The sequence below is a fragment of the Anabrus simplex genome, chromosome 2 (genome assembly GCF_040414725.1).
Source record: "Anabrus simplex isolate iqAnaSimp1 chromosome 2, ASM4041472v1, whole genome shotgun sequence".
Lineage (NCBI taxonomy): Eukaryota > Metazoa > Arthropoda > Insecta > Orthoptera > Tettigoniidae > Anabrus > Anabrus simplex.
Genome location: NC_090266.1, coordinates 418,300,957 through 418,373,045, shown reverse-complemented (window position 1 = coordinate 418,373,045; position 72,089 = coordinate 418,300,957).

Here is a 72,089-nt window from a genome sequence, read left to right as displayed (position 1 = left end):
TCATCACATTCGACACAGTATTTCAAGTGTATTTGGAAGAGGATTAGAGCTTACGGTGCATGAGCATAATGATCTAAATAATACCAATTTTAACAAAAATAACTTGAGTTCGACTCTAGAAATAGTGACGACATCCACACCAGTTTGAACTAGAGTTCTAGTGTTAAGACGACGCAGCAACAACAATGTCTGTGTAATGACAGATGTGTAAAACTCTAGTAATTTAGGATTAGTCGTTTAAGCATTTAAGAGATAATCAATATATTTCTATCCATGTGGTTAAGTCATTGATTGATGTAATGTAGCAAGTTTATAATGATATCAACTCTACCATCGCCGAGCAGTGCTTCTTAGAAAAATGTGGAGTTCTTTGAGTTTCAGCCACTAAACTTTCAAGCTATCAACATGTAGTCACATGGTCATATAGTGAGTGTATTGCTCCTTCAACCCAGGGCTATGCTTCCTAGAGTACTTGGATTTACCTTCCAAAACATGTGAGAGAACCCGAATCTTGATTCAATCACCTATTTAGAAATAGATCTCAGAGAATTAGAGTAGGCGAAGCGTTATCTGACCATGTAATAATTAAGAAGGGAATTCCTCAAGGCAGTGTTATTGGACTTTTATGTTTTATGTACAGTATATACATGATAAGAGTAAAGAAGTGGAATCAGAGATAAGGCTTTTTGTAGCTGATGTTATTCTGTATAGAGTAATAAATAAGTTACAAGATTTTGAGCAAATGCAAAATGAACTCGATAATGTTGTGAGATGGACAGCAAGCAATGGTATGATGATAAACGGGTGTCAGGTGGTAAGTTTCACAAATAGAAAAAGTCCTCTTATTTTTAATTACTGCGTTGATGGGGAGAAAGTTCCTGATGGGGGATCACATAAGTACCTAGGTGTTAATGTAAGGAAAGATCTTCATTTGGTAATCACATAAATGGAATTGTAAATAAAGGGTACAAGTCTTTGCACATGGTTATGAGGGTGTTTAGGGGTTGTAGTAAGGACATAAAGAAGAGGGCATATAAGTCTTTGGTAAGAGCCCAACTAGAGTATGGTTCCAGTGTATGGGACCCTCATCAGAACTGGAAAAATTTCCAAAGTAAAGCAGCTTGATTTTTTCTGGGTGATTTCCGACAAAAGAGTAGCGTAACAAAAATGTTGCAAAGTTTGGGCTGGGAAGACTTGGGAGAGAGGAGACGAGCTGCTCGACTAAGTTGTATGTTCGGAGCTGTCATTGGAGAGAGGGCGTGGAACGACATTGGTAGACGAATAAGTTTGAGTTGTGTCTTTAAAAGTAGGAAAGATTACAGTATGAAGATAAAGTTGGAATTCAAGAGGAAAAATTGGGGAAAATATTTGGCTATAGGAAGGAGAGTTAGGGATTAGAATAACGTACCAAGGGAGATGTTCAATAAATATCCAATTTCTTTGAAATTATTTATGAAAAGGCTAGAAAAACAACAGGTAGGGAATCTGCCACCTGGGCGACTGTCCTAAATGCAGATCAGTATTGATTGATTGATTGATTGATTGATTGATTGATTGATTGATTGATTGATTGATTGATTTCGTTTTAAAATGGAGTAAGCACAATCTCCTTGGAAATCTGCTTCGCTATAATAATAATAATAATAATAATAATAATAATAATAATAATAATAATAATAATAATAATAATAATTTAAAGTCGGTTTCGCCCATTTGCGTTGTCGATATGTCGAATATTTTGTGATGTAGGGGTGTTTCTTAAATTACAGCCAACCAATGATATGGAATTTTCGTATTTATACACCATCAAACGCCACTGACCTCAGCTACTATTCAGTCCACTATTTTGGGATGATGACGTCAACCAAAGGACTGCGGTGCTGAGATTGGCATGTCCTAGAATCATCAATAACCAGTACAGTTACTCTTTCGAAAACCGAGCTCGATAGCTGCAGTCGTTTAAGTGCGGCCAGTATCCAATAATCGGGAGATGGTGGGTTCGAGCCCCACTGTCGGCAGCCCTGAAGATGGTTTTCCGTGGTTTCCCATTTTCACACCAGGCAAATGCCGGGGCTGTACCTTAATTAAGGCCACGGCCGCTTCCTTCCACTTCCTAGACCTTTCCTATCCCATCGTCGCCATAAGACATATCTGTGTCGGTGCGACGTAAAGCAAAATAGCAACTCTTTCGAAACATTCCATGGAAAATAACGATAATTATTCGGTAGTTGCTATAGGACCAACTGAAATACGTTTTAAGCATTATAATGTTCTTTTTTTTGCTAGGGGCTTTACGTCGCACCGACACAGATAGGTCTTATGGTGACAATGGTATAGGAAAGGCCTAGGAGTTGGAAGGAAGCGGCCGTGGCCTTAATTAAGGTACAGCCCAAGCATTTGCCTGGTGTGAAAATGGGAAACCACGGAAAACCATTTTCAGGGCTGCCGATAGCGGGATTCGAACCTACTATCTCCCGGATGCAAGCTCACAGCCGCGCGCCTCTACGCTCACGGCCAACTCGCCCGGTATTATAATGTTCTATAATATTACAAAAATAAAACATTTTATATTTAAGCGACATTACCGTTCGAAGCATTAGTACATAACCATATGAGCTTGCTTCTTCCGAGCGAGTTGGCCGTGCGGGTAGGGGGTGCGCAGCTCTAAGCTTGCATTCAGGAGATAATGGGTTCGTACCCGACTGTCGGCAGTCCTGAAGATTGGTTATTTACTCTATATTAATATTTTACTGTCATTAAATCAAATAACTATGCTGGCACACTCGAATTTGCAATGTTTGAAATTAGTTGCAAATGATGTCATCCGGAATTCTTACTTTTTTGATGTTACGTCTGATTATAACACAGGATGCTTCTTTATGAGCATGGAATATTCGTAATCCACTGTATGTAGCGATGAGGTAGAATACTAGGAAAATTAGAGGCGGTTCGTCGTCTCTTAGGAACATTTAGCGATGAGGTAGAATGCTAGGAAAATCAGAGACGGTTCGTCGTCTCTCACGAACATTTCGAAAGATTTTTCATTAAGAGCAGCTAATAAGCACACATTTTATTTTTACCGAGTAAGTAGCAGGGCAGTTTGAGATACGTGGCTGTGAGCTTGCATTCGGGAGATGATGGGTTCGAATTTCACTATCGCTGCCCTGAAGGTAATTTTCCATTTTCAAACCAAGAAAATACTGGGGCTGTAACTTAATTAAGGGCACAGTCGCTCAGCTAGTCCAAACCCCGTCCTTCCGATCGTAACCATTGAGACCTGTCTGAGTCGGTGCGATATGAAATCGAAAGAAAACATAGAGAGTGATAGCCTAGTGACACTGTCGTGAGATTGTCACCGAGACGGTCACTCTTTAATCCCGGCCAATGAATGTGGGATTTTGAAATTTAAAAAATTAGGTTCCTGCCGTCCGTATTCCAAATAAAACTGGAGGTCTCGCTGCTATGGTCGCGATATCAAGTCACATGGAAATATCTGTTATGTCTTCAGCCCAAACGCTTCTTGAATTCTCAAATGGCACCATCAGATTTAATGCGGTTATATGGAAAAGGTTAAAACTGATAGGGGCACCACAATGAGGCGTACAAGGCATGATGAGGAATGAGGTAGTTTACCATTGCCTTCCTCACCACGTAAAACCACAAGCTTCTTTAAAACTTATTCCTGCCTGTCATACTCATTGGTGTTCAGTCTGTAATTCTTTATGAATGGCCGGTTTGAGTAGGTCCGACGGTAGGACGCTGGTCATCGGAGCTCAAGTGGACTGGTTCGACCCTGGCTCAGTCTGGTGGTATCTGAAGTTGCACAAATACGCTAGTCTTGTGCCCATACATTTACCCGCATTTGAATAATGTCCTGCCGGACAAAAATCCGGCACGTCGGAAAACGTAAACTTATTTGTGGAACGTTTACCATTATTATTATTATTATTATTATTATTATTATTATTATTATTATTATTATTATTATTATTGCTGAGTGGAGTGGCCGCTCGTTACGGCTTTGGAGCTAAGTAACAAATTCGAGAGGCGAGTGAGTTCTAATTCCACCGCTGGCCATCTTAGGAATGGTTTCCTGTGCTTTCCCATTTTCACTTCCAGGCATGTGCCTGGAAAGGCCACTGCCGATTTCTTTGTGACAACTCCTCACTAGATACAGGTACTGGGATGCAACCACAATCCTGTGAAAGCAGCATAAACTTCTCAAGGTGTAGAAGCAGGTCGAAGTGACGATCATCTAAGGCGGAGTGATACATATACCCTTTTATTTTTGCTATTTGCTTTACGTCGCACCGACACAGATAGGTCTTATGACGACGATCGGACGGGAAATGCATAGGAATGGGAAGGAAGCGGCGTGGCCTTAATTAAGGTAGAGCTCCAGCATTTACCTGGTGTGAAAATGGGAAACCACGGAAAACCATCTTAAGGGCTGCCGACAGTAGGATTCGAACCCACTATCTCCCGGATGCGAGCTTACAGCTGCGTGCCCCTAACCGCACGGCCAACTTCCCCGGTCATCTTCACTTTTAGTAGTGCGCTGGACTACCCAGAGAACTGCCGTAGATGTACATGTACACGGACAAGGTAGAATATTTAAAAGTTAGAAAACGACTGAGCAGTATTATGAAAGTCGCGGAGGAAAGCTGGAAGACAATTGAATGATTTCAATAATCTCCATTTAATTAAGAGTAAAAGTGGTTGAAAACTTAGACTACTGTAACTTGAGGTACATGTGCTTAATTAAGAATTAATCAGAGGTTAGAATTATTCTCAACAATAATATTAACTAGTGTAAAGGAGACAAGTGCAGACTTCATAATTGATGTAGACACCCGAAAATGGAAATAGAAAATAGTCCATCAGGTGAAGCGATTAAAAGAATTGGAACAGTTCCCTTCTGTTTTCACCTTACTATGTAATCTTTATAAATGGCACAATAATGTAGAGATATATCTGCAACGGTTGTGAAAAACCGGGTAAGTAACAATGCACTTACTAACCATTATTTTCCTTAAGACTGTTCACGCCTGTCAGCCACGTACGGATATGCAGTCCATCAGAACGAATGTCCTTGTGTTCACTTTCATATGCATATGTGTACAGGAAAATTAACCTTACATTCCTTGTAGCATAGGCCTGCTGCAGAAATGTGAGCATGATTCCCTCCTACAGTATAATGCATGTAAGGTTCATTTCCTTGCACATATAGGCAAAGGAATATGAACACAAGGACAATTGTTCTGAAGGACAGCATATCCTTACGTGGCTGAGAGGCGTGACGAGTCTTAAGGAAAATAATGGATAGGAGGAACATTTACAGTTACCCGGGTTTTCACAATCGTTACAGATATATTAATTTTGCCAAATCGAACAGTTCCTCATATTTACACGAAAACATACAGAACATTACATTTGGCCGTATTTTCTTAATTCTGTTGGCTATTGCACGTTTTAGGGAATTTTTCTGACAAAAATATCAATTGCTCACTCTTCTACATTAACTGCAAATAGTTACAACAATGTTATACTCTTTACGAACAAACATATTGTAAATGCATAGGTTCCGGTCATTTCTTTCCAACAGTAGATCACTGTAGTATTTTTACAAACAATTATTGGCTGAGTCTAGCTTCTTGGCTGAATGATCAGCGTCGTGGCGTTCGCTTCAGAGTGTCCTGGGTTCGATAACCTGCTGGCCGCGATTTAACTTCGTGTGCATAATTCCTCCGGCTTGAAGACTGGGCATTGGTTTTCGTCTTAATAAACACATCTTCATCTACATACATTGTACCATATTATCAATTAGTAGAGCGAATATGAATACATTCCTCCACATACAGTTGTCAGGACGCCACGTAAAGGTAAGTTTTTATAATTTTCACAAAACTGGGTCTCATTGACTGAGGCCGTTTTAGCATAGGCTATATCAATTCAAATACATTGCATTCGTTAAAGTAGCCGAGTGCGTAAAAGTTATACTAATAATAATTACGTGTGGCTATTTCTAGCCGAGTGCAGCCCTTGTAAGGCAAACCCTCCAACGAGTGTGGGCGGCATCTGCCATGTATAGGTAACTGCGTGTTATTGTGGTAGAGGATAGTGTTATGTGTGGTGTATGAGTTGCAGGGATGTTGGGAACAGCACAAACACCCAGCCCCCGGGCCACTGGAATTAACCAATGAAGGTTAAAATCCCCGACCCAGCCGGGAATCGAACCCGGGACCCTCTGAATCCAAGGCCAGTACGCTGACCATTCAGCCAACGAGTCGGACTGCGTAAAGGTATGATCACTTCGTCTGAAAAGACATAGGTTCGATTCCGCGTCAGAACGTCCAATAATTTAGACGCGAGGCATTTCACGGGATATTCATTCACACTGCTTTCAACAGGAATGAATACGAGATTAATTCTTTTCACGGGGCCTAGAAATAACCACTTTATCTCACTCATTACCTACATGTATTGAAAGCCTTTACCGTCCGCTTCTCCATGAAACGTTTCGGCTTGTAGAGAGAGCAAAGGAAAGGTAAACTGAACAATGATGAATTATTTATTTCTACATCGCTTTTCGGCACCTTGGTAGGGTCCCAGCTGTGATCCGCATCTCGCACATATATTTGGCCCAGTTTTACATTTGAATACCCTTCCTAGCGCTAACCCTAAATGGCAGGGTGGAGGATGCATTGAACTATTACCTGTATCTGCGGTGGTTGGTAATATGGTGTGTTGTGTATAACTATAGAGCTGTGTTTTAAGAAAAAGTCCTTGAGACGGAAGAATGAACCAGACACGTATAAACAAATGTAGGCCTACCTGAACTTGCCGGGAATCGAGCCCGGAACTCTCTGATAATTGCCTCTACGCTGTTCATCCTGATTGAGTCTGACTAAACAGTGACGGATAAAAATTTAATTTTCCAAATATAATAATAATAATAATAATAATAATAATAATAATAATAATAATAATAATAATAATAATAATAATAATAATAATAATATATTGTATTTACGTCCCACTAACTACTTTTGACGTTTTTTTGCTGATGCCGAGGTGCCGAATTTTGTCCCGAAGGAGTTAATTTACGTACCAGTGAATCTACCGACATGGGGCTGACGTATTTGAGCACCTTCAAATACCACCAGACTGACCCAGGATCGAACCTGCCAGGCTGGGTACAGTAGGCCAGCGCCTCACCCGTCTGAACCACTCACCCTGGCCCCAATAGGATTAAGAATGGAAACTGCCGTATTTGAGAAGGCGGTAAAATAGATATTTCATGGTTAATTTAAGAGTCCACTTGTGATTGATTCGTCCTATCATAGAGTTCGTTCGGTTTCTATTCCAGGGACTCTCATACGTTACAACTTGATTAGAGGTCTGGATCTAAAGAACTGTGCTGTTTTAATTCTTCCCGTGGCATCGCAGAAGAGGGATGGTGTGATCAGTAACAAACCAGAAAAAAATAGGAGTTTTCCAAGGTTTATCCACTTTTCCCTAGATGAATATTGGCGTGGTTCCTCACGCATAGATATCGACTGTTGAAAAATTCACTCATTCGCACAAGTTACCAGACGGACGTAAATAATAGTAAGCACCCGGGGTTGTTAATCTCAATGTCTCAAATCCCTTACATGAAGCAACAACAACACGAACATCAGCAATAACGTAATCCAAAGTTTCTAGGTTTCCAAATTAACTGTGTATGTTTCTGAATTTAATCGAAAAAGCAATCTATGGATCTCATGGGTTTTCGGAGACGCTCAGGTGTCTTGTGTTTTGTACATAGTAGTTCCTTTACATGGCAAAGGATCTACCGATACGAGGTTAGCACATTTCCTTTTGCTAGTGGCTTTACGTCGCACCGACACAGACAGGTCTTATGGCGACGATGGGATAGTAAAGGCCTAGGAAACCATCTTCAGGGCTGCCGACAGTGGGATTCGAACCCACTATTTCCCGGATGCAAGCTCACAGCCGCGCACCCCTAACCGTACGGCCAACTCGCCCGGTAGCACATTTTAACATCTTGAATTATCATATGACTGAGCCGGGATCGAACCTACAAATTTGGGACTAGAACGCCACCTCTCCTCTGCCATCTGCGCTACCCTGTCCTGCACTTTGCGTTATTTATCGTCAGATGTATTTATAGTGATTCCATATTGAAGATGGGGCGTGCCCTTGAATCTATCCATATTTCGGCGTGGAATAAATCGCTACCGCAATGTGTGCCAAAATGTATTAGATGCCTCAGAAGTTATAAGGGAACGTAGTGGTGTCTGGCATCTGAAATATCATCATCAATAAATAGCATAATTCGGTTGAAGTACAAACGTTTTCACAATATTTCATGTGAGGTGGACTTTTATTTGTATTTTGTCAACAACTGGCACGTGAAGTAGCAATATAAATGATCGGTGACGGGCTAATTTCAAGCCGATCCCGTTGTAAGCACAGCTCCGAGAGAAAAAAAATAGTCGATACCGTACGATTGCGACATCTGTTGAGCGGAATTGCAACGTCGAGCTGGGTGCTTCATGCTACGCATGCGTTGTGTGCGTTTCAGCACGCCCTAGCGGTCGCTGCATATACTTACTTGTGGTTTACAGGCTGAAAGAAGTTTTCATTGAGGGTATCTCAAGCGTGAACTCGCAAAATTTGGCCCGAGTACGATCCTAACTTAAACAAAAAGAATGGGTTCGTACATAAAAAGAAATGAGCTACTTGGCAGATTGTGAAGAAATCGATATAAACCTATTGTTTAAACTTCAATTTGTCCTAAGTGAGAAACATATGCGCTTCCTCTGACAATACCTATTTGTTCACTTAAGATTTACAAATAAAAATTGAACGTTAAAGAATTAAACATGGAAACTGATGAAAATATTCTGAACAATAAATAATAAATAAATAAAAAAGAAACAAAATTCCGAAACATTCAGATGTACTAGTTCAAGAACTTCTGGCGAAAATGATGGAATTCTAGTCGAAAAAAATGATGGATTATAAAGACAATTGGTAATAAATAGATAAAAATTCGCCAATATATTCCAATCTTCTTTAATACAATAAACCGCGAAAAAATCAGATACTGTGGGTTATGTGATGATGTTTTCCTGTGACTGAAAATAAAACCCGAGCGTTGTTAAAAATGAGCTTTGTTTAAAATAATGTCAGAATTACGGCACATTTCTAGGTTAACATTTTTTATGTATACTTGCAAAAGAATTAATATATTTATAGAAAATTTAATAATAATAATAATAATAATAATAATAATAATAATAATAATAATAATAATAATAATAATAATAATAATAATTTCTCGGACAGTATTTCCTTTCCCTCTCAGTGTATCCAAGACATCTCAGCTGAAGAGAACTGCCTTACGAGTATGATTTGGGAAACTAGATATCCAGTTTTCGTAATTCTTCCCAAAATATGCCAACGGCCGTAGCTTTGTTGAAACACCGGATCCCGTGGGATCTCCGAAGTTGAAGAACATTGGGCGTGGTCAAGATTTGGATGGGTTGCCACGCGCTGTTGGTGGGGGGTAAGGGAATGGAGGAGCGGAAAGGAACTGGCCAGCCTACCGTATGTAAACTCCGGCTCAGGGGCACCTCTGCGGAGGTTCGTACCTGCCTTCGGGCAGAATACAGCCTTACCCTTACTGCCCAAAATAATGGTAATAATAATAATAATAATAATAATAATAATAATAATAATAATAATAATAATAATTTTTCTGCCTTTACGTCCCACTAACTAATTTTACAGTTTTCGAGACGCCGAGGTGCCGGAACTTAGTTTCCTAGTAGTTCTTTTTCGTGCAATTAAATCCACCGACACGAGGCTGACTTATTTGAGCACCTTCAAATACCAGGGTCGAACGTCCTAAGTTGGGGCTAGAAGGCTAGCACCTCAACCTTCCTTGACACTCAGCCCTGCTCTTCCCAAAATATCACTCAGAAGATATCACTTTGTTTTCTGTTTTACGTGTTGAGATATTTCTTTATTTCATCTTCTTACAGAACATAACAGCTGACGACTCATCCTTTATTGCCATACTCTGTATCTTATTATTCTGATTAATCACAATTGTAGTATAACTTAGCAGTAAAATCTATAGATGGTTCAGGACTTCGCTAAAAGTATCTTCAATTGGAGTAGGCAGGCTAATCAGTTTCTAGTCTCTTCTAGTTTTATCGTCAGCCACAGCTGTCTGTCATCGATGTTCAGACTCTCATACATCGAACCGAATGTATTAACTTAGATGGCAATAATTCCTAACATATTAAAAATATGAAATTCGAGTTCTTGGTTACTGGATGTAAAGCATGTTAACATACAAGTTTTCTTATTATAATTCGTACGAAGTGTCTATTTCAACAAAAAAAGGAAAGTAATGGAAATATTCAGGGATTGTTTAAAAACTAGCTTCGACACACTGAAGTACTTCATGTTTATATATTAAACATTCAAAGAATGAATAGATTAACTCGTTCATGTAGAAATTGTGACGTAATTACATCATCGCAATATATTCGTGAAGTTAAAAATAAACAATAAAAATCTCTACAGATGTCACACGGGTTCTCTCCACGGTCTACGATCATTATGATAGGTTTTATGAAGTGCACAGTTACCATGGTGTGGTGTAAAACAGGTGATGTGTTATTTCCTGTGCTTGCTATCTTGGTGTTCTTTGCGGTGAGTGTGGCTCTAATTATTTACCTTGTGAGTGAGTGAGAAATAAAAATTAAAAAACTCCCGATAGTTCCCAAAGGTTGTCGTTTGGCGATGATTCCCCATTCATTTCAAGGAACCTATATCTGCAATCACATATCGAATGCTGGATGTAACTGGAATTTATTTTGATTTATTCAGTCAATTTTAGAATGCAGAAATGTGCCAATGTAATTATGAAAGACATAACATGACCGTACAGTGTACGATTAATAACACTGTTCTTTAAGTACATAATAGCCTAGATGCAGAGAAAATAATACATAACTCACACAATATCAGAATGAGCCCGTGAATGTAACTGCTGGAGGACATAATTGCAGCTCTGTGGAAAGCGAGCATTACTGCCTGCGATTATTATGTGCCCGTATCAGGAAAAATGAGAGAAGAATTTACGCTTCACTTCGGTAGTAAAGTTATTATGAAAACATTCCAGCGTGATAGATATCAAGACGCTAAACAAGTTAACTAAAACAACAGATTTTGTTGTGTATGAATCCTTCACTCCTGCCAAATATGTTGTCATATTTGCCGAATGAAAATATAATTAAATAAAGAAAAAATATGGAAATATGCTGGTTTGTTAAGCTGTGTTTGTCTTCTGTTTCACCCCAGACGTACCATATGAGCCCTTCAGTCGGACTGCCACGCCTTTCCGAAATGTTACCTTTTGGTCTGCGGCTGGGAAAGCCTTAGTTGGAAATAAAATTCATAGCATGTATTTCTTTAAAACTAATATCCAGTTTATGACAAATTTGCTGTACCTTCAGAGGACATACAGCACTTCAGGAAAGTAATTCTACAATTATTGCAAAAATTTAGTTCCTGGGACACCTCAAATTACCTTGGCTAATAAACATACAATTTCATGAACGAATATCCAGCCTTCATAAAACTATCATGTTCACACTGGGCTACACAAGAAGTCACAATGTGCAAGGGGGCGCTCAATCGTAACAATGCTACCTGTCACAGTGACTTGGCCTCCACTCGAACCTGGAATACTTTCTACGTTTAGACGTACACGTTGGATTCCCAGTAATATTTTAAGACAAGCCCATTTTTTCTCAATGAAGTAAATTCTTGGCCTGATTTTCAGAAACTACATCATTCTTCTCTCTCTAACGTCAGTCGATTTGCAATGAGCAGCATTACGAAAACTGCTGAAAGTTGCAGAATATGAAATTTGGAAATTAACATCGAGGAAACGAAAGTAATGGTATGTAAAAAGGGAAATAAGTTAAAGAAGAAAAGAAACTTGGTGGTTGAAAAGTATAGAATTACAAATAGCCAATAGAATATTTAAAAATTATAGTAGCATCTAATGGGAAGTTGAATGGACAAGTAATAATAGAAAAAATTAAAGGAATGACCGCTCCATCTAGCTCGAGATACTTGGAGAAGAGGATGAGGATGTAAAATGCTGAGAACAACCAATGGGGCATGGGGCATTGGAGTAGAGAGTAAAGAATAAAGTGTAATAAGTAATACACCCTGCAAAATAATATGCTCTACCAGAATGTATATATAAGAGTGGAGTTAGAATGCTAACGGGGGTGAAATTTTAAAATGAGTGTATCTATACCTCGAAAACGGAACAGTTTAAAGACAAGAAAATTGGTACTTGGAATCCCCTTTAAAAATAAAGAAACACATGTTATTTCGTTTTTAGAAAATCTATCTAAGGGGAGGTGAACAGGAGTTACAAAGGGGGTGAATTCTTAAAATGAGTAAATTTCAAAAAACGGAACGTTACAGACGTTAAAATTGGTATTTGGAATCTCCCGTGAAAGAAAAGGATTACGCAGAATTTGTTTTCCGAAAATCCAATTAAGGGGAAGTATTATAGGGGGTAGATTTTAAAATGAATATATCATCGGCTTGCTTCTAAAACCTCGTATGTTACAATGTTCTTCCTACCCATTATATTCCTTAACACTGGTCACGCTTCCCAGCCACATATTTATATGCAGTCCATCAGAACCATTTTCGTAGTGTTCATTTTCCTGTGCAGACGTGCAAAGAAAAAATGGATTTTACCATACAGTACTGTAGGGATGTTGTTTCCTTGGCAAATTTATGCACTCTTACAGTTTAAAGTATTTAAGTTTCATTTTCGTTTATACATGACAATAGGAGAATGAACACAACGAAAATTATTCTGATGGACTGTACATCCATATGTGGTTGGGAGGCGTGACCAGTCTTAGGGAAGGAAGTGGATAGGAAGTGCATTGGGAGATACGAGGTTTTAGAAGTAAACCATCGATATATACAGCATAATCAAAAACTTAATACGTTACAGACGTGAAAATTGGTATTTTTAAAATTTTTAAATATAATAGTAACACGTATTTGTTTGTTTTCGGAAAAAGCACTTAAGTAGGGGGTGGGGGTGAAGAAAAGTGAAATTAGTTGAATTCTTTTTAAGGAGACACTTATACATCAAATACGGAAGCTGTTACAGACGTGAAAATTGGTATATGGAATCTTCTTTGGAAATAATGATACACGTAATTTTTTGTTTTCGGAAAAATCCTCTAAAGGGGCTGAAGAGGGTGAGAAATTTTTAAATACCTTTTTTGAGGACACTTATATCTCAGAAAAAGAATCTTACATTCATGAGGACTCTTATTTGGAATCTCCTTTGAAAATAATGAAACAGGTATTTTTCGTTTTGTATTGGGAAAATCTACTTATGGGCGGGGGTGTGAAAAGGCCTGACAATGGGGGTGAAGTATTAAAATGAGTATATCTCAAAAATGTAACATTTTACAGACATAAAATTGGTATTTTAAAATCTCTTTTCAAAATAAAGTAACGCATACTTTATTGTTTTCAGAAAAATCACTTGGGGGTGTGGGTAAAAAAAGACTGGAAGAGGGGTTGAATTATATTTATTAGGATAGTGGTATCTCAAGATCTGAAGATATTATACACGTGAAAATTGGAATTTGGAATCTCCTTAAAACATAAAGAAAACCGTATTTTTGTTTTAGTAAAATCCGCGTAAAGGGGGTGTAAAAGGACTGAAAATGTTTGAATTATTTTTATGAGGATAATTATATCTCAAAAACTGAAGATTTTACAGGCATTAAAATTTGTATTTGGAATCTTCTTTAAAAATAAGGAAACACGCATTCCTTTGTTTTCGGAGAAACCAATTAAGGGTGGGTAAATTAATTGAAAAATTAGTTGAATTCTTTGTATAAGGATACTTGCCGGCCCCGTGGTGTAGGGGTAGCGTGCCTGCCTCTTACCCGGAGGCCCCGGGTTCGATTCCCGGCCAGGTCAGGGATTTTTACCTAGACCTGAGGGTTGGTTCGAGGTCCACTCAGCCTACGTGATTAAAATTGAGGAGCTATCTGACGGTGAGATGGCGGCCCCGGTCTAGAAAGCCAAGAATAACGGCCGAGAAGATTCGTCGTGCTGACCACACGACACCTCGTAATCTGCAGGCCTTCGGGTTGAGCAGCGGTCGTTTGGTAGGCCAAGGCCTTTCAAGGCCTGTAGTGCGATGGGGTTTTTGTTTTTTATAAGGATACTTACATAAAAAAAACGAAGGATGTTACGGGCGTGAAAATAGGTATTTGGAATTTCCTTTAAAAATGAATTAACACGCATTTTTTGTGGGGGGGTAGGGTGAATCAACTTAAGGGGGTGTAAAAGGAGTGGACTAAATACAATACACCGCTAAGGGGTTTCGACTAGAGGATGGGGAATGATGAAAAAAAGATTCGTTTATATGAAACGTTTGAATTACGAAGTTAAAATGTCAAATGATATCCTAGGTGTTAAGTAACACAAGGTTTGAACAAATTTAACCCCTCAGAGTTAATTGGAGGTTAATATCTGAAAATAAATATATTAATTCCTTCCTCCGGAACGGTTTAACGTACGAAGAAAATTTTCAAATTGCAGTATATTTTTTAATTGTAGGTGTGAAATAGGGAATATTTTTAAACGTTTCACCGCCTAAGTGTCAAATGAGGCTAGCTCAGTAAACTAAATTATTCATCCCCACAAAACCTTTCGGCGTACAAAGTTGCCATTTTACAAGAAGTGTCTTTTTCATGTCCTAGCTGTAAAATATCGTATACTTCAAACATTTCTCCCCTATGAGGTTTAGATGGTAGTTGACTCTCAAAAAACACAATATCCGTTCTTCCAAAACCGTTACAGGCACGAACATAACTTTTGTTATGAAGGGTGGTCTTCTATATCCTAGATGTTAATACACATTTCAAAACATTCACCGCTTAAAAAGTATTCATTTCTCCATTACGCTCGACGTACCAAATCCAAATTTCACCTGGTGGTCGCATTTACGTCCACGATGTCAAATAAGATATGGTTTAAAACATTCAAATTCTTTCGTTCGGGATTCAAGTGAGTGGTAAATTATAAATTAAATAATCATTCCCGGAAACCGTTTGACTTACGAACTGAGGACGTATTTTACAGGCTCAGCCGACGGTGGACTCTGCAAAATGTAAAACTTTGAATAATAATTTTCATTTTAAAGCCGTGGCGAAGCACGGGTATCTTGCTAGTTTTATATATCGTCAGCTTACTTCTAAAACCTCGTATGTTGCAATGTTCTACCTACCCATTATATTCCTTAACAATGGTCACGCCTCCCAACCACAAATTTATATGCAATCCAACAGAACCTTTTTTGTAGTGTTCATTTTCCTGTGCAATCGTGTAGAGGAAAATTGACCTTACCATACAGTATTGTGGGGGATGTTGTTTTCATGGCGAATTTAAGCACTGCTAGTGTTTGACGTATTTAAGGTCATTTTCCTTTACACGTAACCATAGGAAAATGAACATAACGAAAATTGTTCTGATGGACTTACTTCTAAAATCACGTAAGTTACAATGTTATTCCTACCCATTATATTCCTTAACACTGGTCACGCCTCCCAGCCACATATTTATATGAACCTTTTTCGAAGAGTTCATTTTCCTATGCAGACGTGTTAAGGAAAATGGACCTTACCAGATAGTATGGTAGGGATGTCGTTTTCATGGCGAATTTAAGTACTCCTACAGTTTAATGTATTTAAGGTTCATTTTCCTTTAAACATCACCATGGGAAAATAAACTCAACGAAAATTGTTCTGATGGACTGTACATCCATATGTGGCTGGGAGGTGTGACCAGTCTTAAGGAAGAAAATGGATAGGAAGTGCATTGGGAGATGCGAGGTCTTAGAAGTAAGCCATCGACAAACAAATTTTACTTTTTATTATGAGACGTTGGAATAGTAGCAATTGAAAATAGTGAAATACCAAGGTAATTTTCTTAGTTCTGAAACTGAAGGTTTTCAAAAATTTGAGTCCATTGTTTTCAATCTATCCATCATGTATTTTAAGAAGATTTTGCTTCCTTTCCTCTGACTCACATTTCACTTCAGTTTCTTTCTTTAGACATAGCAGGACACATGATTTTGTTAATTTCTGAGGCCAGGCAGTTAATATCTCTATGATCCAAGTTCCAATTCCTTTTGTATTTCAAAATGTGAGTACCTCTGTTGAGTATCATCTCATCCATTTCATAGAAGTATGGCTTAGAAGACATGCGACTCAGTTCATATGACGATGAACAGATTTTACACATAAACATGGTTTACATCCATTTCAAGTACTTCAGTATCAGGTGATGATTCATATCTTCAAGAGAGTCAGAGAAGGCAGGCAGTTTGTTGCCAATTCTTTACATTTACAGTTCAACTCTTTGATGAAAATAATATGTGATGATAATAATCGAGTAAGACCTGGCTCAAGATATCTAACAATAATTTTTGTAGTAATCATTTCATCTAAGGTTATCATAAAGATTAAATCATTTAAAAATATCAATTCTAATTCTAATTCTAACAACTATCAAGCCGCACCGTTACTAGTTTAGTACCTCGTTTGGATAACAAAAGCTAGTAGAAACTGCTGATAAGTTCATTCTTAGTCCACCCACAAACGCAATTCATTCCACAGGGCTGCAAGTGGTTTGGATATTCGTTTATTTTTATCTCCAAGAACAAAACATTCATTATGCACTGATTTTGTACGAGAGAATGTTGATGTTTTAAACATCTCGATTCTAGGCAAATCTGAAAAATATCGTATTGCATATTTATCTGTAGTTGAGACTCAGAGTTACGGCTACGCTGATAACGGATACACGATACTGCTATTTCGCTTAGGGCTTCAATAAACTTTTGAGATCCGGCAAAATTCATTAGCGTTTTTCATCACCTTCTAAATGAAATACGGCATTATTACTTAGAAAGTGTGTCGTGTGGACCCTAAGCATTTCTATAGTAGAAAGAAAAAACAGAGATGAGGTTCACACTTAAGGTTTGGGACGGCATTATTGCTCACTTGACTGGTAAGTACACCCTGAGGTACCATTATTTAAATCAGATTTTAGACGTAAGTGATGGTTGACGAACAATATTAGCACTTTTTTTAAAATATTGAAACCCATGCATTAGTAACTTGTACTCATATGGCCATACATTTCATCTCGACCATAAACGTATATTCGTTAACCACATATATTAATTTATACAGTCCGGAAATCAAAATACCGGACATAGGAATTTAACCTGGGAAATCAGTTTCCGCTCAAACTGTCTCCCCGTTCATTTGAAGCAAAATTTTGCTAGTACCGTTGCCTTACTTTAAGAGTTAGAAAATTAATAAGAATATATAACTTAACCTCCTTCATTATAGACTGCTATGCCCTTCAGCGTTCCGTCTACAAGCCCCTATGAATTAACGCTCCCACAATTCTCTGTCTCTGACTATATTTAGCCATATTCATAATTTAAAAACAAAATCATTAAGAATAGAGTCTAATCATCGTCACCATCGTATCCCTTTACTTCTCTTACCCTCCAAAACCGAGTGCATTATTCTCCTAGACAACCGATCTTTCTCCATTCGCCTCACATGACCCACCACCGAAGCTGGTTTGTACGTACAGATCCATCCATTGAGTTTAATCATAAGTTACTCTTTATCCCCTAATTCCGAATAACCTCCTGCCATTGTTCCCATCTCTTCGTACCAGCAATCGTTATCACTATTTCTACACCTGTTATTTTAACTTTTAAATTAGATATCCCGATCCAACCCAACTTTTTCTGCCATACAGAAAAATGGTCTGAAACCAAACGGTGTAAAGTTAGTTCCGTACGAGAACTCACATCTTTCTTACAGAATACCATTTATCTCGACGTCGGGCTCCCTGAATTTGTTGGAATCTGGATTCAGTTTCACTTAGTGGGCTAAATTAGGTTATATTTATTTTTTCTGGCAAGATTAGGGCCGTTTGCACTCTCTTCCATCTAACCAGATCATAAGATACAATATGTATACAATAACCTCTTCAGTCCCGGTGTCCAGTCGGCTGGGCAGTAGCCATGTCGATTTTGACTGGGGTGGCAACTGTTTAAACCAAAATTAAGTTGAAATGTTTTTTTCCCATTAACAGGGGAAGTCATGGAATACCTATATATGGCTACAAGGGAAGAATTCAAGTAGCAGTAGGGGTGTTATATGTTTTTAAAAACTGTCCAGCCGACTGGAAATACAAATTACTTACAACTATTAACATAATGGAATGCCAACGCAGATAATGATTGTAATGAAGTGAAGGACGATGATGATGAGAAAGACAAAAAAAAATGAAATGGCGTATGGCTTTTAGTGCTTGGATGTGTCCGAGGGCTTCGGCTCGCCAGGTGCAGGTCTTTTGATTTGAGCCCCGTAGGCGACCTGCGCGTCGTGATGAGTATGAAATGACGATGCAGACAACACATACACCCAGTTCCCGTGCCAGCAGAATTAGCCAATTACGGTTAAAATTCCCGACCCTGCCGGGAATCGAACCCGCGACCCCTTAGCCATATAGCCGGACATGAGAAATACTATAATCACGAAGCAGCAAAACTATTCTAGAAAAAAAAGGTATGCATCTGAATCCTAACCACATAGTTGCTACTTAGAATAGTTAGAATAACTATTTAGAATCGCTAGTGGTGACAATGTACAATTTAAGAAATTCAGTTGTTGAAGAGATATTGCTGGAACTGTTTCGTGAAACGAGCAGGGGTTGCTTCTCTGACGGATCCAGGTAGCTTGTTGCACAACCGTTCTGGAAAATCGAAGGAGTTTGTGTATCATATCGTACGATAGGGTGGTATATAACATAAGAGTGCGTTTTGGAGCACGTTCCGAGATTGTGGTCAGACGACAACCAGTTAAACTGAGAATAGGTGCAAGGTGAATAGGATAGAGAGAGAATTTGGTGAAGAAGGTATAGGGCATGATATCTATGGCGTTGTTTTATTCTTAACCAGCCAAGACCATCGTAGGTTGGGGTGAGATGGTCGTAGCACCGAAGTATACTACCATCCTGGGGAAACTTGAAATGATCCACCTGTTCCAGTGTCTACGTGGAATTCAATACTATTGAGTCTAGTCCCTGCTGACATCACTTTATTTTACGTCATACTCACCGCACCTTTTTTAAACTCCAAAATATTAATGTTCGGCTGAGACCTCTCCGCTTGGTATTATGCCATATGACTTCTCTGCAACTTAGGAACAGGAACATAAGTGACTACTCCGCTTATAGCAGTTCCTAATTACATAATGGACACTGACAATGTGGTCCTGACAGTATCCCCGTGGTTTGAAACCACTGGTTTACGTCCCACTTACTCTCCATCATTGATCACATTCTCCTACCGAAAAGGCCTGTGAATACCTTGCCCGATATGTTGGATAAGAATACAACAATGCAATTATAACAAATTTAGTTATCTCTTTACTAACAGAGATTTTTTATAACTTTTATTAATTATCGATAACTACACTGCAACTAAAATAACTTCTGACAGATACACGTGTACCCCAAGCTCAATTCTACAACAAATGTTAATAATACCTGAGTAGCACTGTTAGCAATATTTTTAAATTTTATGTTGAAATAAGCCTCCTTCAGAAGCCAACAATACCCCAATCCGTTATATAGTCCATTTCTGACAATCGGCATTTTCTAATGGGATATGATACCACGTTATCTGATTAAAATGTACTTCAGATCATCAGTACGTTTGTAGGTTTCTTCATTCCTGTGCGTTAATATATGTAAATGACCCTATAAGGAAAAGTAATTAGGGGACAATTTAGGTGAACAAGCAGACCAGGAAACAATAGCACGTTTTTCCATTCATCACCTAGGAAATGCTTCATTTAAATATTCCCAAACAAAAGCATGGCAGCCAGGATGATGTAGCCAAAGATCTCCGATATTGACAATAGATGGGGAAACTGATTCTTGAAGTAATTCACGATATATCTTCTCAATGAGGGCACAATGAATGAAATATGGATCAATTTAATATGATGGCCTAGAATCCCAAGCACAAATTTTGACGGCTTTCCTATACTGTGACTGCTCACTGAGACTGTCAGGTGATCATTGACAACGTCCTTGTGTATGTAATTTTGTAATTTTATTTCTTCGGAGAAAATAATGTGTGATAAAATGTTTCCATTACTATCCTACAACTCCCCCACATTCTCACAGTATATCATCCCATTACAAAAATCTGTTTCATTAATATGGTGTATTAAATAACTTGTAGTTATTGTACTTTAGAAGGATTTCAACAGTTATGGGATTTACAGTTTTCTGAGAGACCTATTTTTTCACAACTTTAATGCTTAAATTTTATACAGTTTCATCGTCTCTATTAGAAATCTACATGACTCATTCACATTTCCAGTTTATTCAGAAGTTTTCATTATGTAACTGGTAGTCTGATTTCAAGGCACATGCATCCAGGAAACTTAAATTAGAACATTTCTCTTACTTGCTGCATAAAATATCTACCGTAATATCACTTCGCGAACACTATAGTAACTCATTTCAATTTTGTTACTCACGAGATGCATTAATATCAAGAAACTCTAATAATAATTAATCAGTTTTTCATTTCGTGCGTATCTTTGGTTTTGTAACATTATTATGATTCGTTGGTGATATAAATAATGAATATAAGATTTGTATTTTTCTCCAACGGTAAATAAAAAATAAATTTCTTATTATTGTATTCTAATAAACATCTTAATAAATGCCACTTCATGAACATCACCTTTTATTCCACACTCTAGTAATTCATTTCAATTCTGTTATTAACCAAAGGCATTCTGAGTGGTCAGCATACTGTCCTTCGGTTCAGAGGGTCCCGGATTCGATTCCCAGCCGGGTCCGAGAATTTTAACCTTCATTGGTTAATTCCAATAGCCCTGGGCCTGGGTGTTTGTGCTGTGTCCCTGTAGCTCACGCACCACACATAACACTATCCTCCATCACAATAACACGCAGTTATCTACACATGGCAGATGCCGCCCACCCGCATCGGAGGGTCTGCCTTACAAGGGCTGCACCCAGCTAGATATAGCCACATGAAGTTATTATTACCAAAGGCATTAATATTAGAAATCCCTAATAATACGATTTTCACTCCATGGGCATCTTTCATTTTGTAGCATCAATGTGGTTCATTGCTAATAAAAGGAACTAATAAATATCACATCATTTCTATTTTTCACTAATAGTAAATAAAACATCTATTTGTTCCAGTTGTATTCTGATTCACGTTTTAGATATTAAAATGTTTTAGCCTTGTAAAATCTTTCTTTCAAAATGACCAGAGAGAGAATATTCGATGAAAACCCCTTTTGTACTTTAAATTCCTTTATCATCCAGTATTTTGACTTCCACGCTTTATGCGTTACCGAAAATGTTCCGTTCACTTCTAAGGACATGCTTAACATGATCAACAATATTGTTCCCATCATCAAAAGTCAATCAATAACAACAATTATAATTTTTAAGAGACAGTACCACACAATTACAGGGGCTGAATGGCCAAGGTGGTAAATTTGGGCTTGTTTCACTCGGAAGGATATGGGTTCGATTCCCCGTCAGATAGTCGAAACAATTAAGAAACGATGTTTCAACTTCCGGAGGTGCATGTGGACTTCAGGTTCATTCAGCCTACACCAAAAATCTGCACCAGATTAATTCATGGGCGCGCATGCGGCTGGGCGTAGAGCTAACCACAATACCCCACCTAGTGCCAAGTTTACGGATAGTGGAAGCCTTTACCTTTCACCCCTCCAAAGGCCTTTAAGTCCTGTACAAAGATGACTTCGCTTTGCTTACTACGGAACTGCTGTTTGGATTGTGTTATTATGTAGTTTTTCCTATTAAATTCTAGTAGAACTTCTTAGATAAATTTTGTCTTTTCCCTAATTTAATTTCGTATGCATATGCTTCCATCGTTTCGTAAGTTCCGATACGTGACATGAATGGACCTTTTTCCTCAACATTCAAAGTAAATATTGGAGTAAAATAGTGTTTAGTGTTTGTTGGTTCCCTACTGAATTTTTATCACAATACTGTATTTCGAAATAATATATACAGGTCTTTCGTATAGAGGTCTTGATTTTAAATGGGCATATTCGTTTCGATCGTAAACATAATCTGTTATTACGAATTATTTTTAGAATTCTGTCTCTTACTTAATCGACCTGTACAATGTTATCTACACAACATTATTTTGAAATTCATTTCTCTTATTCATTGTTTGCAATGTCTATGTATCACAGAATACATTTATTAGTTAATACATTCCCTTTACACCGTAAATTTAGTTTACTTCCATTAATTCAATGAATCATTTATACGACCATTATTCGTCCTTGTGTGTGTGTGTGTGTGTGTGTGTGTGTGTGTGTGTGTGTGTGAGAGTGTTGCTACGCCCGTACAAGACGATGGTGGTTAACGGGCCCTTGAGAAACTTCTGCAAGCCGCCTTTGTAATGCACTTGGTGTTCAATAAACATATACATTATTATAAAAACTAAGGTTCGTTGAATATACCTCGCGAGGCATTAAGTAGGTGAGCACTATAATATAATAGGACGTGCTCACGAACGTGGATGTACTTGTCATAATTATACCAGATATAAAATTATCGAGCATTTCTACCTGGAGTTGTCCTCAGTTTCTCGGTTTAAGGATTCGTAATATTTGCTGTATTAAACCCTATTACAATCGTTTAATAGAAACGTTCCTATACTGAAGTACACTTAAAGGAAATTATATAAATTATATCAACTTCGAGCAATACGCCTGGGAATACGCTATATATATTTCACACGGACACTCTCTAAGCATTCATTTGAAGAAGAGTTATATTGGGGTAATGTGATGGCACAAGGTTTAACCTAGTCTAACTCGCGAAGAACCCAATATTCTCGCAGTATATTGATGTCGTCCGCCTCTGTGGTGTAGTGGTTAGCGTGATTAGCTGCCACCCCCGGAGGCCCGGGTTCGATTCCCGGCTCTGCCACGAAATTTGAAAAGTGGTACGAGGGCTGGAACGGGGTCCACTCAGCCTCGGGAGGTTAACTGAGTAGAGGTGGGTTCGATTCCCACCTCAGCCATCCTCGAAGTGGTTTTCCGTGGTTTCCCACTTCTCCTCCAGGCGAATGCCGGGATGGTACCTAACTTAAGGCCACGGCCGCTTCCTTCCCTCTTCCTTGCCTATCCCTTCCAATCTTCCCATCCCTCCACAAGGCCCCTGTTCAGCATAGCAGGTGAGGCCGCCTGGGCGAGTTACTGGTCATACTGCCCAGTTGTATCCCAAGACCCTAAGTCTGAAGCTCCAGGACACTGCCCTTGAGGCGGTAGAGGTGGGATCCCTCGCTGAGTCCGAGGGAAAAACCGAACCTGGAGGGTAAACAGATGATGATGATGATGATGATATTGATGTCGGTGTACGATATGAGCCCAATGGTACCCATGGAACTGTTGCACTCGAGACGGCGTTATTGCTTTTGAATGTGTGATTTTTGAATTATTTACTCTCTTATACCACGATTAGTGTTGAAAATACAATTTTCCTACTATTTGAGTGACATCTATGGTATAGCGGTACGGGTGACACTATTTTTTATAAAGTCTAGTAGAATAACGTGTAGGTTTTGGCAAGCTACACTCAGAGAAGAAGAAAACTCTATAGGTCTATATGAGTAATAGAAAAAGTATAGCAAGTGGTATAGCAAGTGGTTTGGCATATTTATAATTATATCGGTTCCATATTTATGATCTAGTTTTTATGTCTTATTGACAAACGCGAGCATATCCATGTCAGTCAATTCTAACACGCATTGTCGGAAATAATGTGCAAGGGCATTTTATCCTTACTTGGACTACCTCCGGTTGATAATGGTAAGGACGACATATTTTCATTAGCAGGGAATATTTGTGGCCCGTGTAATAATGAGGTAGAATGCTAGTGGAATGTTCTGTACTTTGAATATTATCAGGCATAAAAGAAAGGGAATTTGAAATAGAATTTCTCGCGAACAGTTCCAAAGATTGTCCAGTAGGAAATGTATGGCATATTATGAAAAATATTTTTGAAATCAATTTTTCATGACTTCAGTGCATGAAAGAATGATTCTCAGAAATAAATCTCATCATTTTCAGATGGTATACCGACGAAAATTCTAAATGAGCACCCAACATGCGTTAAATGTAATAATTAATAGAAAAATAAATTCACAGAACATACAAAGCAAAAATAAATAAATAAATAAATAAATAAATAAATAAATAAATAAATAAATAAATAAATAAATAAATAAATAAATAAATAAATGAATAAATAAATAAAGTATATACTGTACGATGAACTGAAACACATGAGAAGAAAATGGGAACATTTTTGGGATGTATAGAAGCTTGTAGGAACAGGTATCGTTTACGAACCAAGTAGGGTCAGCCTTTGTTTATTCATTCCTCAAGCATAAGTTATTACCTCCACATATGGGAGGTTGGGGGGGGGGGGAGGGCGAGGTATGGTATACCAGATTCATAATTCACCACACAAGAAATAATATTATTCAATTTTCGAAAGATAATCTATACTGAACTAAGTATCACGAGGCCTGGGATAGGGAAAGTGATGTGTGTCTGTACAGAGGTAAGGTTGAAAAAACTTCTAGATAAGAAAACTAGATAGACTTACATGAATTTAATTAACGGCATAAATGGGTTCACTAAAAAGGAAACGGGTACAGGACACGGAAAGAGAATGCCTGAAGTACAAGTAGAAGAAATAACAAAGAATATCTTGGAACAACAGCAAGTAATTATCGTAAAAAGCGCAGGTCATGCTAGTATGATGCAGTCAGAACACGAAAGAAATAAAGCCACATAAATAATTGTGGAGACTAAGAAAATCTTGGGTGAATTTTGGAAATAACCTGGAAAGGTTAGATCAGGTGGTGGGGAAACGTTTCAAGACTGTAATTAAAAATATCCTAGAAAGGCAGGGTAAAGGACATTAAAAATCATTTTGGGATAAATCAGGTTGAATTCATCACAGAACCCGAGGAATCACTGGACAGGTGGAAGGAATATTGGAAATGTTCTGTCTGTATATGGAAATGTTTCTGGTGAAGTTATGATAAGCCTGATTCATTGCGAAGGAAATAATAAAAATAATTTATTATTCTTATGCTTATCCTTATTCTTATCAGTAGTAGTAGTAGTAGTAGTAGTAGTAGTAGTAGTATTTTGTTGGAAATAGTTCAAAGTCCCGCGAGAAGGTAGAGGTAATGGTAAATAATGATAAACAGACCTATAGTGTCATGAAGCAACAGGAATTACCGAGCAAATTGCTACGCGGATTGGGTCACATAGCTCTCAGTTTACACTCGGGTGATTTTGGGTTCGAACCCCACTGTTCGCAGCACTGAAGATGGTTTCCCATGATTTCGTATTTGCACACCAGAAGTAAAGCTGGGTTTGTAGTTTAATTGAGGCCACGGTCACTCCTAACCATTTTCTAACCCATCGTTGCCATGGGAAATATCTGGGTCGGTGCGGCGTTAAACAAATTAACAAAAGAAACAAGGCAAGAATATTTTGTTAAGAAGGAGGCCATGTTTTTCAGTGCCGATTCAGTATGAAATGAAATGGCGTATGGCTTTTAGTGCAGGGATGTGTCCGAGGACTTCGGCTCGCCAGGTGCAGGTCTTTAAATTTGACTCCCGTAGGTGACCTGCGCGATGTGATGAGGATGAAATAATGATGAAGACGATACATATACCCAGTCCCCTTGCCAGGAGAATTAACCAATTATGGTTAAAATTCCCGACCCTGCCGGGAATCGAATCCGGGACCCTTGTGACCAAAGGCCAGCACGCTAAAAATTTAGCCATGGAGCCGGAGCCCGACTCAGTTAATGTAGCCTTAATGCTTTTCAGTCTGTCAACACTAATTATAACACCTATAACACAACTGCAAAAAGCACACTATTGAAAATAATAACGTGTTTCGTCGTTTAAAGAATATAATCACATTCTATGAAATCACACTCTACTAATTGAGAAACATTGTTTATAAATGTAGAAAAATGTATGTTGAAATTCTGTATTTAGAAATTATCGTAATGAAGTTCTCCAGAAGTACGTCCTCTCTCCTTGCTAGTCCAGCAAAGAGTGCAATGTGGTGCAATGCTCTGTCATTGGCGTGAGGCCAGCTGTCGGCGACTTTCGGTTACGTCATGTTCCGGTTATTTGAGGAGGTTAGATTACCCAGGAGAATAATGAACTTGGCCATGGGGACTAAGACGTAGAGGGTGATGTTGCTTAGACGCAGTTCCTAATAATTTCAAGTTAAAAAGAGTAGAAACAGAATGCTACTTTCAAACAGAGGATTGTGAAGGCGCTAAGTTCATTAAGAGATATTTGCAAACAGAACGCTCATATAGTTATGTGATTAAAATGTTACACATTTGACATAACTTCGGCCAATGCCAATTCAAAAAGATGTCAAACTGCCAATAATGTTCTCCGAAGACGCATTTTTTAAGCGTACCAATAAATCCACTCATATGGTAATAGTTATAACCCAGTACGCATGCATTACGATATTGTGCAAAGATCATGACTTATTAAATGAATACTTCTCTTGGCACAACACGAAAATGAACTTCGAGAGCAACGATCACGATCATTCTTGAAAGTACGTGAATTAGTCCTTTTTTCGATTGATTGTTCAAATAATGTCCTGGGAATAATCTAATTAAATTATTGAATGTGGAGTCTTGAAGTGGCAACGACCTTGTAGAAGCCCAGTTTCTCCAAATAACATTGCATGCGTCATTAAACGAGAACTTAAGTGCATTTTTACAAAGTAAGTGAACAGAAATGAACGTTTAAGCCATTAATATTGACAACTTCCTCTTTGTAACCGGCCCAAATACATTCATATGCAAAAATTGTGAATATTTATGGTGTAAGGATTTCTAAGTGTATATTTTTACATCTAATTGCTTCAAGTATGTATTTCGAAATTTATTCAGGACAGCACCGCGTACTTCCTTTACCTTTATTTAAAATTTATTATCTTTATTTCCATTAGCTAGAAACCCAGAGTTTCATTGCTGTATTTTGGGTACATTAGTCGAAATATTACTGTTATGTATGGAATGAGATGTACAAAGAACAAATTGTTTAATTTTGATGTGTTTAGTGCCACCTTAGGATTTTATGGGGAAGGTATTTCATTTTTAGGTAAAAGTATTCTTGTCATTAATATCGTTCGCTGAAGTTTTCAGGATAGCGAATATACTCGTATAATGGTATTCAATGATTTGAAAGAGAAAATCTACGGATCATAACATTGCTATTAAAGATGAAGTTTAGGTAAGGAACGAGTAACAATTAAGGAAATGCATGTTTAAATTTGGGTTATCTTCGCAGGCATGAAAGACGTTATTTTGGGTGTGTGTGTGTAGGAATGCGCAATAGTACTTCATTTTTGGAATTGTGGCCAACATGAAATGTCGTATGGCTTTTAGTGCCGGGATATCCCATGACGGGTTCGGCTCGCCAGAAGCAGATCTTTCTATTTGACACCCGTTGGCGACCTGCGCGTCGTGATGAGGAAGAAATGATGATGAAGACAACACATACACCCAGCCCCCGTGCTGTAGGAATTAACCAATTAAGGTTAAAATCCCCGACCTTGCCAGGAATCCAACCCGGGACCCTCTGAACCGAAGGCCAGTACGCTGACCGTTCAGCCAACGAGTCGGATATTGTGGCCATTATTCACTATATTAAAAACGTTAGCAGGCGACTAATCCTGTTTATTAGAGTGGCGAGACATCGATGGCATACTTCTAAAACATCGTCTCCCAATGCACTTCCTATCCATTTTCTTCCTTAAGACTGGTCACGCCTCCCAGCCACATATGGATGCACAGTCCATCAGAATAATTTTTGTTGTGTTCATTTTCCTTGAACCTTAAATACGTCGAACTGTAGGAGTGCTTAAATTCGCCATGAAAACATCATCCCTACAATACTGTATGGTAAGGTCCATTTTCCTTAACACGTCTGCACAGGAAAATGAACACTTCGAAAAAGGTTGTGATGGACTGCATATAAATATGTGGCTGGGAGGCGTGAGCAATTTTAAGGAATATAATGGGTAACATACGAGGTTTTATAAGTAAGCCGACGATATAGTGTTTACAGTGCACTATGTCTTCTGGTACGGGCTAGAGTAAATTTGTTACATTCATTGACCTGTCTCAGTCTCCTCCTTGGCTTTGACAATATGAGTTATGGGGTATGAGTCATGCTTGTAATACCATGCCTTATGCAGCCAGTCCCTGTTATGAATGGTGTGAAAATATCGCTCATAGGGTCGGTTGGTGCATGCACTGCAGTGGGCTTTGCAGACTGACGTGTAATAGCAACTTCTGGCTCGGTGAGAAAAGCAACGGGAAACTACCTCACTCATCATTTCCCTAGTTCGTCTCTTCAGTGACACCTAAGCTATTTATGACAGCTTTTGGAGGAGCTGTGGAGGACGAAACCAGCCTTCGGGCTGAATACCCGACAGAGGCTACAACATACATACAATTGCAGTAACATGTAAATTGCGTAGGGAATAACGTAGCAATATATTAATCAATTATATACCGTGAAAATTATTAAACCGAGCTCGATAGCTTCAGTCGCTTAAGTGTGGACAGTATCCAGTATTCGGGAGATAGTGGGTTCGAACCCCACTGTCGGCAGCCCTGAAGATGGTTTTCCGTGGGGTCCCATTTTCACACCAGGCAAATGCTTGGTCTGTACCTTAATTAAGGCCACGGCCGCTACCTTCCCAGTCCTAGTTCTTCCCTGTCCAATCGTCGCCATAATACATATCTGTGTCGGTGCGACGTAAAGCCAATAGAAAAAAAAAAGAAAAAAAGAAAATCTGTTCACTCAGGTTACTTATGTGCCAGGTACTTTTCAATTGTATGTTTAGTGTCAGTATCAAACTTTTCATAATTAATCACGTATCTGCTTGTCGTCCACATGGTTGCCAGGATCACTAAGGTGTCAAGCCTTTACGGTCTGACACTCTGGTGAGTTGATTCCGGTCACAGAGGTGGAAACAATTTTTGCCATCGGAATGTTAGCCAGCAAGGTAGGAGAGGTGGTGATATACAATTTATACAAACTAGTTTGCGTGCCAAAAGTCTAGGTTCAATTCCAAACTTATTCGCAATTTTCCTATGGAGCGACACTAGGTTTCACCCTCTTCCTCTCCCTGTCTCATAATCATCATCTTTATCACACAGCCTGACGTGCAGGTCCCCTATGGGTTTCAGATAGAATGAGCTACAACGGTTTACCCCGCAGCCCACGCAGCCCACGCACGCACGCACGCACGCACGCACGCACAATCAATCAATCAATCAATCAATCAATCAATCAATCAATCAATCAATCAATCAATCAATCAATCAATCAATCAATCAATCAATCAATCAATCAATCAATCAATCAATCAATCAATCAATCAATCAATCAATCAATCAATCAATCAATCAATCAATCAATCAATCAATCAATCAATCAGGAGGTTATTATCCATGATTTTTTGTAGAAAAAGCTAATAGTGTACTGTAAGAGGGCTAAACGTAATACTGAAGGCGTATGCAACATACACATATTCTAAGAAATTGGAAGAGTCCTTATGAGTACCGGTAATTGAATGAAATCACTTTTCGCACGTTGGCAATACGAAACGAATGGTTATTTTGACAACTTTCATTGTTTATCCAGTATCTCATATGTTTACATTGTATTTCTAGATCAATGCATCACTCTGATACCAAGAAAATTTTAAAATGAGAGAATTGCATTTGACATAACGGTAATTACTGTTTTTTTACATGCGATTCTTGCAGTGTCATACATCAGCAGGGTATGATAATCAGGAATCTGAAGGAATGCAAATGAGTTTCAAAGAAAACGTTTTGAAATTGTCCAAATAATTCATAACTCGTTATTATTTGGCTTTTTCGGATTGTAGTTACCCATCATTCATAATTCTTAATTATTGTGATATTTTATTATTATACTCAATGGGAAAATACATTATATTTAACTGAAAGAAAAATCATAATATAATGATCCACAGCACAATGATAATATGCATTAACGTAGTACGAAATCGAAATAGTAATCATTTTGTGCTACTAACTTGGACTTGAATTCATATGTATGAGAACCATTTTTACAAGAAGGCGTATAAACTTGTAAATGTTTATATAATCCCTGTTCTGCCAAAACGGCGAATGTGACAATGTGACCTTAAATACATCACACCCTAGGAGTGGGTAAATGCCATGCAAACATACATTCCTTCAGTATGGTACAGTAAAGTTAATTTTCCTTTACACACGCACATAGGACACTGAACTCAACGAAAATTGTTCTGATGGACCGCATATCAATATATGGCTTGAAGGCGTGACCAGTTTTAAGGGAAATAATGCATAGGAAGAGCATTGTAACATTCGCCGTTTTGGCAGAATAGGGACGATGTAGTGACCTCACGGGTGGAAGTTTATGTTGTAGTAATATGATGCAAAAGCACAATTTTAGGAAGGAGGAAAGAAGAACCAGTTTAGGAAAAAAAGGTCGATGCCCTTTAGCAAAGGAGTTGAAAATATTGAGACAGGGGACATGATATTGGAAATGGTATACTGCACCATAGCAGTTGTACAGACTATAAACATTTCTCAGAATAGTATCGTAGTAAAATTTGAATACGACTCTGGGGTTGGTGTTTGTATTTTCGGACTGCCATTATCTGAACATGCCAGAATCATTAGTCATAATAATCTGACAATAAGGTCAATTATTGGAAGCATGTGTTATTGATGAAACATTATGAGCTATTAACGAATCGACAAATATTGACTCTTTGAACAGGTTTAATATTATACTAGAAAACAGAGAAATGTTCCTTGAAGGACGAATCATCCACGTTGAACATCATGCCATATTCATCCTTATATTTTTCACTATAGAATGCTACTTAGATCTGAAAAACTTAAGGTTACACAAGTGAAAATTTGTATTTTTAATCTCCTTTCAAAATAAAGAAACACACATTTTTAGGAAGGGGGCGGGATCAACTTTACGGGCTGAGGTGAAAAGGAGTTGATTTTTATGAGGATACTTATATCCCCCAAACTGAAGATGTTAGAGGCATGAATATTTGTATTTGGAATCTTCTTTCAAAGTAAAGGAACACGTGTTCATTTGAAAATTAGTAGTCTTTCACCAAACGTTTACCCAATTTGTTTAATTCTCCCAACACTGGTCCTTACCACACAGACAATTACAACTGTGACTGGAATAATATGAGTGTATACGATAAGTATATACAACCTAATTAACGGTATATTATAATTAAAAATCCTGGAAAAGTGGAACGTATGTATGAAGTTTGAAGAATGCCATTCTAGGGCAATAATACTATACAATGGGGGGTTTTTAGATCCTGATTTTCTGAATCTGATGTGTTACATAAACGCATATTCTTGATGAATAAGTATCTTTGTGACCCATCCCTATAGATAGGCCTTATATTACTAAAGTGGAGGTTTAGGGAGATCCGAATTCCGAAATCCAGTGCTAACAAAGAATATTCAGAGTTGATTTCTCCAGTGTTATAGCAGACAATAGTTCGAGTTGATTCGATCACCTCCCAGGTTCTAGGAATTTACAGTTACACATTTAGTAGCCTTCATGACTTGGGTAGAGATGTATTGAATGGTTTTCCATCAGGTTAGCCGGAATCGATTAGTGGTTCGGTAATGCAGGTTTTAAATACAAGTATGAAGGCTGGGGTGGACCTATACTTCTGGATATATATAATTGTGAAAGCGTGTTTGAATTATACTTACAACCAACCTACGTGTGGGTTCCCATGGTTTTGTGATAAGAATCTCAGATCATGGCTCTGTGGTACCTAACATATATCCTGCGGTTGCATTGCTATCAGTTTTAACTTAAATTAATTACCCTAGTAGGTACTAGAAAAACAAATTAAACATGGCAGATGGAGATATCATATATTTAGTGCTGTGAGTGTGTTTTACCAGTTTACGTAGAAGGAAACATCAAGAGGTAACTACTAATCTATATACATAAAATAACGTGTCCTGACGGACTGACTGACGGACTGACTGACTGATTCGTCATCGCCGAGTCAAAACTACTGGGCAGAACGAAACTAAATTTTGGCGGTATATTTATATTAGAGTATAGGTTCTTACTAAGGGAGGATTTTTGGATAAGGGAGTGGAAAGGGGTGTGAATTGTTTTAATGACCATATCTGTATCTCAAAAAATTGAAAGTTTACAGATGTAAAACTTGGTATTTAGATTCTCCTTAAAAAATAAACACATATCTTTTTGTTTTTGGAAAGTCCCGTTAAGGGGAGTGAAAGAAGGGGAAAAGGGGTTGAATACATTTTATGAGGATAGTTATATCTAAGAAGCTGAAGATGTTACACACATGAAAATTGGTATTTGGAATCTCCTTTAAAAATAAAGAAACATACATTTTTTGTTTTGGGAAAATCCGGTTAATGGGGGTGAACAGGAGTGACGGATGAGATGAAGTTTTAGAAAGATTATATCTACAGCATAATTAACTCAAAAACATAAATTGTTACAGACGTGAAAAGTGGTATTTGTAACACCCTGTAAAAGTAAAGAAACATAGATAATTTATTTTCTGGAAATCCACTTAAGGGGAACTGAAAAGGGGGTGATTTTTCAAACGAGAATAAGTAAAGAAAATTTCATAAACTTAACATGTTACAGACGTGAAAATTGGTATTTTTAATATCTTTTAAAAATGAACAAACATGTATTTTTTGTTTTCAAAAAACACTTAAGAGCAGGGGGTAAAACGAAATGAAAATGGGATTGAATTGTTTTTCTTAGAATAGTGATATCTCAAAACTGAAGATGTTACTCAGGTGAAAATTGGTATTTGGGGACTCCTTTAAAAATAAAACACACATATTTCTTTGCTTTAAGAAAATCCATTTAAGGGGGGGGGGGTGAAATAATTGAAAAACAGTAGTTGAATTCCTTGTATGAGGGTACTTATATCTAAAAAAGTAAAGATGTTGCAGACGTGAAAATCGCAATTTGCAATTTCCATTAATATTAAGAAACATGTATTCTTTAGTTTTAGGAAAATCCACTTAAGGGGGTGAAAGAATTGAAAAATTAGTTGAATTATTTGTTTGAGGATATTTATATCTAAAAAACTAAAGATGTTACAGACGTGAAAAATAGTATTTGAAATCTACTTTAGAAATAATGAAACCCGTATTTTGGGGAGAAAATCATACTGGGGTGGGGGGCGAAAAAGGAGATGAATTATGTCTATGAGAATACATATTTCGCAATAATTGAAGATGTTACAGTCGTGATAGTTGATATTTGAAAGGTCTTTTTTAAACAAAGGAACACATTATTTTGTTTTCGGAAAATTCACTTAAGTAGGGAGGGTGAATGGAAGTGAATGAAATTGAATTGTTTTTATGGCCTACTTATATCTAAAAACTGAATGATACAGACTTGAACACTGGCATGGAGAATCTACTTTAGTATAAAGAAACACTCATTTTTGGGGAGACGGGAATCAATTTAATGGGAGTGGGGGTGGGAGGTGAAAAAGGTGTTGAATTTTTTTTTAGCATACTTCTATCTCAAAAACTGAAGATGTTACAGACACGAACATTTGTATTTGAACTCTTCTTTTAAAGTAAAGGAACATGTATTCCTTTGCATTCGGAAAATCCACTTAAGGGGGTGGGGTGAATGAATTTAAAAATGATTTGATTTCTTTGTATGAGGGTACTTATGTCTCAAAAACTTAAGATGTTACAGACATTAAATTGTTATTTGGAATCTCCTTAAAAGGACACGTATTCTTTTGTTCTCGGAATATTACTTAAGGGGGTGGAAGAATTGAAAAATTAGTTCAATTACTTGTATGGAGGTACTTATACTGTATCTAAAGAAACTAAAGATGTTACAGACGTGAAAATTGATATTTCGAATCTCTTTTAAAAATACAGAAACACGTACTTTTTTCCGGAAAATTGCTTTACGGGGGGGGGGGGAGTGTGAAAATAAGGGATGGAGTTGAATACTATTTTTGAGGATATTTATACCTCAGAATTTGAAGATGTTTCAGACGTGAAAGTTCGTATTTTGAACCTCCTTTAAGAATATATTTATTGCATTTATTGTTTTCGGAAAATCCACTTAAGCGGGAGAGGGGTGGAAAGACATGAAGAGGTTGAATTATTTTTATAACGATACTTATATCTCAAAAACCGAAGATGTTACAGACGTGGAAATAAGCACTTGGAATCTCTTTTAAAAGTAAAGGAACATGTTTTTTGTTTGTTTACGACTTGAGAGAACACTGTTTCTCACATGTACCGTTAAATGTCGCATGGTCGTCTTAGCCCCAAAAGGCAATACCACAAAAGTGGTTTACAAAGAGTATCTGGGATAAATGAAATTCAATTTCTTGTGAGTTTTTATATTTGATTGATTTTCAGTACTGAGGGACGATTACTTTTAACACATTATGAAGTCCACGCGAGCAAAGCCGCTTGCAACGGCTAGTGTAACATAAAACCGTAGCAAGATTAATAATATGTGAATAATAAGTTCACTAATAATTTGAGAAATACTTTTCAAATAGAAGTGTTAAGTAAGTTGTGAAACATTTGGTAAGGTTATGGTTGGCAAACCAAAGAATAAAGTAGGTGAGACGATGCCTGAGAAACAACAACAGCCACCGGAGCGATGTCAAGCGGAAGGAAATGGTACTACCTCGTCTTCTAATGACGAATGTGGATCGACCGATCTCAAAGATGTTGTTAACTGTACAATGTTCAGCTCCACTTTCCTAGACTCGATTATTAATAGACTGGTATTGAAAGTGGATGCTAGATTGCTCGAAAGTATTGATTTTAATACAAGAGTCATTTAGGACTTGAAGACAGAGCTGTGTAAACGCGATCAAATGATCAGAGGACTTCAAGAGCAGGTCAGGAAGCTCAATGACGAGGCAAATGAAGAAGTAGAACAAGTGAACCAATATCTAAGAAGAAATAATATGGAAATACATGGTTCGCCTGTAATCCAAGGAGAAGACATTTATGACGTTGTTAAGAACTTAGGTGCAGTTTTAGGATGCGAAGTCATGAGGAATGATCTTGATATTGTGCACAACGTCCCATCCTTCAACAAGAATCGTCCTCGTCCAGTCATCGCCATGTTCGCCAACAGCAGGAAAAAGCACCAACTACTGTAATGATGGCCAAGAAGAAAATTAGACAGCCGCAGTCTTCGTCAGTTGGAAGGAATGCTGCTAGCCACACTGTCTATATAAATGATCACCTCACTCCTAAGGCTAAATACCTTAGCATAAAGGAGTATAAATATGAGTGCACACGGGATGGGAAAATACATGTGCGAAAATTAATTACTATCAAAACATGTGATGATATTGTCAGATTAGAATCATGAATTGTACAATTTAGCCACATAAACAAGTATTACCATCATAAACATCATAATCAGTATAATCCATAGATAGGTCAGAAAATAAATTAAATAGCTTAGGAGAAGTTACGGATAAACTGAACAAAATTAGGATCTAATATATTTATGCTCAGAGTATACGTAACAAATGGATAATAATGGATAATATTATCAACTCTCATTGTGCAATCACACATGCCTGATGTTATACTTATTACAGAAACTTGACTGAATCCAGGTGAATAAATACATTATAACTTATTAAATTAAGATGGCTATTGTTATTCAAGATCATTAAAAAGGGTGGTGGGTTTGTCATTTATGTAAAGCAGTGCTATAAAGCTAAGGTCCTAACAAGTGTAAAATCTACAGATGTGGCGTTTATTGTGTTATTAGTTGAAATTTCTGGTTCTGATAGAGAGTTTCTTGCTTTAGCTTGCTATAATCCAATTAATAAATATGCTGATTCATTCATCACTTGTCTTGAATAGATGTGGAGCAAATATAACAGAAAGTTCTGTGTTACTGTTGGAGACTTTAATATATATAATTTGGAACAAAAACACCAGTCGGAGGAATTATACATGCTAAGTGTATGTTGTAATCAAATATCTTGTAATAATGTTTTTCCCCACTAGAGTTACTAACAGTGGTACAAACTTGATAGATCAAATATATATATGTGTGTAGGATGCGAATCCTATATATATATAAATGAACACCGCTGATTAAAGTTGAACATAATTTTTAATGACTTTAGTGACCATAATACAGTATATTAATATTTGACTTAGAAAATCAGATCGGCGTCCAAACAAATAAGAAACGTCTTGTAAACAAAAGAATAGACATTAAACGTTTAACTGAACACATGTTTAATAACACCTTATTCATTAATAAGAATGACGAGTGTAACAGTAGTAAGTAAACTAATTAGCTACATATTTGAAACGTGTACGCTGTTCGTCAATAACCAAGGTAACTTAAACAGCAAGAGACCAACATGCCCATGGATGACATCTGACATCTTAAAAGTTGTTGAACAAGAGAACAATCCTTATGCCAATATTAAAAGGCATCAACTTAGAAACAGAATTGGGTGTGAATATTATTCAGAAGAACTTGTAGGGGACTACAAATCACTATGTAGAAAATTGACTAAAATGAAAAGGGAACTAGATAATTCATATTTTATCGACAGATTAAATACTACAAAAACCCAGTGGAAAGTGGTAAATGAAATCCTAGCTACCGACAGCGATATAGTAAAGAAATACACTTGGGAGAACAGGATACTTTTATCACAAATCCACTAGGGATATCAACAAGATTGGATGAATATTTCACCAATATTGGTCAAACCCTAGCTGCTAATATTCCAAGTAAAACCACTCCCAATTTAGGTACAGGTACATGTAGTTCTCTATATTTATACCCTACCTACGATAATGAAGTATTAAATACAATCAGAAAACTGACTGTGACTGTTACTATGTAAGTAAAAATCATATAACGAAATTGTCTCCGTACCTAGTCCCCTCTATTACATATTACACAACATATAAATACATAGTTTAATGGGGCTACTGTCCCCGAAATGTTGAAGGTCGCAAAAAGTATACCAATATACAAAATTTAGATAAATTTGACGTAAATAACTATCGTCCAATTTTTATACTACCAATCTTATCTAAAATTTTAGAAAATATAGTTAGAGATAGATTGCTGAGCGTTCTACTTAAAGATATTATTTCTACAGATATGAGTATGTATTTTACCAAATTCTAGTACATACAATGCAATAAAAGATTTAATAATTAAACTTCGGGAAACCTTAGTCTCAGGAAATATAGCTGCGGGATTATTCATTGACTTGAAGAAAGCTTTCGACACAGTGGATTATGGTATTTTAATCAGCAAGTTGGTAGCTGCTGGAGTTTGAGGAAGTGCATTAAACTGATTTGTCAATTACCTTACAGACATAGAACAATTTGTGTCCTGTAACAATGTGAACAGTATTCCATTGCCTGTAAATATAGGTCGTACTGAAATTATGTATACAATAAGATTACTCCCTTTAAAGTGCTAAGATTCAGGGAATGTAATTCTGTGTAGGATGTAATTCCAGTGACCGAATTCCTTCAAAACCACACTTAAATGACAAGTGACTGGTTAGGATTCGATCTCGCAACCTTAAGGATATGGTGTGAGAATCGAATAAGACGTGTGAGACAAAACATGTTAAGAAGAAGACAATGCGGCTAAATTTACGAAAAATAACTTAGGCACGCCAGTCCCATTCACATCCTAGCCTTCTTCTTAGTTTTATATAACCAATGAGGAATGTAGGCCTCTTCCATTATTTTCCAATCTCTTCAATCTGGAGCCTCATGGTGCCCCAATGTTCCCGCTACCGTCCTCCAACATCAAGCCGTCTCTTCTGTAAACTTTATACATTCCTCTTGTATTCCTACGTTCCCCAGTGAACAATCCTATGGGCCCATCTTCTGGAATCTTATCTACCCACGTTTCCTACCCATTGCCATTTCAGTCTAGCACTTCTCTCGAGGACTTCTGCTACCTGCGCTCTTCTTTGAATTTTTATCCGAAAGACTTATACATACCATCCGTCTTTTCATGGCATGTAAAAGCTTTAAAGAGCTTTCCTTTGTTAGAATCATAGTAGTCGTTAGGTGAGAAGTTGTATGTGGCAGCACGCATGCATTGTAGGAGCTTGGTCTTTGGGTTAAAAGGGATCTCCCTATTAGAAAAATCTTGCTTGTGATCACATGAGATTTTCTTCCGAAGAAGTGGAGCGAAGTTCTCTGCAAAAATTAAGGAATTCCACCTTGTTTCCTGACATGGTAAAAGCCCCAAAACCTACTATCATGTCTGGTGTATCCTTAATGGTCAAGATTAATCTAGGTTTTCCAAGTGCTGCCTAACTCAGTCCTAATAATCGAGGAATTACTGTCATTTGCTCGTTCCTTCCTAGTCAGATTTTGTGACCAAGATATATGAATTTGTGCACAGATTTAACGGATTGATGTCCAGTTATGAGCTGTTGGTTTTAGGGGCTTAATATTTTAGTTTTTACGTTATTCATCTCCAAACCAATCGCTGCTGAGGCAGTCTTCAACACCTGAATTTATTGCTCGAATTCTTTATGCTTTTCGCTTATAAGAACGACATCGTCAACAAACCGAAGATGATTTAGGTGCAGGTTATCAATTTTTATTCCCTTTCAGCTCCGACTGAAAGTTCTAAACACACCTTCCAAAACAAGGGTGAACAATTTTGGAGAGATCGTCTCCCCTTCTCGAACTCCTTCGCCCACTGAGATCTTGCTGGTTATCGGACGTTCATTTTAGCCAAGCGAGTTCGTTCATCAAAACGTAATGTATTATGTCAGGTGTTATTTGTTCAATATTTGTGTATGACAACAAAATGTAGATCCCCAAACAATTTAACTGATAGTGTAAATTTTTACTCAGTCTATAAGATAAGTTTCATTAAGCTGCGAAACCTTGTGCTTCAGGTGAGTCACGGAGAACACGATATTCTCGTTGTGAAATATCGTGCACGATTGACGTATACGGCCTAATAAATAATGGTTTCCTACTTCAGTTAATCGACATATCAATAACAAGTATGCATATGAAACTAATTTTAGAGGAGATTCTGTTCCAATAGAAGCCATGCTTTCCGTTGCCGACTTTGGGAATATTAAAAATAATTCTAATACATCGATCACAAGGCATAAATCTATAAGTATTAACTCAGAATCTTATCAAGAAAATTTCTCTTATTCCTTAAATTACATCAACTGAAAATAAAATTACCTTAAAAATTTACGAAGTAGGATCCAAAAGTACCTTACCGCGAACGCTTTGCAACACCGCACAGCCGCTTTCAAAACTATCCCCTTGGACGACGAAACACCTTTGGATGTATTGGTAAAGTTTCTGAAAGCAATGCTGGAAGCTCCTGCAACCAGCTATAATATCCCTAGAGATGCTACTGTTAGGTCATTTGCGGATACAAAATTGACATGTTTTCTGATGTTTTCAATCCCCAGAATAAATAGAAGTGTCAGGGGTTCAACTGAGTGAATAGACTGGATGTTGAATCACAGCCATTTCATGTTTGACCAGAGACTCTAAGACTCAGTAGAGAACAATGTGCATTGCGTTGCATTTGAGGAGGTATGTTTGTCCACTTCACAACATCACAAGCCACGTATGATGGAAGAACACACGCAAACGACGTAAAATATCCATATACTCCCATTGTTTGCTGTGTAGCCCTCAGGAAAGTATTATGAATGGACAATTCTCCACATGTTTCATTATTGGCGATGGTTACTCAGCCGTCTTTAAAACATCAGTGGCACTTTGTTCTCGCCATCACAGAGCCATCGTACGCTGCTATTACCCTCGTGTAGAATATATTTCCAATTGTTTATTTCCCACATGATGACAACAGTGTTGATGCTTGCACGATGCTGATTATAATCCGTTTTGCTTGCTTCGCAATACAAACGTGCCTAACTGTAGAAGAATGTGTCTCTGTGCGCCACTGTCTTGCTGCTCAAGGATGAAGCAATTCTGATTATGCAGGAGAGGTATGATTTGATTTATTTCACATATCGTTTATTTGACTGCATGTTTGTGGTTTACCAGTGCATGCAGTTACCGAAACTCTGCCATCTAACTGGAATACAAGTACTGTTTAAGAATTTCCCAATCGCAATTTTGTTCTTGTGCTGGAAAAATATCAGTTAAATAGTAAATCCTGAATGTTGATCCACGGTTTAGAAGCCTGTATTATATCGTTTTCTGGTGGAAAGTATAGGTTGTTGGAGTACTTAAATTATTCTCTCGTCCCTCTTGTATTTCCTTTCGTGGTTTTCCGTGGAGAAATTTTTCGAAGTGAACTTACTACCTGTGTAATGTTTACTCTGTTTCCATAAACCGAGAATAATAAGATAAATTTCCACTTTATTTATTGTGGCCCTACTTTTAATTTCTCAAGTAGATACTAAAACCTGTAACTAACTTTCAAACACAAAGCCCTCATATTTCGCTGTCCTAGACACCTCACCTATTTTATGAAAAATTATCTATACTATTCAAGATCTCGCAATTACGTACGGCAGGTGTAACTGTTTAAAAGGTAGTTTTGTGAGTTGGAAACCTTAACCTACGGATCGAACATGTCCTCGTACACTCCCAACACTAAAAGCCAATACGCCATTTCATTTCATACCTACGGATGTCATAAACTAGATAGGCTAAAGAATTTTCTGAAACATAAACTCACGAATTACGAGGGATTAGGGTGGTTACGAATACCGCCTTTCCTTGGCGAGACACGATATAAAACACAATATCAAAGGGTAAGATAATTGTGAATTAAAGATTATTTACATGCTTTTGCGTTCACCGGGCGTGTTGGCCCTGAGGTTAGGGGAGTACAGGTGTGAGCTTGAATCCGGGAGATAGTTCGAAACCCATTGCCGGCAGCCCTGAATATTTTTTCCGTGGTTTCACATTTTTACACCAGGCAAATGTTGGGCCCTTGCCATAATTAAGACTATAGCCGCATCATTCCCACTCCTAAACTTTTTATATATCTCATCGTTGCCATAAGACCCATCTATAACGGTGTGAGGTAATGCAAATTGTAAAAAAAAGGAAACCCTTTGCGTTCTGGGTTCTTAAACATTTGCTTGCAACCAATATTTTGAAAATTTCAGAAATCAAACCAAAGTTTTTGAAATTTTAATGAACTTCTTTTGGTGTGAAATTCAAACAATTATATTCTCATAACACAGGCTATATATAAAATTTACTTGCAGTTTGCTAGATTATTCTCGGTAACAATATATCCATTTCGAGGTCATGCGCATTAAACCGACTACAGGTGTACTCGCCTTTATGATCAGAACTAGTGTTTAATTTAAAGAACGCTATTTTTTTTGTTTATTTTAATGTTTTGACTCCTTATCAGGAGGTACACTTCTATACTCATTTGCACGTTTCGAACAAATATTCGTGCAGTAATCAGATCGAACATAGAAGTTGCCTATCTCTTTATGATAATTCAAAAGCCATCAGGAAAATGAGAATTCAACGAGTTGTCGTTATAGACGCTGTCAAATATGCTGATACATTACGTGATTTCCGGCCAACGCGCTGGGAAAGTTTCAATTATAGCCGAAATGTGTTACTTACAGAGGTTCATACATCACGATAGCTTCTGATGCATTGAAGACATTTGAAATGTATCAATTTTTACGAATTCACAATTGTTGAGAATTCAGCCCGAAAGCTGGTCAGATCATGATGATTATATGATAAAAGTTTGGAAATAAGACTACGTGTTATGCTTAGAGGTGATGCTTCCACGGTGTGTAGAATTATTTAGTTTATTTTCCGGGTTGAACCGTGTTGTTGTTTTCTGTACATTACGTACAGTTTGCCGACGTTTCGGACACATTGCAGCATTCTTTGTCAAGGCGACTGAAATTCCCAAAATACAGGAAACCCACACATATTGAAAGGTACCTGCACGCCTTTTCTCATCACCACCCATCAAAAAAGCAGGCTGTTCTAACATCACTGGTTAACAGGGCCATAGCGACATCAGACGCAGAACACCTCGAAGAAGAGAAAGATCACCTCACGAGAACTCTCAGAGAAATGGCTACTCGCTCAATAACATCCGACGAGTCTTTAGAAAATCAGAAGAAAACAAAGAAAAGGACGCCGTAGGAGAAAACAACGGGAAACAAAACTGACCCGACAGAAAACAGCGATAATTCCATACATTAAAAACACTACCGACAGGATCGGCAAGATACTGGACAAATACGACATAAAACCATCTATAAACCACTATCAGTAAAAGGCACAATAGAACTACAGGCTCATGAAGTACACCACATTGAATGCAGCTGTGGAAAGTGCTATGTTTGTGAAACAAGACGTTTGATCTTCACTAGCCTAAAAGAACATATCCGTCAAACCAAGAATCAAAACACAGATATTTCAGCGGTAGCCGAACATTCCTACGAAAGAAGACACGGAATATCATTTTGACAAAACCAAGATCCTAGCAGCTATCCCTTGGAATCTGGAAAGGAAAATCCGCGAGGCTATGGAAATCAAAAAGCATCCCAACAATATCAGTTTAGTAGAAGGATATAAAATCAGTAATTCTTGGATGCCTATCATACATAGATTAAAACATACAGACCACAACAGGTCGAACCTCCTATCACATATCGGCGCGGGCAAGCCCCACTACCCGGCTGTGACACATACTTTCCAGAATCCTCACGAGACAGCCAGGGATGTTACGTCAGCCAGAAAGGCTAGGATATATAGACCAAGGTCAGGAACCACTCTTTGTAGTGTGATTGCTGCCTGGGAGACTGATTACCTCGGATCGAGTAAGGGTATTTCAGTCACCTTGACAAAGAATACTGCAATGTATTCGAAACGTCGGCAAACTGTACGTAATGTAATTACAATGTCATGTACATGTAGATAAATACTATATAACGACCGAAATTAAAAACAAAGTAAATGTTATTAAATTTTCTGAAAATGATGCGGGGTACAGTGATAAACTGCACTAACTGTCGCTTTCTCTCTCGTCACCTGACTGCATACTAATTAATTAATTAATTATTAAATATTTGTTTTGCTTGTCTTAACGATCTCCAGCGACTTTTTAAGCTCAAGAGTGCGCTATTGTCTGGATGATAATGTCAGGGAATTTTTATTATTAGAAAGTCCTGTGTCGCCTTAGGAATTGTTCATCTAGCGCCAATCATAAGCCCAACGAATTTCCAGTTGATAATCCCATAGTACTTTCCGAGATTCTCAGTTCATATATGACCTTCTATACCTCGCACACTAATCTAGCATGCCTTTCATTTCCCTCCAGTCTCATAGTGAGATCAATCACCATACCCGTTAGTATGTTTCCCCTGTCAGTGAAAACAATAATAGTTTGTCTTGAGGATCCATTTGTAGAAAGATATCCATTTTCTTGATAGACCTTCGAATTCTGTTGTTTATAGTGGTTTCCAGTAATCAATGCGCGAACAATATTGTACCAGTTGATTCATATCAGCTTTCTCTGCGAAAGAATCCTAACATATAAGGTAAGATATCGAACTCACCAAATCTTATGCAAGGGGGTACTTTAGGTATTATGGCTCCTTCCACAGAGAGATCGAACTGGGATGATGTTAGAGTTCATTTTCATTCTTTCTGTCCTCTGCCCGCATGATATACCTCCCTACTGCTAATTCAAGTGCTTCCTTTTTTTTCCTGTGGGAAAATATGTTATCCTCTTATCTTCTAAAATAATTTCGAGGATTACTTTTCCTATGAGCATGGGAGGAGGATTTTCGAGAAGTTCAACTTGCATTGTGTAAAGTGGTCAGCGTTAAAATCAATGGGCTATTTCGATATGGAGTTCTCTAGTAGTTTCACATGTAACAGAACCTTACCCAAATGTTATGTGCTAAATGAATGTCACCCATTGAGCTGTAAACATTAGCGGTCCTCTAAGACAGTGTGGTGTGTAAATCACGGAACCTGGGTCGTTAGTGCGCAACCCAATAATTTCTTTAGCGGAGCTCATTACTTTTTCAGTGCCAACAAAGAAATCTAAACAACATAATCTGAATCGTTACTAATGTGTGGGTTTATCATTACAATTAAATACATCCCTGATGACGTGAATAAAACTACGTTGTTTTCACTTTCGGTAAGTTGAGGTCTTACAATCTGCCATTTAGTTAAAGTTACTATGTAGGAATAGATGTACGTATTCCTTCAAAATCTGGATGGGTATTGAAAAGTAAAACCATAAGTTCACCTTTTGGAGAGTTACTCCTTAGTTATTCGCCTAAACACCTTTCTTAGCAATAGTCATATATTTGTTACTACTCACAGGTGAAGAAGGATATGGTTAATTTTGACATAGATTTCCTTAAACAGGGCTAAGATACAAGCATTATCTTTCTGCTCCAACTATATCAAAGGTATTTACGGTACTGTGTTATGAGTATCAGTTATTCAGCACGTATCATTTAATACCTAGTGCAATGGCGTTACTCTTATTAATTTTGCTCCCAGATAATAACAAATTACATTTCCATTAAATACTTGTTTGCGAATCAAAAATAATTTCAGCACATTGAAACTATTATACGACAAAGAAAACGCTATTATTATTATTATTATTATTATTATTATTATTATTATTATTATTATTATTATTATTATTATTATTATTATTATTATTATTATTACGAGGTTAAATCTTCACCTAAATATAGCTCATGACCGAATGATATGGAGACGGAGGACCCCAACAACAGACCCTGACACTAGGCAGTATAAACACTGTTGATCCGGAATATTATTGCTTTACTGTTATGCTGAAATAAATGAATGAGTCAAACATAAACTTTCTCAGTTATGAATACCGTAGCTGCTTGGGCACGTTGGGTTTTGTAGGTTTCCCAATCATTTTCTGATTTCGTAGAGTAGTACTGTTTCCACGCAATGAGTCTTTCTTTGAGGACTTATTCGCAGGTACCATCCCACCAGGCATGCTTTTTGTTTCTCTTGATTTCTGCAACGTCTTTGGCGGCCTCAACAAGGAGACTTTTGGTGTTGTTAAAGTAACAGTCATTTGGTCTAGCCTTCTGCTGGAACTCCTAGACCCTTTGCCGACGTTTATCATTGTCGAAGCGTGTGATCTGTTTGGTTGTCTTCCTTGTGTTTGCAGGAATTGGTTTGAATTTGATCAGAGACATATAGTGATTTCAGGTCACATTGATGCCTTTCTTTACCCTGACATTCATAATATCAGGGCTGTTTATCTTGGAGATTGCAACGTGATCTATTTGGAACTCTCCGAGGGTTTGGACGGGAGAACGCCAAGTCATTTGCTTTCTGGGTACATGGCGAAAATGGGTCGACATGACCTGCAGGTTGTGATTTTCGCAAATGGACACCAGTCTTTTGCCGTTGGGATTGGTTCTTTTGTGAGCAGGGTAATACCTTATAACTTTCTTGTACTTCTGTTCACGACCTAGTTGGACATTGAAGTCACCCAAAAGAAGCTTGACATGGGGTTTGGTGATTTTGTTTAATTTTTCATTCAGTAGGTCCCAGAAATTATCAACTTCGTCTGGATCAGACTTGTTCTTATCTTTTGTAGGAGCATGTGCGTTAACTAGGGCGTAGGCTTTGTTCGCGCATTTAATTGTTAGTATAGACAAATTGTCATTCACAGGTTCGAAATTTGCAACCGATTTAAGGATCTTGGTTCTAACAGCAAACGCGGTTCCGAGCATCACAGGTCAACTGACGATCCCCCTTTGCGCTTTGCTCTTGAAAAATCGGTAGCCTTCGGATTAAAAAATCTCTTCATCTGGGTACCTTGTTTCTTGAAGGGCTATTATGGACATCTGATTTTCTTGAAGAACTTTGGTGAGGGTTTTCAGCTTGCCAGTTTGTGTAAGTGAATTTATGTTGAATGTTGCTAGAAAGGTTTTGGGTTTTGGCCTGAGTTTTTGACTCTTAGGGGTACACTGAGACGATCTGACTCGTCTCTTGCATGATGTCGAGTCTCCCCCAGAATTCGAACGAGACTCGTGCGCCGTGGCGTTCACGACGAGGGATTTATCCGAAGATTTACCCCCTGTGGTATGTTTCTTGAAAAGTTGTGCCATCATGCTTCTTGACTTGATTTTGTTTTGGACGGGTACCCATCCTTTCACAACTAGGGTTGTTAGCCCTAGAAGTTGCCTCAAGATGTTTTCTGGCTTCTGGTCATTTACCAGTCTTCGCCGTAACCCTGGCAAGGGACAGTTTTTTCACGGCGGTATTTTATTTCCCTACTACCCTCTAACTCTGCTGGCGGCAGAGCCAGCGAGCTTCCCCAATTCCAATGGGACGCGCCCGATGGAGGTAACTGGTAAATCCCCACTATTGTTATTATTATTATTATTATTATTATTATTATTATTATTATTATTATTATTACTATTATTACTACTATTATTTAAAGATTCATGAAACTGAATTGTAGAGATTGCACGAGAAAATCAACACACTCTACAACACTTGTGTACAGGCTAAGGGAGAGTATTTCCAACGCTTGCTGCAATGTGATAAGATTTATTGTTTTGCTATATTTTTTCAATCTTATTGTCAATTCATCTAAGGTGATGAGATTTTTACGGGTGTACTGGAACAGTGTGAGTGCGATCCCGCTCTTGTTTACCGACACGCGGCATTCAGGAAGGACGACAATCTGCGAGGGCTTGCCTGATGATTTAAGGTATTCGGCCCAGGGCTTGTCTTGTACGTCTACGGCAGGCTTAATATGCCATACATACCGTAAAATAATCGGTTTATTTGGATTCGTTCCGTTAATTGATGGAGAATGTTCTGGTAACAAGTGCGTGTCTGTTTCAAAGAATACATTAGCAAAAGTCAAAATAAAAGGAAGAAAAGTAGCTTGTGGCAGATCCGGAGAAAGAGCTGCTACTGCGAATTCCAACTTTTAACAAAAGAGCATATCGTCGGCTTACTTCTGAAACTTCGTATGTTACAATGTTCTTCCTACCCATTATATTTCATAACAATGGGCGCGCCTCCCAGCCACATAGTTATATGCAATCTATCAGAACCTTTTCCGTAGTGTTCATTTTCCTATGCTAACGTGTAAAGGAAAATGGACCTTACCATACCGTATTGTAGGAATATTGTTTTCATGGCGAATTTAAGCACTCCTACACTTTGTTGTCTTTAAGGTTCATTTTCCATTACACGTCAGCATAGGAAAATGAACACAACGAAAATTGTTCTGATGGACTGTACATCCATACGTGGCTGGGAGGCGCGACCAGTCTTAAGAAAGAAAATGGATAGGAAGTGCATTGGGAGATACGAGGTTTTAGAAGTAAAACATCGATATACATTTGCTGGCAAGACCTAGTGATTACAATGCACTATGCCTTCTGGTGAGGGCTAGAACAAACTTTGATAATTCATTGACCTGTCAGTCTCATCCTTGTCTTTGAAAACATGAAAGTGACCGAGGTATGATTGATGCTGCTAATGTCATTCCTTAAGCAGCCAGTCGCCATTATGAATGGTGTGAACACGTTGCTCATAGTGTCGGTTGATGCGGGCATGTCAGTAGGCTTGGCAGACTGATATGTGATAGCAAATTCTGGCTCAGTGAGGAAAGTAATGGGAAACTACCTCATTCCTCATTTTTCTTAGTACGCCTCTTCAGTGACGCCAGCGGCTGATTGCGGTGCTGCTGAGGTCCAAATTAGCTTCTGGGCTGAGCACTCAACACACAACAAAAGATCAAAACTCACTGAACTAAACTCAAATTTGTCTATATACTTAATTTCAGAATAGAAGCAAAATAAAAAGAGGAAAAAACCCAACCAGTTGTTATATCTGAATTACGAGCACAGAAATTCAGAATCACTTTCAAATTGAGAACATATGCAGGCTTGTAGCTTCGTGTATTCCGAGTCTGTCTGAATATCCTTTGTGATTTTGGTGCCTGTAGTGGTGTGTGTATTTATGATAATCTGGGGCTAGGTTTCATCTCAACATTCACATGGAGAAGTCAGAATTCGCAACGGAGAACAACATCTAGGAAATAGAGAGTTAACTCACTTCTCTTTTTTCATGTGTTCTAGTGGTTGAGTGCACTCCATTCAGGAACGAGAATGACCATGCTTCAGACTACAATGATAACCCCTGACTGGCGGTGGTGGCTGTCATCTAAATAGGTTTCAGATAAGAAATTGGTTGATTCTCATGTTGGTGATAACTACTTGACAAAATAAGGTATATTTGTTCTGACCAAAATGTAAGAAATTGTGAATAATTTTTTAATAAAATTATTTTGAAATTTCATGTACTTATATGAAAACAAATGTAGAACAGTACCCGATGAAGATTTGTTATCAACTAGTCCATACCCCAGAACTACAAGAGCAGCTACTACTACAGCTAATAAAGAATAATATATGGTAAAATAATTAATTTTAGATCAAGTAAGTCCTCTGCGGGTTAATTCTCTATTTGCCCAGAAAGTGATAATCCTTTAACCATGAAATATACCTACAATACTAAAAATATAGAGAACATCAGGAGAACTGTGTCATTCGAGGCAATAGACATCAACCTAATTAGAGGTATTCCGCTATCCCTAGTCCTGTGATAGACAAAGTGAAATCCGTCGGCAAATACAGTATGTTAGTGAAATTACGAATAAGGGTAGAAAATCGGCAGGACCAGGAAATTAGACAGAAGTAGATGAATATATTTAATGATAAGTTATAAACAGCAGACAATCAGCAAGTTCAGGTTATAGAAAGTGAATGGGTGGTATGTAAGAATTCTGTTGTAGAAACACCAATGGAATGCCTAGGTACAACTGTGTATAAAGAAGAGAAAAAGCAAATATCATAGTGGTATGATGAAGCGAGAGCAGTTTGACAACGTAAAAGGAAGGCGTAACATAAATGGCTCCAAAATAAAGACTCATGCACACAGGGAATTTTTCGTAGATGAAAGAAACTGTGCGAAACATACAATTGTTGAAACCAAGAAGAAGTCAAAGGAAGATTTCGGTAATAACCTGAAAAGGCTATATCAAGAGGCAGGGAAACCTATTTAAACAGTAGTAAAGAATTCTAGAAAGGGAGGGAAACAGGGAATAAATTTCGGGTAAATCAGGTGGAATCATATTAGATCTCGGAGAATCATTGTACAGGTGGAAGAAATATGTTGAAAATATTCTCAATGTCAACAAACTTTCTGAAGTTTTGAATTGTGGCAATGGACATATATAATTAAGTTTAAGATAAATTTGTGCAAGAAATGAAAGCATATAACTTCCTATGTTACTTTAAGCTGTGCATGTTTTGTCATGAACATAAATTAGTAAACAAAATATCTCGAAAGGGATCCTTCATCGCTTCGAGTAGTCATAGATAAAAGGACATTCTTAGAAAAAATGTAGTCGGCTGATTTCGTGAAACTAGTCCAGCAAAAGTGTAATTTAATGGAAGGATTAGAAGAATAATACGTATGATAAGCTTGTTATAAAATGGATCAAGAAGGGAAGTGGTAATGTATGCACATTTTTGTGTAATTGGTACAAATCTTCTTAAAAATAAATAAGATATAAAAATATTCAATGTTTATGAATTTTAGAGTCTAATAAGGAGAAAGTACCATGAAGATTTCCAATTTAACAACTTTATAGCACTTGGTTAACAACTTATTTCTCTGAATGGTAGGTTACTCATCTCAGTCTCTTGTAGGAGGAGGTCAATTTTCAGTGTCATCAGAGTATTCAGTGATGTTCTAACCTGACCGCAGACGGCTTTATGGTAAATCGTACATGTCTGTCCTTTCAGTATTACCATTTTCTGATCCATCGTGTGCTTTTTCACAACAAAACTTTCTATTCATTATAAAATTTACTTTCACAGAACGTTATTCGAAGTTTCACTCTGTAACACATTTTTCAAAAGTAGATGCAGTATTCATATTTACTCTGGAGGGCTTAAAATTCTATGAATTACAAAAATAAATTTGGATGTTATAGTATACTTCTGCGTTGATCAGGGGCGACTGATTCGAATGGGATGAGGAAGACTGTTCAGCAGATACAATGTTACTCTGCAGAGGACATAATTATACCATCTTTGAAGAACATATGGCTTTACGAAACATCAGCCATTGTATTTAGCTTCATCATTATTCTTCGTTACCCAGAGGTGCAGGCCATCCGGTCACGTGGTGAAAAGTCATCAATGATGTTGATCACGATGACGAATTATGTCTTCAGTTCTCAATGACTCTAGAGATAAAAGAAAAATGCTGTTGTAAAAGAGAATGAAGACTAATGTCTGTGATGGTGAAGTAGAATCAGAATAATCATAGGACGCCGGTATTCAAAATTCATGTTTTTTGTATTAACATTGAGAAGCAGCAATACACAGTACGTAATATTATCTTGAGGCTGGAGGTAGAGATTTCAACCACTATTTTCATGATGAACTCATCATGGTGTATGATCACAAGACCGTTTCTTAAATTTCATATAGCCTGCAAGGTATCCACATTTTGTAGATTAATTAACCGGTAATATCAAGACTTGTACACAGATGTACAAACAATTTTCTTTATGAATGCCTAACACTATTACCTCGGTAGATTACTACTAAATTTTAAAATAAACTCATTAAAATAATACTCTTCAAAGGACGTATATAAATTGGTATGAAGAGGGATGTGTATATATACTATCAGTTACCCGCGGCTTCGCTCGCGTGAATTTTGTTATTTGCTAGAAGTAACCGTTCCTCAGTACTGCACCAAGGCAGTATCTGAAAATCAGTAAAGTATACAAACCCATCGAAAAATTGAGTTTCATTTACCCCAAAAACATTATGTAAACTACCTTTGTGGTATTGCCTTCTAGGACTAAGATGACCATGCAACATGTGAGAAACGGTCTTCTCTCAAATCGAAAACAAACAAAAAGCATTTTTCTTCATGTTTAAAATAGATTACAAATACCTATTTCCACGTATGTAACATCTTCAGTTTTCGAGATATAAAAAGTATTCAAAACATTTATCTGCCCTTCCCCCAACCATACCCTACCTAAATGAATTTCCGAAAACAAAAATGCATGTATCTTAATTTTTTCAAATAACGATTTTCACGTCTGTAGCATGTCTTGACATTATACCGGTATTCATTTTTAAAAAATTCGACCGCTTTTTCAATTCTTTTCGCCCCTTAAATGTACTTTCCGAAAACAAAAAGTACTTGTTTCTTTATTTTTAAAAGGAGATTGAAAAACAGTTTTCACGTCTGAAACATCTTTAGTTTTTTGTGATATAAATATCCTCATAAAAAGAGTTCAACAATTTTTTCACTTCATTGCACCCCCGCCCTTCCCCTTAAATGGACTTCCTGAAAAAAACGCGTTTGTTTATCTTTTAAAGGATTATTCAAAATACCAACTTTCACGTCTGTAACATCTTCAGTTTCTCAGAAATAAGTATCTTCACGAAGAGAATTCAACTCCTTTACACATTTTCTCACTCCCCCAACCTTAAGTCGATTATCCGAAAACAAAAAGTTTCTCTTATTTTGAAAGGAGATTCGAAATACCAAATTTCACGTCTGAGACATCTTTAGTTTTTTTAGATATAAGTATCATCATAGAAATAATTCAAATAATTTTTGAAATATTTCATCCCCTTAAGAAATTTTCCGAAAACTACAGAATACGTGTTCCTTTATTTTTAAAGAAAATTCCAAATAACAATTTTTAGGTTTGTAACATATTTGGTGGGCCGATGACCTTCGATGTTAGGCCCCTTAGGCTCCTCTAGACAACAAACATCATCCGAATCTTTAGTTCTTTTTATTTGTAAGTACCCACATACAAATAAAACAACAAAATATCCTCCCCCCTTAAGTGGATTTTCCGAAGACAAAAGAATACATGTTTCTTTACTTTAAAAGAAGATTCCAAAAACAAATGTCCGTGTCTTTAACATCCTCACTTTCTCCGATATAAGTATCCTCATAAAAAATAATCCAATTTGCTTTTTCACCTCCCACCCCCCATTAAGTTGATTCCCGCCTACCTCCAAATTTGTGTTTCTTTATTATTCAAGCAGATTCTAAAGACCAATTTTCAAGTCTGTAATACTCAGTTTTTGAGATAGTAGTATCGCCATAAAAATAATTAAATTTCATTCACTGCCTTCGCCCTCCCCCTTACATGAATTTTTCGAAAATAAAATAATGCGTTTCTGCATTTACAAAGGAGATTCTAAATGTCAACTACCACGACAGTAACATCTTCGGCTTTTGAGATATATGTATACTCATAAAAACAATTCATCTCGTTTTTATACTCCCTACACACCTCCCCCCCCCCCCCCCCGGGCCACCACAAGTTGATGTTCTCCCAAAAATGCGTGTTGCTTTATTTCAAAAGGTGATCCCAAATACCAGTTTTAACGTCTATAACATCTTAGGTTTTTTAGATATAAGTATCGTCATACAAATAATTTTAAAAAATTCAATTCTTTCACCCACTTAAGAGTATTTTCCGAAAAAAGAATACATGTTTCTTTATTTTTAAAGGAGATTCCAAATACCAATTTTCAAGTCGCAACATTTACCTTTTGAGATATAACTTTCCTCATACAATGAATTCAATTAATTTTTCAATACGTTCACCCCCTTAAGTGGATTTTCCGAAAACAAAGAAATACGTATTTCTTTATTTTTAAAGGAGAGTCCAAATACCAATTTTCACCTGTGTGGCATCTTCAGTTTTTCAGATATCACTATTCCAATAAAAATAATTCGAACCACTTTTCAGTCCTTTTTACGACACCCTTAGGTGTGTTTTGTAAACAAAAAATACATGTTTCTCTATTTTCAGAATAGATTAAAAATACCAATTTTCATGTCTATAACATGTTAAGATTATGAGATGTTCTGCAGATATTCCCATTTAAAATATTTTCCCCTGTTCAATTCCCTTGAATGGATTCCCCTCCACAAAAAATTCTATGTTTCTTCACTATTACAGGAGATTCCAAACACAAATTTTCACGTCTGTAACAATTTACGTTTCTGGGATAATTATACTGTAGATATAATCTTTTAAAAAATGATCCCCATTTTCACTCCTGTTCACCCACCATTAACTGGTATTTCCTAAAACAAAAAAATATGTGTTTGTTTATTTTTAAGGTAGGTAAGGGTTATTCTGCCCGAAGGCTGGTCCGAACCTCCGCAGAGGCGTTCCTGAGCCGGAGTTTACGTGCGGTAGGGTGGCCAGTTCCTTTCCGCTCCTCCATTCCCTTACCCCCCTCCAACAGCGCGTGGCAACCCCATCCAACTCCTGACCAGGCCCAGTGTTGCTTAACTTCGGAGATCTCACGGGATCCGGTGTTTCAACACGGCTACGGACGTTGGCTTTGTTTATTTTTAAAGAATATTCCAAATACCAACTTCCATGTTTGTAACATCTCTGCTAGTTAGATATAAGTGTATTCATGAATGGTATTCACCCCGTTCTCCCCTTTTTTCGCGCCCCTGAAGGGGATTATCTAAAAACAGAGAAGTGTTCCTTTATTCTGATAGGCAATTCTAGGTACCAATTTTTACTAATATAAACTTTTAAGTTTTAGAGGTACAGACATGCTCATTTAAAAATTCACCACTCTTTTCACCCCCCTTATTGACGGAATATCCAAAAGTCCTCCCAAAGTGAGAACCTACATTCTAATATACTGTAAATACATCCCCAAAATTTCATTTCGTTCTGTACAGTAGTTTTAGCTCGGCGATGATGAGTCAGTCAGTCAGTCAGTCATTCAGTCAGTCGATCAGTCAGTCAGGACATGTTATTTTATATGTAAACTAGCAAGATACCCGTGTCTCGCTTCGGCTTTAAAGTGAAAGTTATTATTATTATTATTATTATTATTATTATTATTATTATTATTATTATTATTATTATTATTATTATTATTATTTTGGAGAGTCCACTGTCAGTTAAGCCTGTAAAATACGTCCTAAATTCGTACGTCAAACGGTTCTGGTGGAATAATTAATTATTTTATAATCTACTACTCACTTGAATCTCGTACGGAAGAATTTGAATGTTCTAAACCATATCTGATATATCATCTAGCACGTAAAAGCGGCCAAGAGGTGAAATTTTGATTTTGTACGTCGAGCAGTAATGAAGGAATGACTACTTTTTAAGGGGTGAATGTTTTGGAATGTTTATTAACATCTAGGATATAGAAGACCACCCTTCATAAGGAAAAAGGTATGTACGTGACTGAAAAGGTTTCGGAGGAATGGATATTATGTTTTTGAGAGTCAACTACCATCTAAACCTCTTAGGGGAGAAATGTTTTGAAGTACACGGTATTTTACACTGAGGACATAAAAGAAGACCCTTCTCGCAAAATTAAAACTTTATACTCGAAGCGGTTTTGGAGGGATGAATGATATAGTTTACCTAGCTCTCAATTGACACTTTAACAGTGGAACCTTAAAATTTTTTCCTCTTTCATATCTAGGATTTAAAATATACACCGCTATTTGGAATTTTGTCTACGTACGTTAAACCGTTTCTGGGGAAGAATTGAATATATTTGTTTTCAGATTATAACCCCCTTTTAACTCTCAGAGGGGTTAAATTAGTTTCAAACCTTCTGTTATTTAACACCTAGGATATAATTTGACATTTTAACTTCGTATTTCAAACAGTTTCTTTTAAACGTATATTTTTGTCATCATTCCCCCAGTCAAAACTCCTTAGCGATGTATTGTTTTAAGTGCACTTCTTATTTTCATCCTCATAAAAAGAATTCAACTTCTTTAACACCCCCTTGATTTGATTCACTCCCCACCCAAAATTGCGTGTTTCTTTATTTTCAAAGCAGATTCCAAATACCAATGTTCACGTCCGCGACATCCTTCGTTTTTGTGATATAAGTATCCTCATACGAAAAATCTAATTTTTCAATTCATTTACCCAGACATAATTGGATTTTTTGAAAACATAAGAATACGTGTTCCTTTATTTTTAAAGAACATTCGAAATACGATTTTTCACGTCTGTAATATCTTCAGATTTTGAGATATCAGTATCCTAATAAATATAATTCAGCCCCTTTTCAGTCCTTTTTACCCCCCACCTCGAACGTCTGAAACATGTTACGTTTTTGAGATATACTGACTTAAATATTCGCCCCGTTTTTCACTGCTGTTCACCACTCCCTAAGTAGATTTTGCAAAAAGGAAAAACACGTGTTTCTTCATTTTTAAAGGAGATTCCAAATACCAATTTTCATGACAGTAACATCCTCAGTTTCTGAGATACAAAAGTATCCACATAAAAGGTATTCAACCCATTTTCACCTTTTTCCACCCTCTTAACAGGATTTCCGAAAACAAACAAATATATATATCATTATTTTTAAAAGAGATTCCAAATACCAATTTTCATGTCTTTAGACTATGCAGTTTTCTAGATATACTTACACTCATTTTAAATATTCAACCCCTTTTTCTCCATCTTAGTGGCGGAATATCGAAAATCCTTCCCTAGTGAGCACTTACATTGTAAAATGAATGTATTTCCAAAATTTCATTTCTTTATGTCCGGTAGTTTTTGCTCGGCGATGATAAATTACTCAGTCAGCCATTCAGGGCAAGTTATTTTATATACATGTAGATAAGAAACAAATAAAGGGGTCAATTTTTAAATCACTGTCCAAGCGCATTTGAGTAGCAGTATATACAGCCTTAACCTTTGTTCCTTTCCATTGTATAAACCGATATATTTAAGTTCCCTTTATTGACTCGCTTTGTAGAAAGGATTCATGTTTATACGTTTAAGTAAAATATTCTACCAATGAGGTTCTCCACATTTTCCATCTTTATACTCTCGATAATAATAATAATAATAATAATAATAATAATAATAATAATAATAATAATAATAATAATAATAATAATAAAACAAAAACCACGGTAAACCGATTTTCGATTTTGAGATAAAAACTGTGCATTTTTGGCTGCGGATATGATTAGAATCGTCCAGTGAATTCTGTCGAATACCATGGAATAGAGATATAAGGAACAAGAAAAGTGGGTGTACATTTTAAAATAACGATCTAAACGTATTTGAGCAGCAGTGTATAGAACGTTAACCTTTCTTCTTTTCCATTGTATAAACCGACATATTCAACGTCCTTTTTTTGACTCCCATTGTTAAATGGGATTGATGTTTTTACAATTACGTAAAATCTTCTACCAATGACCACATGTCTTTTCAAGGATGAGATTTATCTAAACTTGCTTACAATTGAAACACTTTTCTATAATTAACTTCGCTCGCGTCTGTTCTCCCCTAATCTAAAGATGTTTTTCACCAGACAAACCATTAAATTCTTCTGACCTGATGTGAAGGTACTTGAAGTACATGCACGACAATATTATTTTAATGAATGTTCCACGCAAGCAATGCATCAAAATATGTACTCGTAAGTCCGGAAATCCGCCCCACACATCTTTTGATCCAAGTCAGTTGTTTCGTCTAGCGAGACCAAATATACTTTTCCATCAACTTTTACCTTAATTTACCTAACGCAACATTATAAAACTCAGGAACGTAATTCTTCCTAACTGTTGACACATCTATGAATATTTGTTTCGTATGCTCCTCCAGAAACGGAAATATGTTCTTATCGTTTAGCTTAGCGAATTGTATGTTTGCCGCGACATATGCTTTACACGAGTCTTCATTGAATTTACTTCGTTTTGGTCCAGGTTTAACTAAAGCAATGTATACAAGATGATTTTCGTTCGTTTAAAGTTCAGCACTTGCAATCTGTTTTGCTAGGCCGTTTGAATATATTGTTGAACTTGATACTTCTTAGTTGCAGTTGCGTCTAAGGTACAATATTTACAAAAGAATACTTCCATCAGTAGAAAAATGTTCAAATACTCGTGCATACGCTTTCAATATTTCAGTTCTCTTCTCCTTAGAAATTACAGAATAAGTAGAACAAACACAGCCCAACAATACTATGAACCACAACCTGTTTCAACACACACATAGAAAGTCTGAAAATAACTAATTGTGCATTAAAGGAAATTATATTGAACTATTCTTAAAAGTGGGGAAATACAGCCCAGTTATAAGTGAAACTCCAGGAATCAGTTCTTGTCTAGTTGATTTTCAGCTAGACAAAACCGACGTAGAGCTGGTGTTGCTAATTTTAAACCCCCTACCCACCTGTCAACGACCTATCACGTTACAACCAGCACAGTACAACTTCTCGAACATGGCATGAGTTCTCGAGTATATTCCAAATGTTTCAATATTGTCCTGTAGGGACGTAAAGCCAGTAAGACTATTATTATTATTGTCCTGTAGAAGCTGATATCTACACACGATTAAAAACAATTTTGAAATATACCCTAATAGAAAAAACACTAAATTTGCACTATTATGGCGAAACCACTCCATATATGCAAGATTCGCAATAATCCGAAGTCTAATGATGACTTTAGGGCTTATGACTAACTCAGATCACGGTGTTGACAATTTTACATTAGATGGATGTAGGTACGACATGCTGCAAGACTACGCATATATTATCCATTGGAATGAATACATTAATGCAGACAATTATTCATTCATATTATAATATCGAATCTGATACTGGACTTCAGTCATATTTCATTTACATTTACAAATTTGAGGAAACCTATTAAGTAATATTATAAATTGATAATATGCTACAAATCAGATATGGATAAATTGTCAAGAGTTCGACATATACAAAAGAAATCTCAGCTAGTACTTGATATATATTTCAAATGAAATGGCGTATGGCTTTTAGTGCCGGGAGATCCCAGGACGGGTTCGGCTCGCCAGGTGCAGGTCTTTGATTTGACTCCCGTAGGCGACCTGCGCGTCGTGATGAGGATGAAATGATGATGAGAACAACATATACACCCATCGCCCGTGCCAGGGAAATTAACCAATGATGGTTAAAAATCCCGACCCTGCCGGGAATCGAACCCTGGACCCCTGTGACCAAAGGCTAGCACGCTAACCATTTAGCCATGGAGCCGGACATATTTCAAATGAAAGGTCATTTTCACTCCTCATAAAATAAGGTCCCATCATTAATTATTAAAGCATTAACTAACCCATAAAAATGAAAACTTAGTCAAAGAAAAAATCTATAAGTCCGTTCGCTGTTTTCGTTTACCATTTCCTGGAAATGTCTTGCCGAATGAGAAATTGCCTTCGGATAATTGCTCAGTACATGCGTATGAATGCTTGCCAACCTCATATCACTAATCCGACATTTTGATTTCGGTATAGTAAATACCGGTAAATGTGATCTCATTATAATTAATCACTTCTTTCTACCATCGCTCTACGACTTGAAATTCCTCTGCATAGTACAGTTCTCCTACAGACCTAATTACCGCAATTCTTCCACATTCGTTAACAATCAAAGATTTGCCTAGTTTTAAATAAGCCGTGCGTGTAGAGGCGCGCGGGTGTGAGCTTGCATCCGGGAGATAGTAGGTTCGAATCCCACTATCGGCAGCCCTGAAAATGATTTTCCGTGGTTTCCCATTTTCACACCAGGCAAATGCTGGGGCTGTACCTTAATTAAGGCCACGGCCGCTTCCTTCCAACTCCTAGGCCTTTCCTATCCCATCGTCGCCATAAGACCTATCTGTGTCTGTGCGACGTAAAGCCCCTAGCAAAAAAAATTTAAATAAGTGTCGGATTCTCGTTTTAACCCTTTTTTCAGAAACGTCTATACAGGCAAGACAAATATATTTCCTGTCATGACATTTCACTACTCGTCATATGTGGTTGGAATAAACTGATTATAAACGAGAAGCATAGAAATGGCTTCAGTGATTATTTTCTGTTAAACTGGTAGTGATTCAAAGACGAGAGAGACTGAATCTAACGCTATCGAGGCGGAGGTGTTAATATTTAATTATGAATTGGCTGTCTTTGGATATATTTTAATTTCTGTCAGTTATCGATGTTTAACAACTGGCATTACCTGCGTTGTTCTAAGTAATTTATATGTTATCATAAGCGTACAGCATCAGTTATTTCATTAATATCATAATATTCAGGATGTAATATGATTCTTTCCGAGTCGTAGTCGATCCAATTCTCTTCTGAGGAAGTGGATCTAAGTATTTACCAAACGAAAAAATCCCTGTAGTTTGCCTCTTTCACAGAGCAAAAACAGGATATTTCATGACTAATATCCAAATTTTTCTGTATCATCGGACTGAAAGTGCATGGGCAGCGACATGATCTTGCTTGTTGTCTGGAATATTTTCTAATACGTATTATGATGTATCATTTTAGGAGCACTCAATTATTTTCACCATGATATATGTACGTTATGAGTGCATTGTTTCGTGGAAACAGGAAGCGTTCTTTTAGTAACTCTAAATTCAACAGATTTCGTTATTTGTGGGCACACATACGTATAGATATTATCGAGTAGCAGTTTGATGTCTTTCTATCTCAATCCCATAATGCAGGGCATGTTTAATGAAAATAATATTTTTTGATTGCTGGTAAGCAACAGAATATGATATCAGTTTCCATATAAAGAATGAACTAAGTGAGATGACTTGAAATATCTATCACCTCATGTATAATTATTTTTGCAGAATAGTACACCAAATGCAGACGCAGTCGTAAAAATAAATTAATTATGAATTTTGGAAATTATTCTGATGAAATATGCCTTGGCATCCTAGTTTGAAGTATAAAATTGTGTCTAGAAGTCAAGAAAACCTTCAAATTATCGTGATTACTAACATAGTGATTATAATCGCTGGTATTTGACACATTCACATGCTTACGCGCAGGTTTATCTTACTAATATAATTTGATAATGTTGCATTTGTTTGGGATTAAATATACTCTGGATTCTAACAGCATTCCAGTATTCTGTGGATTAAATAGAATGAACCTAGAGATAGTTATTCCTAATATGATACGTATCAGGTAGCAATAAAAATGTACGTACTAACGTACCTTGCTGATATTATTGGAAGGAGTACTCTATTATTTAAGTTTTAATGGCATATCTCTCGTAATTCCAATAAATTCGAATTTTTCTCACGATGCAAATTCTAGTTTAGGAAACATTTTCTCTCTTTCGTAAGCTAAGTATAATTTTTACTCAATCTAAAATTAACTACGAATAATTTCCTGTTGCTTAAAATCTTCGCAGAAATATTGGTGTCCATGGTGACCACTATTCATATTCAAACGAAAATATATGCAAGTACTGTGTTTGCATCTCCGTGGTACTTCACAATATGAATGGATATTAATATTCTTTGTACATGCCAAGGAGATAATTCTAAAGTTTTTAATATAATGTAAAGAACTTAAAAACGCATCTGAAACTGTGTCATTTGAAATATTCGGAAACATTTCGTCGCTGCCGGGATAAAACCTCCTATGTGAAATATTTTAGCTTAGAACTTTGGCCCATAAGATTCTGTCATCTAAGGTGCAATATTGTGCGAATATTGTCATGGCATTCTCGCTTTTCGCAATGTATGTGCTGCGGGTCACTATATGTCCAAAAATATTTTCACACAGGAGGTTTTGTCCCGGCAACGACGATTTATAAAGTAATCTTTGAAAGATAATATATGAATGAAAAATTCTATTTCAGCGATAGCCGACGGAGACATTTCAAACCACTTGTCACTTGAGCCCTTGTTGGTTACCTCACTCGACCGTGCATGATGCACTACATTGGTGGTTAAATCCAAATGTATTGCCCGGGTAGCATGATTTATGACTGAATTTTAATGAATGAGGATGGAACAGAAATTTTCTTTTCAGTGTCAGTGATCAAGTAAGGGACAGAGTTTTAACGAAATGAAGAATTGCCAGTGTTTCGTTTCTAGACGACTACGAGTGGAGATGGATATTTCATTCCGTGGAAATACTGATCTTCAGCATTAGCTTTATCTGGTAACAATGACCTGGATCTGAATTTTCCAATTAATCTCGATATTCCTCTTATTTTCCCCTTGCTGTAAGGAAGGGTAAGTCCACATTTACTACACCGTGTCAACACGCACAACCCCATCATGGTGCGGGAAAAAGTGGTGGAAGGAGAAATTACAGTATATTCCGTTGTGATAAATGTGTTCTTCAGTTTTCACTATCCCTCAAGTTCATGGATTTTTACCTCCTGGAAATAAATTCGCAAGTCTCAAGGAGGTGAGGAGAGGAGAGGAGAGGAGAGGAGAGGAGAGGAGAGGAGAGGAGAGGAGAGGAGAGCAAGAATCTTTGAATAAACAAGTCGCACTTCTTTTTTGCTAGTGGCTTTTAGTCGCACCGACACAGATAAGTCTTATAGGAATAGGGGATAGGAAAGGCCTAGGAACTAGATGGAAGCGGCCGTGGCCTTAATTAAGGTACAGCCCCAGCATTTGCCTGGTGTAAAAATGGAAAACCACGGAAAACCACCTTCAGGGCTGCCGACAGTGGGATTCGAACCCACTATTTCCCGGATGCAAGCTCACAGCCGCACGCCCCGAACGCACGGCCAACTCGCTCCTGTCGCACAGTTTGGGCTTATATTGAATGTAACACGTTCTAACAACTTACGTCTTACTCCATAAGTCTCAGTGTTAGCTTAGCCTAATGTGTAAGATATAATATTATATTGTAAGGAAATATTTCACATGACAGTATGAAAATAGAGATAATTACGATAACATTACTTGAAATATTGATATTTATGGTGAAAAAAGCCAATTATAACTGTTAGTCAATAGTAATTCAAAGAAATGAGGCGAGGAGAGGAGTGGAGAGGAGAGGAGAGGAGAAGAGAGGAAGGATCTTTGAATATACAAGTCGCACAAGACCGCATTTTTATTTATATCGTTAACATTAATAATTTTTAAATAAGAACCTTCATAACACAGGTTCAAAATGCTGAATTTTGGTCCTTAAATGAACACTCTAGGTGTCGACTTTTCAGGCTTTTGAACACCCACTCCAGACAGGTTCAATTACAGTATCCTATTTCAAACTTGAAATTTTACCGCTATCGTAAATATCTATAATGGCCGAAATGAAGGAAAGGGATCAGTTGAGATACCCTTTTAGAAGGAAAAAGTTTTATATTTTCCCGATGAATTCCCTTTGAAATTGCGTGCATAGATCCAGTATTATTTCCGTACTGGTTCTGTTTAGCTTCAAAGATGTGTGACGTAAGATGCAAATAATTATTAATGTTAGGAGCTGTTATTAAAAATTAGGGAAATAAAAGAAAATTGACGGGTAAAATTTGTCAGTTGCTCGTTAATATATACCATCTTCAGATTTCCCTCCCATGCAGTGGACAAATGACATTTATAAGACAGAAAAATTTCGTCACAGTCTGCACTGCAAGTATCACGGGAACATTCATCAACGTATACCTCCAGGAAATGAATTAGTAATTCTCAAGAAGAAGAAGAAGAGAGAAGATACGAGATCTTCGAAAGCACAAGTCGCATATTAGGTTGGTAAATTGTACATAACACCGTCTAAAAACTCCAAAACCTTCTTATGACCCAGAGCCAAGAGAAATCATGACAACGGCAATTACGATGAAACTCCATCTTACTTTGTGGTTACTATCTTTGACTACACGGGATCAAGAGTAGCATCGTCATATTAACATGCTCAGAGAACATTTTTGTCGTTTATTTCAGCTGCAGAATGCCATTTCTGTGTTGACACCATTACCTGATATAAATAAATCACTGCTTTCTTAACGGATTTGACAGTAAAATTTGAAAGTAGCAGGCGCAAAAGCATAAGAACTGGCTACTGTAAGAATGAATTATTATTAACCTTGCCTACAAATTTTAATGACAAATATCACAAACCATTAGATAACTAAGAAAATAGAATGATGTTTTCAAGACGGAGAACTGTGGAGAAATTATACGTGAATCACGGCACATGTTTCGATATTGGTAATTCTGAACGATGAAGGGTAATTTACAGTAGTATATGTTATTCGTAGAAATTTATAATCACCATTCCACAATCAATTAAAAATGTAGAAAATTGTTTCTGTTTGTATTAACAGTTATCGGAAGTGAGTGGGTTAAGAAAGATTAAACAGATAGAAGAAACAGTCTAAACAGGCCTTGTAAATCTAAAGAAAGAAAAAACATTTCTGCTTTGTATTTAATATCCTTACTGGAATGAGAATTTGTTTGTCTGTTTGTCCTTGTCTTTATTTCTCCTAAAATTACTTTTGGATCAATCAATCAATCAATCAATCAATCAATCAATCAATCAATCAATCAATCAATCAATCAATCAATCAATCAATCAATCAATCAATCAATCAATCAATCAATCAATCAATCAATCAATCAATCAATCAATCAATCAATCAATCAATCAATCAATCAATCAATCAATCAATCAATCAATCAATCAATCAATCAATCAATCAATCAATCACCACTGATCTGCATTAAGGACAGTAACCCAGGTGGCAGATGTCCTTACATTTGTTTACCTAATTTCATTAAATAATTTCAAAGATGCTGGAAATTTATCGAATAGCCTATCTCCTTTGGTATATTATTCCAATCAACTCCTCTTCCTATAAGCGAACATTTGTCCCAATTTATACTCCTGAATTCCAAATTTATCTCAACATTGTGATTTTTCCTAGTTTTTAAAACACCAATTAAACTTACTCGTCTACTAATGTCATTCAACAAGATTTCTCCATTGACAGCTAGGAACATATCGCTTAGTCGAGCACCTCTTCTCCAAAGTCTTCCCAGCCCAAAGTCTGCAATACTTTTGTAATATTAATCTTTTGTTGAAAATCACCCAGAACAGTTCGTGCTGCTATTCTTTGGATTATATTCAGTTCTTGAATCATGTAACCCTAGCGACGGTTTCATACACTGCGACCATACTCTAACTGTGATCTTACCAAAGATTTACGTGCCTTCTCCTGTACATCCTCACTATAAACCCTGAATACTCTCAGAACCGTACGAAAAGGACTTGTAACCTTTATTTACAATCCCACTTTGTGATCCACCCAAATGAAGATCTTCCCTTATACTAACACCCAGATACAGTGATCCCACCCCACCAACGCAGTAATTAAAACTGAGAGAACCTGACGTTTCACCCCGCTTACCTCCTTACCACTTTTAACATTGTCGAGGACTATTAAAATTAAGCGAACGAAGTGTACGTATAATTTCATAGAAAGAGTTTATATGAATTTTCTTCCCGTCTCTAACAGTTTTCCAGGAAAAAAGTTTCTCTGTTTTAGTGAATGTTTTGCTCGATGAAAATTCAAACAATGGGTAAGCTGTTAGTTTTACGAACAAAGGGAACATACATACAGGTTTTAGAATTAAATTTCCTAAACAATTACTCGTATAATTTTTCTTCCCAACTCTAACATCATACTAAAAATTGTGCTTCTTTTACTCCTTAAAGAAGTATTTGTAAGAAACTAGGGTGTGTGGACGTGGGCGCTCACATGTCCAGTATGGAATCGGAAAATAGTAAGTAAAATGGATGCACCAATTAAATAATGATCAATAGTATGTGCTATTATATGTATTTTCGATCATTAGTAGCGTTTTAGCATGTACTGTTAAAATCATACGCGCTTTTCTAACTGTAGATACAGCTCGTCTGCCATGCAGGTAAGGAGGCGAGGCAGTCACCCTCCTACTTGCACGGTGACTAAGGCAAATATTGGAAAGTTAACCCATTACCACAAGGTATGTGTTTTCTCGAATTTATTTAAGACTAGTCGGGGGGGTCTATTGTACGTGTCGCTTCCGCGAGCTACGCACATAGTCAAGCTTCACATACTGTTCACATGGAGCATTGGTGCATTGACGTTGTTTCACGGGAGAGCAGGTACGAGCTACATTTGGTTGAAATTCGTTTCAAACTGGAAGGTATTATATGCGTGCGACTTCGCAGGTAAACGCTAGTCCTCAAATATTTTTATAGGTAATTTCGTAATTTGATTTGATTTGATCAGAAATTAGGCAAACTTCACCTTCATCTGATGCTGGTGGGTTGTTTGGAACCAGATGTGTCTCTAGCTGACGTAGAATAATTAACGTTTATGGTTACAAACAACATTCTGAATTCAGAACTTAATGAGAAAATGGTTCTACGATAATGTTTTTCATTACTTTTATTATATTTTCTAACCACATCTTTTAATTTACTGTTATAAGATCTAGTTCTTACTATACGTATCGGTAGTTGAAAAGTATTACACATCGTTCAACATCGATAAAATTACCCTTACAACTCATTTACTGTGCAAAAATATTTTGATTTTGATATCTTTCCCTTCATTCATGAGCAGTAAAACCTAAGTATAAATTTGCTGCAAGTGATTGTCGGACATTCTATTGGATGACCAGATTTAATTCAATATTTCATTGTAAAAAACGAAGAAGCATGAACAGTGTCAAGCGGCACGAAGCTTCCTTTCAAGGTTTTACATTTTACGACATCGTTCTTCGTAACACTTGAATCTTGAACTATAATTCAGTAATTACATTTACAGAGGATATAGAGAAGCTCGTTGTTTACTATGAAATATTTTTTTCAGTTTTCCAAAACGTTCAAAGTATGAAATTTGAATATTTGAGGAAATAACATACAAAATGATACACTTCGTTCATTCTCATGAATATTTAATACTTTTAATTGAAAGAAAAATCGGAATTGGCCTGTTTTGAGCACCGTTTCAACATTTCATTTCTTATCAAAATATAAACTTGAAAATGAAAATAACCTTTTAAGCGTGGGTGGTACAATCGATTTTTCAACTATCCCTAACGCCCGTAACAACACAACATTATGTAGGAAAAGAGCTTTATAGATTATAATATAAAGGAATAAATTCCTTCTTGTAACGAATTGACAATAATTATGTAGAAAGATACATAAACACATATCTGAACATAGGGTTTTTAACGAGAAAGCCCCATTGGTCCTATTTATGTGTTCAATTGTCGGTATTAAGTCACAATTTAGGATTTTTTCTTAGGTTTTAACTCTCTGTACATTACGTAAGTATGAATACATTATTTGGTATATCCGTAAAATACTAAAAAAAATGCTTTCACATTAGTTATTAAAGGAAGTTCCCCAGTACTGAATTTTATTTTAAAAATATTCACAAAATCAGGAAAATAAGGAAATATAAATACGTACGGCCCTGTGATATAAGCTTTTGAGTCTTTCCAATATTATATTTGATCACTTCGGAGTTAACGAACAGTGTATTCTACCACACAACAATCATGACCTCTAAAACTGACCGATAAGTACTTACATATATTTAATAGCTTAGATTTTGTTACCTGAATATAATCTCAGGAATGGTACACGTAACTGCAAGTACATGAAACTTAAGTACTGGAAATAATGTTGAAATTGTGACCATTTTGTTGAATAAAGTTTGTATTGTATATGTCTAATTTTCATTTACCGGTTTCAGAAAATTTTGGAAAAACGAACATTTCATATTTAATATCAAGCACAATTTGTAATAAAACATAAGTGGTACCAAACGGTAAGTTTGACAAATCATTCAATGGAAAGGAATACATTTTTTCTCTCAGTAATTCTCTCTTTACGGGTACCTGTAAATAGCACTACTTAGGAACACGTTGAAGTTTCCGTTCCTTTACATTTGCTTGATTATATCAAATAAGTTTTATATAGACAACCAATTAGGTAAATGCTTTCTTACTGTATTATAGATACGGTAGGTGTTTATAAATAAACTTATTTTGCCTTTATTATCAATCATTTTAATAAATAATTTAATTCATTCGTTCTTATGACGACTCTTCTCCTTACATAGTTACTGATTTCGGGAATATGTAGACAAAAATTAAATTAAGCAAGTATATTGAACCAAAAATATGAATATATGAGCAATTTTTTTATTATTATTATTATTATTATTATTATTATTATTATTATTTAATTTAGGGTATTTTATAATTACCATGTTATACCTTTTCTTAGGTATGTGTATAATTTTCTCAATTACTTAATGCATTTGTTTGTTAGATAATGAAGTAATGCGGAACATTTTCACTTAAACTATAAACATCTTAGATTCATTTTCACTTTATTTATTATTCCTTTATACTAGCGCGGTTTGTTTACTATATATTAATATAGTGGTCTCTTAGTTATATTTCTTACAAATTTTATGTCAGTATTTTCTTAATTCATTTCCCCATACCTATCCACAAGACACATAAGATAAGCGTGTAGGCCTAAAAATACACGCAATCGTTGAGGAGGAGAGCTTGGGGTGCGAGAGAGGCGTGGTGAGGCTGGAGCAGGGCAGCTTCGGTCGAGGGATGCTGCAAGCACTACTTGCGCTAGGCGGGAGGACTCCTAATGAAAATATGTACCATGTAGGCGGAGTTTGCAGCATTTAGGAGGTGGACTGTAATATCAGAAAGGAAGTGTGCACATCAGTATGTTTCGCTCTTCTAATTAATTACTATGCATTATTTTCACGCACGGATCGTTGTATACTCTTTTTAAAACGAGAGTAAATCAAACAGTAACGAGGAACATGTAGGGGATCTTAAATATTTCACTCTCTGATACACAAGCTTAGTTATCGTTGTAATTTTTTGAGATGATTTTTCACTAAGCCGATTGGAAGCATTTGTAAAACTACGGCCTGTAGGCAGTGGAAGTCAGAATTCTTACTCATAGATGAAAGAGAAAATACTAAAGAACTTCCATCTTGAGGCAATTCTTGAAAATATATTTTAAATTGTTCTGTAATACAATTCAACATTCTAGAACCTGGAATGATCATGAAAGAAAGTATATGAATATTGAAATAAATATCTGTGTAAGGAATTATAACCTATTGTTCATTCCATTGTGAAACAAAAACTGAAGATTTTATTACAGTTGCTCTTAACATTTCACTGTCTTAAAATTTCCTCATGTGCTTCACAACTATTGATTGTTAGGGTGATTTTTAATACAACTTGATCAGCCTTCAAAAATTAGAGAATTTAGTTCGTTGAGTCAAATTATTTCTTCATATATTGTAGTGTGTGTAAAACTAATTTGCTGATTACTACACAAATATAATTTGTTTCACGAAAGGAATATCGCATTCATATTGCATTCTTGCGTACAGATTATTTTCATGAAACAATGTTAACGTTTGGTGCATAGCGAGACGTGACCGAAAGTGCACTTTAGGCTGGCCAGTAGGCAATTAACAACGAGGTGTACTATGTATTCTGTCCTGGTATAGTAATCAAGCCAGACAAGAAATAACGTAATCATGGCAGCGGGGGAGGCCATGCAACTGCGTAAAAATGCACATTTGGAGGCGTGGCTAAAACTGCATCATTCTAAAAACGAGGCGGTCCGTTAGGGCTGGTGGAGATGGACAGTAATTTATGCGCAGCTCATGGGCTCTCCTGCAAAAATTCGACATGAATGCAGAATGCACTTAATATGCAACGTACACAAAAAATACATGCGTTTGAAAAATTCTGCGTACAGGTATGAAAAAATAAATCCATAGGATTTAATGTGCTATACAATTTATGCACCAAGAATAAAAAGTCCTTGTCTTCATGTTTAAAAATTTAAGGATATCCATCCCCAGGTGTGTACGAGTAAAGTACGAGTTATGAAAAATTCTTCCAAAATTATAGAGTATAGTTAATTTTCAAACCAGGGCCTGATACGTATTACAGGTGTCATCATCATCATCCTCATCATCATCATCACAATCATCAGCAATATCGTTATGCTCTCACAAGAGGGAGGGTCAATTTTATATTCTACATTGTCATTTCACAAATTCTCTGAACTTATCGATAATCCGGTATTTCAAGGGAGATAAGTAATACATATTCATAGGGGTAAGTGTATATGTGTGTGTGCATTAATTGTGTTTAGAGATATCTTCTGAAATAATACAAACAACCTTAAATCTGTCAAAAATACCTCAAATATCAATTGATTTTAGTGCTGGTTCGGTATTGCAATACTTTGTCTGGGGCATGGGAATTTTGCTGGATACTAAATCCAAAGTATTCTTAGTGTAGCATTACGTTTCACTCTTAAAAGTACGCTATTCCAATAGTTTGAACTATAACGTAGATTCGATGCCCAATGACGAGAAAATTGTATCTTATTTGTGGTAAAATCAAATCGGCGCTTTTAGAACGGATTTCCTATTTGGAATTTGTACTACGTCAATGTAACATTAGAATCGTTTTCTGTCGTTATGGATTTCATTGTTCATTCGACTTGTATTTTAAAACGATATTCAGTAATCTGTTCATAGTTCGTACCGAATAAACTATAAATTACAAAGTTGTTGCAAGATATATGTGATTTTCTATTTTTGTGTAAGGGTACATCCAGCTAATTCTCCCTTGGGAGGAGCTTCTGTACTTTCATGTGCTAGTTCTAAGCCTGGATAGTAGAGTTCGAAATATAGCTTTGTTGGAAGTTACATTGTGTCGAGTTCATGGGAGTAGTAAAGTCTGAGAAATACTTTAACTGATTGTCCATCTGCCAGTAGTTAAAGAAAACTCTATCCTATGACTGGCATTGAAAGCTGTGCTCTTTTGGATAAAGTCCTTGAAGAGGCCCTTATCCTCCAGGCTGGAAATTGTGAAGGGAACTGTTCAACCATACTTGTAAGAATAGTTATATATATTCGCATTTTTCAAACAAACACGAAAAATAAATAAATAAATAAATAAATAAATAAATAAATAAATAAATAAATAAATAAAATAAATAAATAAATAAATAAATAAAAGATTTCATATTATTAGATATACTATGAGCTTTATTATTGAAACTAGCTTTTAAAAGTGGGTTTACACGAAACAGTTATTAATGGGAAATACGTGTGAATTGCACAGAAAACTGTATTTGAGACCAAATTTCATTTCACATCACGCAGTAATTAATTTTTGGATATATTAACATAAGATTTTATTCTGTTTAATTGAAGAAGGTGACGATTTCGTAACTAATGCGGTTTTGGATTGTCCGGACGGTTCTTACAAATCATATCCGGCAATAAATAGCTTTCGCATTCCTTGAGGTATGGTGTACGTACAATATGCTTCCTTACTGTGTTTTCATCTCCAGAACGTTTAATAATTTGAAACTATGAAGTGCACCATGGTGCATTATTTCTTGAGTTTCCCACATTAGACAGAATGTGTTTCAGTTTAGTTGGTAAACTCTAAATGTGTTCAATTTTGAAAATATTTTTTTTTCCTTAAAATTAAGCAAGGACTAATAAAAATTCCGAACCTTCTCAAAGAGACAGGCTTGGTAACATCCCAGGCAAATATTTTGAAAGAAAAAATATCCTATGTAGTTATCAGATTTTTTCGATTTTATTCAAATCAGGATTTATGACTGAATGTGCATGAGTTATGTACAAATTACTTTTAAGCGATTATTGCGAAGGATTTCAAAAATCTATCATAATATTTTGAGTGAATAGTTTGAATACTGAATAAAAATTTGAAGGTAGATTTAATAATTCCAGAAGCACCTCATTATAAATATATCGCGTAATGAAAAATAGCAACGAGTCAAAGAAACACACTGGCCAGTACTATAATATAATGAAGAAATGTTTGTTAAAACCAATCATTCTAACGAAGACTAGATTTTCCCTCCTGGGTAGGGTACCCTTTAATTTGCCTCTTAGAACATTTTAAAAGTCTGATTCTAAGAAAAGAAAAATATTCCTTCCTCAAATTTTACTATAATTGCGTACAGAATATATAAAATAAAGTTAGAAAGTAGGTATTGTTTGTGCTCACTTAGCCTAAATCTAATGCCAATAATACGTAGCTAAATAGTTGTGAACAAGAAGGTGGCACATCATTTTAACTAGTGAAGTATTCTAATACATTTCCTGAAATTGCTACTGTGTGTAACATTTTAATGTAATGAAACAGATAAATTATAATTATTTCTGTAAATTTACAAAAATATAATTTTATGAGACGCATATATTTGTTAACTGGTGCCAATGAATATTTTGAGAAAAAAAAAAGAAATTTCCCCTTTTAGACAAGTATTTCCTCTTTCTGAAAACACTGAACAATGCTTCAATACTTGCCGTATTCAATTCCATTTAACTTTCTGGATTTCTTTGTAGAAGGTATGTACTTTTTAGAAACCGTGAAAGTTCAGGCTCTTAACGTTTTCACAGTGTTCAACATTTTACGAAGTTTCTAAACACTGTGTGAGTAACTCCATTTAAAACTCATGTTCGACTCGATCACATATTTTACAAAACATTAAAAATGTTCTAACCCCTTCAAGAAATCTAACTATGAATGAACAATTTTAGGGGTGGGCTGTATAGTTTGGAACCGTATGTCAACTTATGAGTGCTTTACTCGTTCAACAGTCATTCATTTAAGGAACGCCATAGGCATATTGAAGCGTCCGGTTTCAGTCCACTACGTGATGAAGA